General features: G+C 40.8%; 5 protein-coding genes and 1 long non-coding RNA gene across 6 annotated transcripts in view; 1 reads left to right on the plus strand and 5 right to left on the minus strand.

Annotated features, from left to right (window-relative positions):
- Positions 1–4,225: 4,225 nt before the first annotated feature.
- LOC143120444 (uncharacterized) lies at positions 4,226–19,774 on the minus strand. The gene is made up of 3 exons (XM_076281374.1): positions 19,644–19,774; positions 9,233–9,572; positions 4,226–5,967 (listed from the first exon to the last, which is right to left on the minus strand). The coding sequence occupies exons 2-3, from the start codon at positions 9,525–9,527 to the stop codon at positions 4,331–4,333; spliced, it is 1,932 nt and encodes a 643-aa protein (XP_076137489.1). The 5' UTR covers positions 9,528–9,572; positions 19,644–19,774; the 3' UTR covers positions 4,226–4,330.
- Positions 19,775–29,474: 9,700 nt separating this feature from the next.
- LOC143121696 (uncharacterized) lies at positions 29,475–46,632 on the minus strand. Its single transcript, XM_076282265.1, has 5 exons — positions 46,496–46,632; positions 43,574–43,873; positions 40,044–40,617; positions 29,971–31,056; positions 29,475–29,853 (listed from the first exon to the last, which is right to left on the minus strand). Exons 2-5 carry the CDS (start codon positions 43,824–43,826, stop codon positions 29,475–29,477), a joined length of 2,292 nt encoding a protein of 763 aa, XP_076138380.1. The 5' UTR covers positions 43,827–43,873; positions 46,496–46,632.
- Positions 36,007–37,700, minus strand: LOC143120860 (uncharacterized). Its single transcript, XR_012986344.1, has 4 exons — positions 37,454–37,700; positions 36,672–36,839; positions 36,479–36,558; positions 36,007–36,320 (listed from the first exon to the last, which is right to left on the minus strand). It is a non-coding gene; the product is annotated as an uncharacterized LOC143120860 (long non-coding RNA).
- A 59-nt stretch (positions 46,633–46,691) lies between the features above and the next one.
- LOC143120635 (uncharacterized) lies at positions 46,692–50,625 on the plus strand. The gene is made up of 3 exons (XM_076281387.1): positions 46,692–47,079; positions 48,448–48,630; positions 49,330–50,625. The coding sequence occupies exons 1-3, from the start codon at positions 46,839–46,841 to the stop codon at positions 50,361–50,363; spliced, it is 1,458 nt and encodes a 485-aa protein (XP_076137502.1). The 5' UTR covers positions 46,692–46,838; the 3' UTR covers positions 50,364–50,625.
- Positions 50,626–60,148: 9,523 nt separating this feature from the next.
- On the minus strand, positions 60,149–62,088 carry LOC143120720 (uncharacterized). The gene has a single exon (XM_076281393.1). The coding sequence runs from the start codon at positions 61,731–61,733 to the stop codon at positions 60,429–60,431; it is 1,305 nt and encodes a 434-aa protein (XP_076137508.1). The 5' UTR covers positions 61,734–62,088; the 3' UTR covers positions 60,149–60,428.
- Positions 62,089–70,317: 8,229 nt separating this feature from the next.
- LOC143120778 (uncharacterized) overlaps positions 70,318–72,089 on the minus strand; it is a 2,528-nt gene continuing 756 nt past the window's right edge. Inside the window, exon 2 of the mRNA XM_076281398.1 lies at positions 70,318–72,089. This exon is cut by the window's right edge and continues 410 nt beyond it. Coding sequence (XP_076137513.1) covers positions 71,013–72,089 — 1,077 coding nt within the window. The 3' untranslated portion in view covers positions 70,318–71,012.

Raw genomic sequence — 72,089 nt, forward strand, 5'->3', positions numbered from 1 at the left:
ACGTTATGAAACAAGAATGCATCACATGTACCGACATGAAAACAAACCCAAAATAAGAATAAAAGAGAAAAGAATCATGAATCACAACACATGATTGGCACGATGTCATCACAACACACCATATGATTGGCTCAATGTATTCACATCACACCACATGATTGGCTCAATGTATTCAACATGTCAACGTTTTGCCGCGGAAGGGGTGTGATATGCGCAGACAAGTGCCATATTGGCGTTACAAACTAGCCCCATGCATTTCTATGGAGGATTTTTTGAGTGCAGATGATTTGATGCCAATCTGCAGCCTAAACACAGTAATGTTAGATCTAGCTTCACACCTCGTTTAGTCAGTGCAGCAGTTTTGTAGTCTGGAACAACAGAGGCAGCAACAGGAAGAAGAATGTTGAATTGTTCCCGTATTTTGGGTGAGAAACAAAAGAAACAAAACAAAACAAATCTCCCTTATCAATTTTCAATGTTGACAGATATCCCTCCTGGCAGTAGAAGAGAGGGGTGGAGTAGTAGAAGAGAGGGGTGGAGTAGAAGAGAGGGGTGGAGTAGAAGAATAGAGGGGTGGAGTAGAATAGAGGAGTGGAGTAGAAGAGAGGAGTGGAGTAGTAGAAGAGAGGGGTGGAGTAGTAGAATAGAGGGGTGGAGTAGAAGAGAGGGGTGGAGTAGAAGAGAGGGGTGGAGTAGTAGAAGAGAGGGGTGGAGTAGTAGAATAGAGGGGTGGAGTAGAAGAGAGGGGTGGAGTAGAAGAAGAGAGGGGTGGAGTAGAAGAGAGGGGTGGAGTAGTAGAAGAGAGGGGTGGAGTAGAAGAGAGGGGTGGAGTAGAAGAATAGAGGGGTGGAGTAGAAGAGAGGGGTGGAGTAGAAGAGAGGGGTGGAGTAGAAGAATAGAGGGGTGGAGTAGAAGAGAGGGGTGGAGTAGAAGAGAGGAGTGGAGTAGTAGAAGAGAGGAGTGGAGTAGTAGAAGAGAGGGGTGGAGTAGTAGAAGAGAGGGGTGGAGTAGAGGAGTAGAAGAATAGAGGGGTGGAGTAGAAGAATAGAGGGGTGGAGTAGAAGAGAGGGGTGGAGTAGAAGAGAGGGGTGGAGTAGAAGAATAGAGGGGTGGAGTAGAATAGAGGAGTGGAGTAGTAGAAGAGAGGGGTGGAGTAGTAGAAGAGAGGGGTGGAGTAGAAGAATAGAGGGGTGGAGTAGAAGAATAGAGGGGTGGAGTCGTAGAAGAGAGGGGTGGAGTAGTAGAAGAGAGGGGTGGAGTAGAAGAGAGGAGTGGAGTAGAAGAATAGAGGGGTGGAGTAGAAGAGAGGGGTGGAGTAGAAGAATAGAGGGGTGGAGTCGTAGAAGAGAGCTATGATGGATATTTTAAAATCATACAGTAAATAACGTGATGGATATTTTAAAATCATAAGGTAAATAACGTGATGGATATTTTAAAATCATACAGTAAATAACGTGATGGATATTTTAAAATCTATATGGTAAATAACGTGATGGATATTTTAAATACATACAGTAAATAACGTGATGGATATTTTAAAATCTATATGGTAAATAACGTGATGGATATTTTAAAATCATACAGTAAATAACGTGATGGATATTTTAAAATCATAAGGTAAATAACTTGATGGATATTTTAAAATCATAAGGTAAATAACGTGATGGATATTTTAAAATCATAAGGTAAATAACGTGATGGATATTTTAAAATCATAAGGTAAATAACGTGATAGCGAGCCCAGAAAGACCGTCTTAAAAATGCAGCCATCATCAAAATCCACGGTGCTAAAAGCGGCTGATTCCTACGGAGCCCCTAAGGGGACATGAGCAAAAAAAAGTTTCACATGAAAGTGAGCACATGAAAGTTTCGTGTGCGCACACAAAACCTTTTCACATGCACACATGAAAGTTTCACGTGAGCATATGAAAGTTTCAGGTCAGCACATGAAAGTTTCACGTGAGCACATGAAACTAAACTTTAGATTTTTATTTGCTCATGTCCCCTTAGGGGCTCTGTAGATTCCAACAGATTGATGGCAGAGTATGTGGATATGATGGCAGAGTATGTGGATATGATGGCAGAGTATGTGGATATGATGGCAGAATATGTGGATATGATGGCAGAGTATGTGGATATGATGGCAGAAAATGTGGATAAATGATGATGTGACTAAAAGACGTAATGACGGAAGATTGGAGATCCCTAAAGAGCTAAACACACCCACGACTTCAGAACTAGCCTTAATGATCCGTGAAAGCACTGTCATTGCGTTGCAGAAGTCTTGCCCAGTGCTTTTCCTCAGACCTCCTTTGTTTTCATAATTGGTATACCACAGTTTATCTTTTGCACTTCAATGTGCTTTACATGAACAAATGCAAACAGTAATAATAAATAAAAGCATAGAAGGGCAATAGTCAAAGAATAGTTTAAAATATAAAGATCATAATAAAAAAATAAAAATAAAATGCACAAGGTAAAATCATTTAAATAAAGAATAATTGGGCAATTCCACATAAAACTGTCACATCCATAACGGCAACACAATGCCATGGTATTTAGTTGGCGTTATGGACGTGACAATTTTGCGTGGAATTGCCCAATTAAAAAGACAAAATAAAAGTCCCCGACTTGGAACATAGCTTTCCGTTACCTATAGCACCGCCGAGCTCGGACCCCATGTCTGGAACTTCCAGACATTCCATTAACCATGAGCACCCTGTTCAACTGTGCGCCTCACAATTATGTGGCTTCATCATTTCTGACCAGTGTGTACCATCATGTGCTTTTGAAGAGTCACTTTTGTCATATCTACCTATATCGCAGCCGAACTCGGGGTTCATGTTTGGAATAGGCTTAAATTAAAATTCCATGTTATCCCAGAAATTCCATGACTTCATGGAAACCCTGTTAAACTGCATGCCTCACAATTCTGTGGCTACTTCATTTCTGACCAGTGTGTACAACCATGTGCCTTTGAAGATTTGAGGAAAGTTTGCATTAGGGCTGTAATGACGTGCGATTCGAAACCGAAATCGCAACACTCATATCCACGAACCTGTGTCGTGGTGTGAAAAAGCAGAACCGCGACACCCTTTTTAGTGTTTCATGCAGTGATTTGCAGTGGCCGCATAAGCAACACACATCTCCCGCTTTATTTACCAGTAGCCTACGTTGTCAAAAAAAAAAAAAAAAAGAAAAGTCAAACCTCTTGTTGCTTTCATTGTAGACTATGTATTCAACTTTACCAAACAGTATAGAACAGTGTTTCTCAAACTTTTTCAGACGAAGGACCACTCAACCAATAAAAAATAAACGCACGGACCACTTAGCTGAAAAAAAAAGACTAGACCTACTTCAACAGTATATTAGCCTACACAATAGGCCTACTCACTGAACTACCTTGCTTATTGTCTTTGCACTTTGCTTATTGTGTCAGATGATTCATATGATTTAAACTAGCATATCTTATAGACAGTGTTGCAGAACTGTTTGGATTTACATACAAGTTGGTTCAATATTGCAAACAACTCATCTATATTATATTTTACCACATCTGCTCGCGGACCACTTGGGATAGCTTGCGGACCACACTTTGAGAAACACTGGTATAGAAGTAAACCCCCTCTCCTTACCCCGCTCTCGCTCAATGGACACGCGTGACTCGGCATGCACAATCCAAATACATTCATAATCGTGAAAGCAAGGACACATAGACAACTAGCTAAATTACTATTAAATCCACTTAGCATCATTAGCATGCTGCACATTTGTTTAAAACTCTGCGTTCAAGTTGACTGATCATCTCAATACCATGTTTCCCAAAAGGGCCTGTCCCAAGGAGAACAAGTATTACCCTGAAACTTAAACACACATGGGGAAACCGAACAGTCCAATCAGTAGACTATAATAAGCTTGCCAACTATGCTACTTTGTTTGCAATATTTCCAGGCTTCAACCAGACAGCTGAATTAAAGAGGTAGAGTTGTAATAGTAGGCCTAGGCTATAGTCTAATCTGCATAAAGTGTGCTGTCATAAATATCAGACATTCAATATTCTCTTTTTATATCAGGATATAAAATAATACATATATATTATATTATATATTACATTGTAATCCTCTGGTGTTGTAAGGTAGGGCTATTTACATTTTATTTAATAAAATGTGTAGCCCCCCCCCCCCCCCCCCGAATCGTGAGGTTGGTGTATGTTACAGCCCTACCGAATTAAAGCCCATTCACACCAAATGATAACGATAACTATAACCATAACGAGTTATGCTCCTGCTAGAGTTGAATATCTGTGGACCTGTCAAATGCTTTTCTACACTCATGAGGTTTCTCTCCAATGTTTATTAGCATAATGGTTTTTAAGGATTGAATTTCGTGTAAAAGCTTTTCCACACTGGACACATTTATGAGGCTTCTCTCTGGTGTGTTTAAGCATGTGGCGTTGAAGATCACGGGTTGTTGTAAAAGCTTTATCACACTGGACACATTTATGAGGCTTCTCTCCAGTGTGAGTTAGCATGTGATTTTTCAGCAGTGAAGGATGAGCAAATGTTTTTCCACACTGGGCACATATATGAGGCTTCTCTCCAGTGTGTATGAGCATGTGGCTTCTAAGAGTTGACATTTGTAAAAAAGCTCTTCCACAGCAGACACATTTATAAGGCTTTTCTCCAGTATGTGTAAGCATGTGGCGTTTGAGATCTGTGATGGTTATAAATGCTTTTCCACACTGGGCACATTTATGAGGCTTCTCTCCAGTATGTCTGAGCATGTGTTTTTTAAGAGTTGAGAAGTGTGAAAAACTCTTTCCACACTGGACACATTTATGAGGCTTACCTCCAGTGTGCATTAGCATATGGCTTTTAAGATGTGAAATTAGTGAAAAAACGTTTCCACACTGGACACATTTATGAGGCTCCTCATCACCATGAATTCGCATGTGTCTTTTAAGTGTGAACATGTATACAAAGGCTTTCCCACACTGGACACATATATGAGCCTTCTCTCCAGTATGTGTAAGCATGTGGCGTTTAAGATCTGTGGATCTGTCAAATGCTCTTCCACACTGGGCACATTTGTGAGGATTCGCTGTACGGTGTCTTAGCATATGGCTCTTAAGAGATGACTTTTGTAAAAAAGCTTTTCCACACTGGACACATTCATAAGGCTTTTCTCCAGTATGTGTAAACATGTGGAATTTGAGATCTGTAGAGGTTATAAATACTTTTCCACACTGGGGACATTCATGAGGCTTCCCTGTACGGTGTCTTAGCATATGGCTCCTAAGAGTTGACAGTTGTGAAAAAGCATTTCCACACTGGACACATTCATAAGGCTTTTCTCCCGTATGTATAAGCATGTGGCGTTTGACATCTGTGGAGGTTATAAAAGCTTTTCCACACTGGGTACATTTATGAGGCTTCTCTCCAGTGTGTATTCGCATGTGGGTGTTAAGATTTGAAATTTGTGAAAAAGTTTTTCCACACTGGGTACATTTATGAGGCTTCTCCTCAGTGTGTGTAAGCATGTGGCTTTGAAGATCTTGGGATGTTGTAAATGATATTCCACACTGGGAACATTTATGATACCTTTTATGAGACTTCTCTACTTTGTGTACAAGCATGTGGCGAGAAAGACTTGAGCTGTGTGAAAACCCTTTTCCACACTTCAAACATTTACAAGGCTTCTCTCCAGTGTGTGTAAGCATGTGGTGGTTAACTAGTGAGGGTGTTGTAAATGCTTTTTCACAATGAGAATATGTATGTGTTTTTTTGTGAGACTTGTTTTCATTCACCCAAACTGAGTGTGTTTGCTGGTGTTTCTCAAGTTCTCTCAGGGTCATGAAACTCTTCTTGCAGACCGAGCAGTGGTGCAGACCTCCTTTGAGTTGCAGGTTGAGTTCATCATTCTGTCCATGGATCTTCTGTTCTGTTACATGTGGATGTTCTGATACACCTGGAAGAGTTACCATAGAGACTTAGAATGACGATATATGTTCCACATTCAGCAATTAGATACTGATGAGGAAATATCTAACTTCAAATAAAATTCAAATGCAGAAATATAATCACTAGTTATGACTTACACATTACAAGACAGAAAGGGTCAGTGAACAGATAGGACATGTTTTAGTAGATATCTTTTGGGACTACTTCAGGGCCCAGTTGTTGAAAAGTATCAATTTTTTGGGGTTGGATCACATCTGATTTGATCAAATTTTCATTGCAAGAATCGACATTAACCAGCAGGTCCATATCTAGCCTGCGATAGATGATGTGAAAAAAGCTAGAGCCCCTCCCCCCCACCAAAAAAAAAACTCTTCGGATTTACACAATTCACACAAGTCACCCAAACTAATGTGAAAAAAGCGGGAGGCGCCGAAAAGCGCCACGTTTGCATGCCTGAACAATGAGTCTGAAAGTGGACCTAGGCTTAAGCAATAAGCCCCGAGAGGCCAAAGGTTACAATGATTCTACAAGGGGCGTTGTTAGGCACGACGTGCTAGCGGAGTAACCCCCCCTTAGCTGTTGTAGAATCAGTGTAACCTACGGACTCGAGTGGCTTATTGCTTTTCTAAAACTGTTATAAATACCTGGTAAAGTTTCATAAAGTAAAGGCACAGCAACTAGAAATAAAACGAGTAATTCCTAGATAATCATTCTTCCGCCAAGAAATATATTTCCTCTATCTGAATGGTTGCCAAGCAACGTCCAGATGCAGCTACTACTACTTTTGTATCAAGTTAAGGTATAGCAGTAATATAGAACGAAATGCGGTCAAGGTGTATGTTTATGCTGCATTTTACAATGGCATCAAACGCGATTCAGCCAATCACAATCAAGGACTGGAACTATCAGTTTTAGAATAAATATTTTGAGCTTCTCATTGATGAGTATTCAATTTGACTTTTCTTTCGAGCATATAGATAATTGTAGTTCTGGTTTATTAGCACGAAAACAAGCAAGAACAAATAATAGGCTTCCAGACGGAGATCGCGCACGGTATGCCAGCTAGACTGAAATCTAATCTGAAATCTATGGGCGAAAACTCATGAAAATAGACACCATTTCATCCCTCACAGTCGCTCAGGGACAGAGATGTATAAAACTAGCAGAAACAAATAGTACTACACACATCAGATATGTGCATTTGACACATGAGTGAGTGCATTGTTGGATTCCGAATTCTCACAGAGCCGTAGGTGCTCAGGCTCGTCATCGCCACTTGCGGGGGAAAAAAAACGATTAAAATTGTATATAGCAAATTGTAAAACAAAAAAAACATAAAATAAATGCCCATAGTAGATTAAAATAATGACCGAGATTAAAATGAAACTTAAACGTGATAGCATAATCAAATGTATTTGTAAAATTTGAAATAATAATAGGCCCTACAGTACAAATTAAAGTCCAAGTAACCTAGTCTGTCAAACAAAAAATGTAAACTAGGGAGATCCAAGGTCTAACAAGAGCCAAGGAGCAGGACTGGAGCACTCAATGCTTAAAGTGTTTTTATTCAAAAAACTCTGAAGATGACGCATGGGCGTCGAATCGTTAGTCAGTTTGCACGAATAAAAACACTTTAAGTGTGCTCCGGTCCTGCTCCTTGGCTCTTCTTAGACCTTGGATCTCCCTTTTTGACTTCTGCGTCCTGTTCCGTGAGCACCAACCAGGCTGAAGCGCAAGGGACCCCCTTCTACTAAAAACTGTAAACTGTTCCGTTTACAAAGAAGCCGACTTGTTCAGTTTGTTGTACAACTTTCTTTGGCCCTAACATTGATAGACGTGGATAGTTAGCTTGTTTACAGTTGATTCCATTGTTGCAAAGCCTACTTGTAGGCTCAACCATCGTCCTTCTGTTACAGTTACCATTCATAAGCATTGAGATGGAACAGTGATTAAACTTTTTTTTACCAGATATACTTCATTATAGTAGTGTGAAGTATTAACCATTAATAGCCACCCACCAGCCAATCAGAAAAGAGTATTTATTCTCTCAGGGTGATAACACAAATTGAAGGTCATCATAGGCCACCATAGTTTATTATAGTTGGCCACTATAGGCCACCATAGTTCATCATAGTAACTGCATGCGAAAAACTTTTGTAGTTTTGTAACGTTACCAACACAAACAAAGGCTAGTCCTATAATTCACTGTTCTATTGCAATTAAAAAACAGCTATTATGATAGGCTACTAATAATCTTTTCAGACAGGTAAAGGACATGAACACTACGATATACAATTATAGCCAGCTGCCACAAAGACATCAGTCATTGAAAAAGTCAACGTTAGGCTACTGAAATTTACCCATCTGGAGTAAGCTAACGTTATCACTGCTCCAGGGTGCTTACATTTGATATAATCATATGCATTACTGTTGAACTGCCGTTAAATGACAGCTCTGTTTTTCGGAATCTGAATTCAATCTGTTTAGTTGCCATAATGTCGCACACATAACTATGTAACTATTTTACCTTATTGTATCATTTATTTGTTTGATGACATTCAGAGACTCACCATCAAGCGAATGTTCAGCACAGTTTAAGGGCCCATTTGTATTCAAACAATATAAAGGTTTGTTGGAACCTAGTTCTGGGCCTCAATACGGTTGCATTACCCATCCTTTAACATTGTTTTAGTTTTGTGGTATTTGCTTTTGTCTAAAACATACTTTTTTTTGTTTTGCCGCGTTTTAAACAGCTACATGAACAGTCTACTCTAAAACTAAACAAAAAAGTCTCTAATCTCAAATGTGTCTCTCTGTTGACTATGTATGGGCTTTTGTTAATTGGGTAAGTACCTTGCTGTGCATGTGAGTGATTGAGAGCAGTATAAACACAGTGCTGCCACTGACCTGATTGCAACAGCGCCCTCTAGAGTCACAAAATGTCAGTGCAACACACCAATCTATTTAGCTCTGTGTGAGAGGTAGTGATGGGCAAATGAAGCTTTGATGAACCACTAAAGCACAGCAGTGTGAAGCTAGCAACACTAATGAAAAATCCAATATGGCTGCCACATGTAGATTTTTCAACATAAAAGTCCTTACCCAAACCAGTTATGTAACCAAGAATATTGGTTTGCTAAGGACTTTTATGTTGAAAAATGTATGTTTGGCGGCCATCTTTTTGCTTTTCAGCTAGTGTCGCTAGGTTCACACAGCTGTGGTTCAGTGGTTCACCAAAGCATCATTTGCTAATCACTAGTGCGAGGACTTACTTTCCAGCAGATGTTCATGTTGTTCCTCCTCTTCCTCCTCCTCTTCCTCCTCCTCTTTCTTCACTTCAGTCTTCACTGTTGTCTGTAGCATTTCATTGTACGTAGACTCTGGTGTCTCTGTGACGTCTGTTTCAGATTCACAGTGGATCTCTGCAAAGGGCTTTTCTTCTTCATCTGGACATGCAATCATAAGACCATAGTCCTCCTCTTTTATATCTTCCTCTTTCACGATCACTCTCAGGTCAACCTGGTGCGTTTCAGCACAGTCAGGACTAAATGGAAGTCCGAGGTCCATGTTGCTAGTAGTACAAAGATGATTCCCTCCAAAGTTTTCAATTTCCTGTAGTCAGAGAAACAGAATAAAGAAAAATAAAAATGCTAAGTCAGGTTTCCTTTCTTTTTTTTGCCTGAAGAAGACCCAGCAGGGTCGAAACGTTGCCTTTTGTGCATTAAATATATGGGAGTCAAACGCAGTGTTGCGGACGTTATATCCTCTCATGTCCCACCCACAGTGCCCAAAAGGTTCCCTTTCCCCTATGATCTCCCTCCAACCTATCTCAAGCACCCCACCACAACAGAGTAGAGCAATGGAGGATGACACAGAAACCTTTTTTTTGGATCTATAAAATGTGTTTATTTACTTTTTTGTTTTTTTTAAAATATTTAATAAATGAATCAATTTATTTATAAAGTTGTATTCATTGTTATGACATTAAGTGGTGTGAACAGCTCAAGGATGTAAACCATGGAGTAGTGGAAATTTTGCTGCTATATAATTGGTAAGTGCCCCTCTGACTGCCTGGCCACCTGCATCGGTGGTATTTGTAGCCCCTCTGGGCTGAGGGAAACGTTGCTCCTCAGTTGCTGCCTCCTGCCTCCATATTGGGTGTACTCGTTCACAAAAATCGTAGGGCACACTCGTTCTTTTTGTCGTTCTCAAAAATCGTAGGGCACAGCAAGTTGCAATAACGAATGGGGAAAAAGTGTAGGTCACTGCGTTTCAAAAGAATTCTCCACCTTGACTTCAGTCTCCCAAATGCAATTTCAACGCAGGTACGGGCAGCACTAAGGTACACATTGAAAGATTCCTACTAAGGGGTCAGTCTAGGAGACCTTGTGTAGCCTTTAATGAGCCACTCGAGCAGCGGATAAGCAGGATCACCTATGACAAAAAAATGAATGGCTTGCCCGTCAACTTCCAAAACTCTCTGCAAAACAAGGGAAACATGAAAATGAATGAGGAATGGGTTCAGATTGTTCTTATCCTCACATATAGAAACAAGTTCACCAACATAAGGCATAGTTTCATAATTGTGTTCTATCATAGCCTGGCTAACGTCTGGGAACTAGACATTCATTTTCTCGTATTTGAAACGTGGTTTACGAATGCCCAGAGCCATTTATTGGGCGCTACAAATGTCTATTAAATGCGTCTGTACGTGGCTCATAATGGCTTCGGTGTGTCGTCATCGTCTTGCTGCCCTCCCTCTGTTCTGTGATTGGTCCCCTAACTGAGGCGAAAATTTGCTCCATGGAATCCAGGCTGCCTAGCAGCGTGAATAAAATTGCGCGCGTAAGGCAGCATGGGAAAACCCAGGCTAGCTCTATCTCACTCTTTGTCTTTGGGCAACTGGTCTGCTTTCTTGAACAGCACTGACTGCCGCAGGACTTTGGCATCATGAGCACTGCCAGGGACCTTACAGTTCACACTCCAAAAAGTTTTTTGTGTCAATATATACAAAATAATATATTTTTTTTTTTATCACTGTCTGTGAGCTTTTACATAACCGTTTACATTTTCTGTGTTACAGTTGTGACGTATATGTGGTCATTATCATCCATGAAAAAGAACTACATTAGGCCACTATAATATATAATAGGCCTAATGTTCTGTAACACCTCTATAATATCCCTCTGTATTCTTCCTGTAGTAGGCGTGGTGTTCTAAGCAGAATTAGTAAAATATTAGGTTAATCGTTTTGTATTAAGCTACTCTGATTGGTAATGAAAGTGGTGAAGCTCTCTGATTGGTTGTAGTAAAAGTATAAATTTGAAGATCCACCTCTAGGGCGTCCTCTTTGTCGCCTTCACACGGCAGTACCAGTTACTGTGCAGTTGGGTATATGACAGTAGGCAGTCTCAACGTACCAGTATTGATCATCAACAACACCCTGAAGAACGTACGAAGCCCATCCTTTTCGGTTGATGAAATCCTGATAGCCATCACTTGGAGGCAGAATGGGGAGGTGGCTTTCATCAACACAGCCTATCACCAAGCGTTCGTTGAAAGCGCTCTGATATCTGAACAGCCTCCTCATAGTTCGGGACACTTATGAAGCTGCTCCTCACATTGTCCACCATACCGCGACAGAACGTACACAAATTTCTTCAATGTAGCCTACTTTTATGAACACCGAACTGGTTAGAAGCCAAACAATATTCATCACAGCTACCAAGTTTACAGTACCATAGCCACCCTCATTGGTAACGGTATCGGTGCACGAACTGTGTTTTCCTCCAGTGATATGAACGAGACATCTATGCCACACGGCCAATCATTACCACCCTGTCCCACCAGTCACGGCCTCGTACTCTCATCCATAGCTCTTTTGTTCTGGGTGACAGCTGTGACAGGCCGACACCAACAAAGTCGAGGACATATGCATTAATACCTGTCGCTCTCTTCGCCCATTGCTGACTATAAGGTGGATAAGCCAGATCCGCAACACAGCATTATAGTGTAGGATTGCTAGGGCCGCTATAACCCAAAGTGGTTCCATTTTCACAGGTAAATTATCACTACGATTAGGCTAACGACTGTTAAGTATAGCCTAGCTGCTAACATGTAAAGTAACTTTATAAAAGCTCGAGACTGTGCCAGTAGCACTTTATTGTTGGTAACTGGGATTAAAGTACTGATCGTGTAGTCTAGCCCAGAGTACTACAAGTTTGAATTTCCAAGATAGCTGCGCCCAATAAAAGTAAATACGAGCCTTACAGTATATTCTCTGTTTATGAGCAGTTCTGTTGGATTTGTCCACATTAAATCACATTAAATCACATTAAATCAGTTGTAGAAACAACAGTTTCCAACCTCTATCTGTCGCTATGATGTTATGACGTTTGTTTGGGTAAAACACTGTGTAATGCTTCGTTACAAACTGGCTAGTAACAACTGCTATAGTTCAGGTTAGACAGGTAGGGTCTCGCGCCAATTACTCAAGGCCGTGCGGGTGCGTTAGTTTTGGGCAACGTAACGGTAAATCAAGAAAAAAACTCGCAGACCATTATTTGCAGTTGAAAAATAAATAAACAAAGTGTTTAATCCATCAAACCAAGGTGCTACCAAGTGATGTGATGTACAAACAACTGCTAACAATAGTCAAATGCTAAAACACGGTAGCGCAGCTGGTTGACAAACAGAACACAAACAGCTCGTATGACATGATGTCACCGACGAGCTACCAGTTCGCTAAAAGACAAATCAAACGGGGCATAAGATCCAACCCAGGATAAGCATAATAACCGGGATACTGAAGTGCATGTAAATGCAGTCATTAATGTGATGTGTAGGTCTAATTGAGTGCACATACGTGAAAGCAATTAGCCTTCAGTCTAACAGTTTTAGGTTAGTGAAAAATAGTTGCGCATAGTATGTAAGGATATGTGGATGCAATTCATTGTGTTTTCTGTCATTGGATAAAATAAAAAAGAAAATGTTTCTGGGATCATAAAGTGTCTCGAAATGTTCCTTTATGATTTTGGTGAGCACTGTTCAAATGACATGACGTGAGCTAGCAAGTAACTCCAGATGTAAAAGTTTGCCAATAGGTTGCGTAGCCTATTTCTGAAATGTCATTAAACCCAACAGTAGGCCTAAATGAACTAAATCTCATATCCTAGGTAGCAGATGCAAGTAAGCAAATCAACTTAACATTGGCCTATTATTATTTGTTTCTGGGCAGCCTCAGCATCACTTAAACAAGCAGCCATGTATCGCTGTTTTTGGCACGACAGCTGCAGCTTTGAAAGCTGCGCTTTTGTGTGTGTCTGTGGAGGACAGAGAGTGAGGAAAGGCTCAAGCTAGGGGAGGCGAGGCTCTAGAAACGCCTCGTTTGTACATGAACATGCATCTTACCGCAAAACAACACTGACACTCTTAAAAGTATCAATGCCAAAATTAGGAATTGTGATATGTTTAATTTTGTTTTTTGGGGGGGGGGGGGGGGGGGCTGATATAAAGCATTGTTGACAGTGTCTTGTTCTTGTTCTTCTGCCGAGACAAGCAGCACTTTCTGTTGAGTGCATAATTGATGTAGGCGGTGTAAGAGAGCCTTCACGATTTATTAACCGTGACGTTTTACACCGTGGTTAATTGTAAAACCGGTTTACCGGGACATCCCTACTAGGTCTATGGGACAAAGGGGAAATCTGGCCATTTTTAACCCCAATAAACCACGTTTGGGGCCTCTAAACATATTAAAAAATCACGTTTGGGGCCTCTAAACACCTTCAAAACCAGAAAACCATTCCAAGACCTATGGAACAAGAGGGTCATTCCGTGTCAAATCACCCAGTGGCTGGCAGGTGACCCTCTCCCAAAAATCTGAAAAAAATCACAGGTGTTTGTAGACCAAACCTATGTATACATCTTAAATAGTATATCTGTATCACTAATGGTTCCAAAACTACAGCCCTTTCAAGTTTCAAGTCATTTTAGGCATCGTGGTGAACAATCCTTTTTGTTCAACTTCCAACATTACTGGCTCTTTTGGTATTTCACACACATTAGTGAAACTATGTGAATAGAAGTACATTTTCCTGTTGAATTAAAAAATCCAATCAAATCAGGTGTATCTTGTGTAATTCCCCCTCTGTAATTCATAATGTGAAAAAACATCACCACCTTTGAGGGCTTCTCATTAAAAAAGTATGTGACACAAATTCATCAGATTTTTTTCCCACTCATGTATGGATTATAAGGTCATGTCCATGCATTAACTTTGGTTGTTATCATCATCCTATTGTCAGAGCATTTTTATTAAATTGGGCTTGATTTTCAAAAAATTTGGGCTTGTTGCTGAGTTTCTTCATTGAGATAAGATTTTTTACAAATATTGTCTATAAATCCACTGAATTTGTACTTTATCTGCATTTCATATTTATCTTGAATTTCCCCTGGGGATCAATAAAGTATCTATCTATCTATCTATCTATCTAGTACCACTTTGCACCACACGTGGTGCTCTTTTAATACAATGGAAGTCAATGGAAGAGTAAGAGAGTCACTTGTTTGCTGCATATATCCAATCTAAACACACAGTTTATGGTTCATAGTTGAATTTCTCCAAATAATTATTGCAACATTAACAACATACTACTCATACATAAATCTAATCTAGAGAAAATAAACTGATCAAGTAAATTATACACACATAAGACTGACTGGTCATCATACATGCAGCAAGAGGATTTAGCATAATTACCATCTTTGTAATGAGTTTTTTTATACACCAGCTTAAACCTATCAGTGCCTATGTGAGCACTTTAATAATTACTAGCCAGCTGGTTAGGCAAAGTCTATATCCATCGTCATATGCATGGGATGCAGTCCTCTGTGATACAGACATTATGTGTTGATGCGTAGCAAAATGTGTAGTCCCAGTTTTTGATACTGTACAAAATGTGTAGTTTTGATACGCGATGCGCCGATGCATGCAATACTATGCGTTGTCGGTGGGGGCAAGTATTGCAAGTATTGTACATTATGTCAAGTATATATTTACAGAAGGTTTGAATACAATGGCCAGCGAAGAGGAAAAAAATATTCAAGCTTATCTTTCTTTTACAGTCTATTGAGCTCTGCATTGTAGGCTATTCATTGGGTATATGATTGTCACTTGGAGGAGACTTCAGACTTGTAGATAACTGTTAGCTAATTGCTGCTAACGTGCTAGAATCACACATCAGAAAAGCATGGGGCTGTGCACAGTAGTGTACGCTACATTAATTCACAATTTATAAATTAATTCAAAATTGAAGTGGCTCTGCAATGTAGGATATGTTTCTGTTAATTTACAGTAGGCATACCATGTTCCTTACACAACATGTGTCCTTGGAGTCTTTTGACGGATTCTAAATGAAAACTGATCCGTGGCTCTCCAAAAGAGCCTCTTGAGATGTAACTTTAACAGACAGCCTGAATATCACTCGGAATGTCACCCACAAAGTCAGGGGTGTCATGCAAGGCAAAATTCAGAGGGGGCACAATCAGGCACATTTTTTCGGGAGGGGGGGGGGGATTTTGAAATTCTGGCTGCTAAACATACCATTTCAATGCAGTTTGGGGGGGACAGAAATACCTTAACAGAGCAAGCAGCAACCATCCTCTATCTGAGGACTAAGCTAAAGTATCTATTTTGTAAGTTAATGTAAAACACATAGGTTGGTGAAAGAACTGTAAGCTCAAATTCAGCTCATTAAAGCATGTTTAGACACACACATTTACACTTAGGCCTACTACACATGATTTTAAAATCTAACACCCTCATTTATGAAACTGGAAACAATTGAACCAGGAGACTTTGCCAAATATTTCTAATATTTGTAAGAGTAGCCTAGGCTACGTTATACTGACACCATGTAGGCTAACGTTAACGTAATGCTCTGAATTCGCGGACAACATCAAATCCATAGTTCTAACTATTTGATCATCAAGTCAAAATTTCCTGGTCAACTACAAATAATTCCACTACTTTTTATTGCTTAGCTAGACTACTTACCACTTCAACACCATTGACTGTATCTGTTTAAACTGTAACTATAACAGTTCAACTGTTCAAACTGTAGCCTAAAGTTAACTGTAACAGTTCAACACAAGCAAAACATTGCGAGCTCAATGCACGTCTGAGTTGTTACGGGAACATACACAGAGCCCAATTTTAGGAAAAGGGCTGTTGACTGGTCTTCAGCTATTTTGCTACGGTTTATTACACATCCAGAAGAATACATTTGAGTCGGTATAGGCTTTGGCTTATTATGGAGCATAATAGGAACAAAGTTATGATCAAAAAAAGTATCAGGGACGAAAAATCCAAGGGGGCATGTGCCCCCTTAACTTCAATGGGCATGACGCCACTGCGCAAAGTTACCAGAGACTGCTACCAAAGATCCTTATTAATATATGCTTTATCAACCGTCTCTGCTGCTACCCCCTGTTGCGTGAGCGATGCATTCGGAGCATGTCGCTCGCGTAGCCCCTATTAAGGTTTTGCACCTACGTCATAATGTCATGTGACCGTTTGTTTAAAACTAGAGTGGTAGGCAAGAATGGTAGGCAAGGCACTGCAGAGAGTGGTAGGCAAGCCTACAACAGTCGGGTTGCATAGGCTACACATAGTTACAAATAGCTTAAAAATTGAAATTTTAATATCAAATATTGACCGGGATGCCGACCACTTGTGTAGGCCCTAACAGTTGGTTTTACAATAAGAAGCAAAAAGGCGACGAACGACCGTTTAGCCTACCTATCCTCGTGGTTGTGGAGGATGATCGTTAGCAGCTGTGAAGTCTTTTATTCTCAAGATAGCCTAATGGTGTAGCCTACTGTGTACGAAGACGTAGGCTAAAATACAACTATCTACAGTCATCCAAAAATGAATTGCCAGAGATAGGCTATGAAGGGAAAAAGTGCAGCATTTTAAACATGGCAAGATTATTTTTACCGGAACAGTTTGTTCTAATTTGTCTCGTGAAATTCGTGCTTGTGGACACCAATCACCTATCTTCTGTCCTTCTATTTCAAGTTATCATGAGTGTCATTTGATTATATAATCCAGCAAATGCTAATAAATGAAAACAGAATAGGCTTATGTGCTATAGGCTAACGTTACAGGTCACTTAGGCTAACTCCCGTATGTCAAAATAAACTGATTTGATCCTAATTGTTTAGCGATCACACACAACAACTTAACACAGCAACCTCAAACAGCACTGTTGAACCTAGGCTACTGCTTCAGTCATGTAAGAAATAAGCAGTTTATGAATTATCTTTACCCGTTTAATCAAGTCCACATGACCAAAATAACAACATATTTAAAGGCTGAGCTAGCATAACAGCCTAATATAGGCGATGCTGCAATGGATAACTAATAAAACGTTTCATACAATTAATGAACTTTATCACTCACATTCTGAGTTTTTCTGGGTGGTTATATATCCATGCAGATCGTCTTCGAATAAGCCATCGCTGTTATATGATATAATATGTTACAGGATTCATGACTAACGCCATTAATGTTAGCCTACATGATGCTGACTGACGCTGGCTATAACAGTAGGCTACCGTTTTAACATCTGCTGAGTCTACTGCCTACCAAAACCTGTCGCTGTTCAGTTGAAGTTAACCCTCTAACCGCCCATGTCGCAATATTGCGACAAGCGTCATTACTGAATAAAACAAACGATAGACGCGAGTACAGTGTAAAATCTCATTTGTACTCTTGACCACTAGTTGGCAGACACCCAGAGCTTCGATTCAAGCTCAACCTTTTTTTTCAAAGTTTTCAGGAAGCTCGCGAAAACACGCGAGAAACACACGAAGATGCGGGCCATAGTTTTTTTTGCACAAATTGAAGCAGAAATACACCAAATGTTGAAAAAAAAAGTCTCGGGTCTTTTATTAATCTATTCTGATTCTAAAGGATAAAATCTGCATTTTGGAGGATATGATCGATCGTCTATTGGCAGTGATAGTCACGGAGCGTCTGTGAATGGAGGTGCGTCATTTGCGTCTTTCCGACAGTGTTCACTAAGCATACAATGCATATTTCGACCCTCTGCCCAACATAGCTGTAGGTGCCAGTGGTAATAGTGATGATAGTGTCCGTAATGGACGTGGTATTACACGCGATTACACACGAGAAACACATAAGAAGACGTGCATTTCCTCCATAACACGGAAGCAATGCAGGCCATAGTTTTGCACAAATTGAAGCAGAAATACACCAAATGTTGAAGAAAAAGTTAACATGTGATGAAGTCTTGGGTCTGTTATTTACCTAGTCTGATTCTGAAGGAGAATATCTGCCTTTTGGAGAATATGAGCGATCGTCTAGTCACGCTGCGTCTGTGAATGGAGGTGCGTCATTTGCGTCTTTCCGACAGTGTTCACTAAGCATACCAAGCTTATGTCGACCCTCTGCCCAACGTAGCTGAAGGTGCCAGTGGTAAAGGTGATGATAGTGTCCGTAATGGACGTAGTAAAGACAGCAGGGGTAGTAAAAATAGGGCTCAGAAGAACTACAGTCACCCGCGATAGGAACTGATTTGACCAGGCTACTTTATTGTATAGTAGAATAAGGTTTGTGGTAATAGTAATAGTTTACTATTGTTGGTTTACATGTGACTGTATTCCTGTTCATTTGTTATGTCGGTGAAATGACAAAAAAAGAAAGTAAAACTGCTCAAATATGTTCAACATCTAGTATTTACTGAAATGTGCATAATTCACGGTGGTTACCATCCAGTGACGTCATAATATGCAAATTAGATGAGTAAATTTACCCCTTCATAAACTTCTGTTCATACTAAATGATTTTCACATTTACAGTAGGACTTTATCTCTGACCACTTGCAAGCCATGGCCTTTTGAAATTTTGATGTACAAATCCAATTTATTCTTTTTAAACCCTGGCGGCTAAAGGGTTAAATGATCAAATATTGTTTGATTTTGTGTCAGCTTTCAGAAGGAAGACATGTTCCTTTCTGGTCAAATTTCACAGCTTCTAAGAAAGGCTATCGTCTTGTGTAAACCGAGTTTTGAACAGAGAAAAAAAGTTAGGCTACCATTAGGCTACATGCAGGTTCTCCCATAACGTTATCGATACAGATCAATGCACCAAATCAGGGCGATATTAGCGAAACAACTTTCCTGTGACAGGCTATCAAATATTGAACAATGGGATAACGTTTCATCATCACCTTTATTGATGCCTGAAATGTTGACATTGCTGAAATACAGAGATGTAGCCTACTGAGATGCAGCTGCAGGCAACGATGTTCAATGGGTTCAACTTGTCCCTTGCCTACCAGCTGGATGTAAACAAAGCTATAGAACCTAGAATACGTCACATGAAAAACGTTAATAAGCAAACAGTAGTGAATGAGTGAGTAAATGAACAATTCGAAAACTGCTTCTGTAAGAGCACTTACAGTTGTGATAACAGCTCTCGATTCCTGAATCTGCGCTCGTTTTCATTATTCATGCGCTAGCCTAATTAAGGCAGCCATAACTTTCGGGAGAAACTGCTGATCTCTAAAGAAAGTTTGAATGTATTGCTGTGTTAAGATCAGCGGTCCCTTCCGATGTTTGGCTAACTAGCTCTCGCATATTGTTTGTGAAAACACATACCGGCAAGTTCAGTGCTCCATCAACTTAGGTCTGCTGATTTGGTGTTTGTTTCTAATAAGACGTGGAACCATGTTTGAAACCCCGAAATGTCTTGAACCAACATCTACGAACGTTCGTCTTCTCTGTGTAGACTGCACGTGAAATGTTTCTCGCTGGAGCCGAGGAGCCAGCGACAACAATCAAAATTCCAATATGGCGGCCATTCGTAATCCTTCAAAATACAAGTCTGAATGTATTCATTCCTTTTTCCAATTCATAATGAAGAGAAATACTTATTTTAAAACGTTACACTATCAAAGCTAAAGTGAACTTTAACAATAATGAAATTAGAAATGTAAATGGAATAATTCTTTAAAATACTCTTTTATTTTGACTTTATTATAGTGGTGAATCCAAATTGTGTGGCTGTGAAAATAAGTTGTAGCCTACACATTTAAAATAATGCAAAATGTATCTTTTATATACTGTACAAACAGCACATAGATATGACAATCGTCCCCCTCACTTTTAATCATGAAAAAAGCCTCGGCCTACGCGCTAAATAGCCCATACACTCAACTACATAAAGCTTCTCATTAACAGCACAACTAACCACAACCATCGACTGTACAATCAGTTGGATATCTGAAATGTTTCATCAGTTTGTCTACTAACAACCATCATAAACCAAACAAGGCTACTTGCTTGTGTAGACCACCTCTTGCTTATCCTGATGTTAGCTATTATTTATGTTTAATAACCAACTCAAGTTGGCTACTTATCAACTCGTTTTCACTAAGACCAGATGAGTAACTCTTACACCACATTTAAATTCTAAAACATTTATTTCAGACATCATTTACAAGACACAATTTACTTACTTGAGTTACCCTGGTGCATAAATCCCTCATATCACTGTATCGGATACTGCTCCCCAGCGCCGCTGTTGCTCACTGCGCCGGGATTAGTCTGTGCTTCACCACTGTGTGTTGAGTGTGTTTCACTAATTCACGGACTGGGATAAATGCAGAGACCAAATTTCCGTCACGGGATCAAAAGAGTATACTTATACTTATACTGATGCAGAGAAATTTGTGACGACGCTGGCTGTACGAATTCTCACTGAGCTGTTCCTTGGTTCTCTACATTTCCATCCTCCACTATCTCTGCATGTAACATATGTTTACATCATGTGTCAATCTTGTAAACAATTAGACAAACTTCTTCTTTCTGTGCAGTAGTGTTCTCACCAACTATTTATAAAGATACAACAGATATAAAGATGAAAACAATAAAAATAAAAATAAATAGTGTGTGTGAGAGAGACTGGAAGGGAGAATATATGGTGGATGAATTGTACATTTAACAGTAAATAATTAAATGTAATCAATTTAATCAAATGCAAAGTAAAACCAAATACTTGCCGTACACTATAGTCAGTTAGATGCCAGCTGAACACAGTCAACTTAAATAACCAAATAAAACAGATAACTCATGAGATAACCAGTAGCAAAGATTGAGTTAGATGACAGATAAACCACATGAAACAAGAATGCATCACATGTACAGACATGAAAATAAACCCAAAATAAGAATGAAAGAGAAAAGAATCATGAATGCGAGGAAGGAGAGAGACCAAAAATCAGGAAAGCCTCTTCCTTCCCTTCCTTGCAACGCACCTGTTTTTTCCAGGTTTCTTACGCATTTGAACTTTTTTCCCCAGTAAAATATCCTGTGTGCACACACACACACACACACACACGCATAAATACATACAAACACACACACGCACGCATTCACGCACACATGGACACACATGCATACATACATACACACACTCACGCACGCACACGTGGACACACATGCATACAAACACACACACACGTGCGCGCGCATTCACGCACACGTGGATCCACATGCATACACACACACGCGCGCGCGCGCATTCACGCACACGTGGATCCACATGCATACATACATACACACACACACTCACGCACGCACACACACACATGCATACATACATAGAAACACACACACACACACGCATTCACGCACACGTGGATCCACATGCATACATAGAAACACACACACACACGCATTCACGCACACGTGGACACACATGCATACATACATACACACACTCACGCACGCACTCATACACACACTCGCGCATGCACGCACGCACAACAATGTAAACAAACAATGTAACATAATGTGTTTTCTCACTCGTGGAATGCACAGAAGCAGTTTTTGTTCTTGTTTAGGCACAGGTGAACATCACATTTTGTACACTTGATGCTAGTGTGGCCCGTGCACTTAGGGAATTTGCAGCGTTGCCGCACACTGTCGATTTGCGGCCAGTGACCCACAGCATCAGCTCGGATATCTTGTGTGGGAATAGCCTTAGTTGGTCCCCTGCGCTGCTTCTTCTTGAACTCTTGCTCCACGTTAGACGAAGGCCGCCCCCTCTTTTTGGTCGACAGATCTTTGCCTTGCATGCAGAGGGCCTGTGCAATGGAAAGCCTGAAAGCCAGCAAGTCCTTCTGCTTCTTCCGTGGAACATTCATATTGTCACAATCACGCCGATAGAGCAACCAGCCGTTGACCACCACCATGTCCACGAAGTGAAAGAAGAATCGGTGGTAGTACTTCTTAGACCTGATGTGGATGCGGTAGTAGGCGATTAGGGCATCAAGTGCATCAACACCACCCATGAACTTGTTATAGAGGGTGATGATGCTAGGACATTTCACAGACACTTTCCTCCTTTGCTTTCTGTCCCACCTCTCTGTGATGGAAACAGGCTGGGCACTTGCAAAAGTGCTGGCAACAATCACCCCTCTGTTGTCAAACCATTTGACAGCCCTAACCTCCACACGGCCAACAACAGCCTGTTGCTCCTCAAATGTCCCCCTTCCCTTCTTTTTGAGCTTTTTGTCTTCGCTGAATCTGCAGCCTCGCAGGCGATTTGGCCGTGCAGTGCCAAGGGCTGGTATCCCCCTGTTTGCGAGAGCTACAAACAAATCGAGCGAGGAAAACCAGTTATCAAAGTACAGGAGGTGGTTGACAGAGCCTTCAATAACTTGTGCAAGTTTTAGCACGACGTTCCCGCTTGCCCCGATGTCTTGTGAACCTGGTGGAGGACCAGACTTCCCTGCATAAACATCAAATGAGTGCACCAGGCCTTTTGTGTCACACAAAACAAAGATTTTGTATCCCCATTTGTACGGCTTTTTGGGGATGTACTGTTTTAGAACTGATCTGCCTTTGAATGGCACAATTTGTTCGTAAATGGACAGCATCTGATCTTGAGGCAGAGCTTGGAATTTGGGGAGCAGGGAATCAATTAGTGGCCTAATTTTGAACAGCCTGTCACTGTTGTTGGGTGTCGTGTTGTCACTCAAATGAAGGAAATGTTTAATTTCTTCCCACCTGTCGCGGGGCATCACATCAGCCACCTGCTCTACACGACATGCATTAGACCAGTAGATCCTAGAGCAAGGTAAGCGGATAACACTCATGTATAAAACAGTTCCAATGAACTGCTCCAATTCCTTCTGATCTAATTTCAAGGCATGGTTTGGATTTTCTTGTGTGCTGTACAGATTGCTCTGATTGACAATAAGAGCCAAAAGTTCAGTGTCAAAAAACTGTCTGAAATAATCAATAGGCTGTTTGATTGAGTCACTGTCTGGGAGAGCACCGTGCCACACTGGCACATTTTTCGCAGAGCTCTGAGTCTGTTTCACCATCTTCCATGCCACTACGTCTTTGTTCTGTCTCTTTCGTTTCTTTCTTGCAACTTGGGCACCTGTGCTATCAACCTCCTCATCACTGCTGCTCCTGTTGCTCTCTTCATCCCTGCCTGCATCGCCCGCATCTTGGTCTCGAACCTCCTCCTCACTGCTGCTGCTCTCTCCATCACCTGCAGGGGTCGCAATTAACTTTTAGAAATGTGAAAATCTATGGATAAACTGGTGAAATTCACTAGCCATTCAATAGGAAATCAGCATTTTTTTAGTCTAAAATCTAGTACCAGCCAACATGAAAATTTACCAGCATTTGGCTGGTGCTGGTGCTAATTTTGAATCCTGATTCACCTGGCTTGACAACATTTTCCTCATCGCTGCTGCTCTCTTCATCACCTGGCTTGGGAACATACTCCTTATCGCTGCTTGCACTATCGCTGAGACAACTATCCTCACTGTCCTCTGGGGGAGCTCTGACGTGAGGTTGCGCGCTTACGCGCTTGCCGTAACACAAGGAAGGTTTCTTTCGGATCTGCATAAAAATAAATAGCTTTAAAAAAAAATTATTCGTTTGACAGCACTAATATATACATATATATATATATAATTCTCACTGAATTCTCATACAACAGATATAAAGATGAAAACAATACGAATAATTAGTGTGCATGAGAGAGACTGGAAGGGAGGATATACAGTGGATGAATTGTACATTTATTAAACAGTAAATAATTCAATGTAATCAATTTAATCAAACGGAAAGTAAAACCAAATAGTTGCCGTACACTAGAGTCAGTTAAATGCCAGTTGGACACAGTCAACCTAAACAGAGACTTTCTAAAGAGGAGACACAGCACTCAAAAAATTCTCCATAGAAATGCATGGGGCTAGTTTGTAACGCCAATATGGCAGTTTTCTACACATATCACACGCCTACCTCAAAGCGTCGACATGTGAATACATTGAGCCAATCATGTGGTGTGATGTGAATACATTGAGCCAATCATATGGTGTGTTGTGAAGACTTTGTGCCAATCATGTCTTGTGAACTCGCAGCTAGAGCAACATTGGTGTCGTGAAGCCTTGCGCACGAGCGTTTCTGCTAAATAGGATGCCCGATGAGTGCCCAAAAAGCATTGCTATATGACCGCCGAGTGGAGGGACATGCCTAAAAGGACTTTGGCTTAAATAACCAAATAAAACAGATAACTCACGAGATAACCAGTAACAAAGATTGAGTTAGATGATAGATAAACCACATGAAACAAGAATGCATCACATGTACAGACATGAAAACAAACCCAAACTGGAGTAGAAAAGAGGGGTGGAGTAATAGTAGAGAGGGGTGGAGTAGAAGAAGAGAGGGGTGGAGTAGTAGAATAGAGGGTTGGAGTAGAAGAAGAGAAGGGTGGAGTAGAAGAGAAGGGTGGAGTAGAAGAAGAGAGGGGTGGAGTAGAAGAAGAGAGGGTGGAGTAGAAGAATAGAAGGGTGGAGTAGTAGAATAGAGGGGTGGAGTAGAAGAATAGATGGGTGGAGTAGAAGAGAGGAGTGGAGTAGTAGAATAGAGGGTTGGAGTAGAAGAAGACAGGGGTGGAGTAGAAGAATAGAGGGGTGGAGTAGAAGAGAGGAGTGGAGGAGTAGAAGAGAGGGGTGGAGTAGAATAGAGGGGTGGAGTAGAAGAGAGGAGTGGAGTAGAATAGAGGGGTGGAGTAGAAGAGAGGAGTGGAGGAGTAGAAGTCAAATGAGAAGCAAGCCAGGAGCACCAATAAGAGGAGAGGAAAACAAGTCTTCCAACATCTCTAATGGGCAATTCCACTCTTCCAACATCTCTAATGGGCAATTCCACTCTTCCAACATCTCTAATGGGCAATTCCACTCTTCCAACATCTCTAATGGGCAATTCCACTCTTCCAACATCTCATCTCTAATGGGCAATTCCACTCTTCCAACATCTCTAATGGGCAATTCCACTCTTCCAACATCTCTAATGGGCAATTCCACTCTTCCAACATCTTTAATGGGCAATTCCACTCTTCCAACATCTCTAATGGGCAATTCCACGCAAAACTGTCACATCCGAAACGCTAACACAATGCCATGGTATGGTATGATGTGAATGATGATTACTTGAAATTTGAGCATTCACTTGGTTGTAGAACTTACATGAAATCTTTTTCACATAATCATTTGCATCATGCAAATACCATGCCATTTATTGTTTTGTGCATTATTGATGAGTTTTGCGTGGAATTTAGTGCACATTTCATACATATATACATTATTTATTTGTTTATTTGTTTCTTTATGTATTTAGCTGACGCTTATATCCAAAGCGACATAAAGTTAAATGTAATAATTTGCTTAAATATCTTCCATTAGTCTATTCACATTTATGGGCTTCTCTCCTGTGTGTTAGTATATGGAATGTCAGACTTGCCATTTCTGTGAAAGCTTTTCCACACTGGACATATTTATGAGAACTCATTATGTGTAACCATGTGGTATCTAAGGTTTGTGGATGTTCTGAATGCTTTTCCACAATGCACACATTTATGAGGCTTCTCTCCCGTATGGATTAGCATATGTTGTCGGAGAGTTTGGAGGTGTGTAAATAGTTTTCCACACTGGTTACATTTATGAGGCTTCTCTCCAGTGTGTACTAACATATGACGTTTAAGTCTGGACATTACTGGAAAAGCTTTTCCACACTGGACACATTGATGAGGCTTCTCTCCAGTGTGAGTTAGCATATGGGTTTTAAGCTGTGAAGGGTGTGCAAATGCTTTTCCACACTGGGCACATTCATGAGGCGTCTCTCTGGTGTAAATATGGAATTTAAGATCTGAAATTTGTTGAGATCCTTTTCCAGAACAGGCCCATGTATAAGAATTCTCTCCAGTGTGTATTGCCATATGGCTTTTAAGACTTGAAATCTGTGAAAAACCTTTTCCACACTGGACACATTTATGAGGCTTCTCTCCAGTGTGTATTAGTATGTGAGATTTAAGATTTGAACGTTTTAAAAAAGCTTTTCCACAGTGCACACATTTATGAAGCTTCTCTCCAGTGTGTATTAGCATGTGGCTTTTAAAATTTGAACTGCATGAAAATGCTTTTCCGCAGTCGACACATTTATGAGGCTTCTCTCCAGTGTGTATTAGCATGTGGTTTTTAAGATGTGAAATTTGTGAAAAAGCTTTTCTACACAGAGCACATTCATGAGGCTTCTCTCCAGTGTGTGTAATAATGTGGCGTTGAAGATGTTGGGATGTTCTAAATGATTTTCCGCACTGGACACATTTATGATGCCTCTCCCCAGTGTCTCTTTTACTAGGCCTCACTCCTTTGTGTACAAGCATGTGGCGTGAAAGACTTGAGCCGTGTGAAAAACCTTTTCCACACTGGGCACATTGATGAGGCTTCTCTACAGTGTGTATCAGCATGTGGTTTTTAAGAGTTGAACTTTGTGAAAAAGCTTTTCCACACTGGGCACATTTGTGAGGCTTCTCTGTAGGGTGTCTTAGCATATGGCATTTAAGAGTTGACATTTGTGAAAAAGCTTTTCCACACTGAACACATTCGTAAGGCTTTTCTCCAGTATGTGTAAGCATGTGACGATTGAGATCTGTGGAGGTTATAAATGCTTTTCCACACTGGGCACATTTATGAGGCTTCTCTCCAGTGTGAATTCGCATGTGGGTCTTCAGATTTGAACTATGTGAAAAAGCTTTTCCACACTGGGAACATTGATGAGGCTTCTCTACAGTGTGTGTAAGCATGTGCTGGTTAACTAGTGAGGATGTTGTAAATGCTTTTTCACACTGAGACTTCTCCTTTTCGTTCACACTAACAGAGTGTGTTTGCTGGTGTTTCTCAAGTTCTCTCAGGGTCGTGAAACTCTTCCTGCAGTGGTGCAGCCTTCCTTCAAGTTGCAGGTTGAGTTCATCACTCTGTCCTTGGATCCTCTGTGCCATTACATGTGGGTGTTCTGATAGACCTGGAAGAGTTACCATAGAGACTTAGAATGACAATAGATGTTCCACATTCAGCATTTAAATGCAGATGAGGAAATATCTAACTTCAAATAGAATTCAAATGCAGAAGTACAATCATGACTTACACATTACAAGACAGAGAAGGTCAGTAAAAACATGGGACATTTTTTTGTATTAAATATCTTTTTGTTCTCGATCAGATCTGATTTAATTAAAAAAAGGTTCAGTATGTGATCAGGGTTGGGATTAATTTGATGAGCGTGACATCGCACATCAAGTAAAATGACAGCAACAATGAAACTCACAGGTGGTATGAGACTCTCTACCGTAATTTCCAACTTTTTATTAAACTGCTCCTAGAGCTTTTGAAATATCGACACCACTCCAACTCTAAAACGTCTGGCCGGAACCAGTTTAAGGTGGAAAATGGTGTCTCTGATCCTTGTCGTCATTTTCCTGCCATATTGGATTTTATCGAAAGCAAAACTAAATTTTCACAGGTCACAAATTTTGTCGGAGCTTCACGAAACTTTCTGCCATATTGGATTTTATCAAAAGCGAAACTAAATTTTCACAGGTCACAAATTTTGTCGGAGCTTCGCGCAACTTGACGTACATGGCCCTCAGACCCAGGGCTGGCTTAACAAACGGGGCCATGTGGGCTGCAGTCCCGGGCCTCACCTCTAGGGGGCCTCTAGGGGGCCTCATCGGTGGGTCAACAGAACGCGCGCATAACATGAGAACAAACATCAGAGTGAGCACAGAAATAATTAGCAAAAATGTCCGGTCAAAGAAAGCATGCGAGTGGGGCCAAAAAAAGTGAAAGGATCTAAAGCAGGGGTGTCAAACTCATCTTCATAGAGGGCCACATCATTGAATTTATACGTTACTGAGGGCCACATAATCGGCGAACATGTGCATGGTGCAACCATGAAATCTGTATTGCAGTATGGTTTATTCATAATTGGTGTGAAATAATGGTCCTAACCACTTTAAAACAGTGTGGCTGAAATAAAAAAGCAAACAGCCTACTACAGTAACATTTTCAAATGCAACTTCTAGGCCTATTACAACAACTAATCAATATTCATTCATGGACTGACATTGATGAGAATAAACTGCAGTCAATAATGTGCATAACAATGTCCATAACACTTGTGTCTGCTCACCACAAAAATTAACTGTGGCTAAGAAAGGTACTGTGTGTGTGTGTGTGTGTGTGTGTGTGTGTGTGTGTGTGTGTGTGTGTGTGTGTGTGAGAGAGAGAGAGAGAGACAGAGAGAGAGAGAGAGAGAGAGAGAGAGAGCTATGGTACGCAACGCACACCCACCCACCCCCGCAAAAACAAATTCACGCGTGTACAATATTTGTCCATTTCCCGGTTTTAGGTCAGTGCATTGCAAAAAAAGTAGCCTACATAGCATAACAATATCCACATGCAATAATACAACAACAACGTCTACGATGACCTATTCATTTGGACAAATTGATAGTCCTATAGCTAAAGTTACCTTTAGTTTTGTTCTAGCGTAGCAAAGGAAATACTTGCTAATTTGGGTTCATCAAACATTTAGCCATACAATTAACTGGTGGTATGAGCGTTCATTCAATGCATGCGTGTGTGCGTCTGCGAGAGAGAGACTGAAACCACTCGATAACATTGGTAGCAATGCTCCGCTTTCACCTGTTGGAAGAGTATTTAATTATGTAACGGACAACATTTAATAGAAAGACGTGAATTCTTGCAACCTCCACAACAGAGTAGAGACATACACTGTACAGTCAAATCTGAAAATAACGTGGCCAAAAGCTATTGTAGCATAATTAACATGGGTATTTAATTTTGTAACTAACAACATTTAATAGAAAGACAACCTCCACAAAAACAGAGCAGACATACACTGTCTAGCATTGAGTATAGCATAGTCAAATTTGTAAATAACGTGGCCAAAAGGTATTGTGGCATCATTAGCACGTCTCTGTCTGCCTGTTCACAGTCACACACAGACAGGGAGCGCACACACACACACACACACACACACACAGACACACACACACAGGGAGCACACACACACACACACATTGAGAGACAGAGTCATATCAAGTCATTTGTGACGAAGGACGTGGTGCATGAAGCACTCGCGGTGCAGCGGAACCTTGCACTGCCCGCACCCCATCAGAGTCGACCCCGGCCGCACGTTGGTGCCGCAGTGCTTCAGCGAGCACTCCCTGCAGGTCTTCCTCTTCCTGTTGATCTGGACCAGGTCGTGGTGCTCGGCGGACGCTCCAGCAGGGCTGGGCAGGAGCGCGGTCGGCGCGGCGACGGTCGGAGCGCTCCGCGTGGTGACGGGGACGATCAGCTCCAGCGTCAGGTCCTCCAGCCAGTCCTTGTAGCCGCCCCTCCTGTACTTCCACTCCGCTCGTCCTCCCCCTCCTCCTCCTCCTTCTCCTCCCCCTCCACCTGCAGACCTGGCTCCTCCTCCTCTTCCTCCCCGTGCAGACCTGGCTCCTCCTCCTCCCTCTCCTCCTCCTCCTCCCTCTCCTCCCCCTCCCACTGCAGACCTGGCTCCTCCTCCTCCTCCTCTTCCTCCCCCTGCAGACCTGGCTCTTCCTCCCTCTCCTCCTCCTCCTCCTCCTGCAGAACTGGCTCCTCCTCCTCTTCCTCCCGCAGCAGACCTGGCGGCCACGAAGGCGTTGTGGCACGCCACCGTGACGAAGTAGAAGAACAGCCTCCTCCACCACTTGGTGGACTGGTGGTGGACCTGGTAGCATCCCACCGTCTGGTCAAGAAGGTCGACTCCTTTCGCGTGCTGCTGATAGTCGGCGAGGCACGCTGGCACCCGAACGTCTTTCAGGCGTTGACCGTAGGCCTTCCTCCTCACGAACCCGTGAGCCGTCGGGTCGTGGTAGTTGGAGAGGAGGACCGACACTTCCTTGGCGTCTTGCCAGACGCAGAAGGTCAAGTCGCCCCGCTGCGCCACGTTGAACTCGTGCTTGTTCCAATCGGCCTTCTTCGCGAGCTGTGTGTTCGTGGGGAGGTCCTTCCTGTTGAACTCGTGCTTGTTCAACTCACCCTTCTTCGCGAGCTGCGTGTTCGTGGGGAGGTCCTTCCTGTTGAACTCGTGCTTGTTCAACTCGGCCTTCTTCGCGAGCTGCGTGTTCGTGGGGAGGTCCTTCCTGTTGAACTCGTGCTTGTTCAACTCGGCCTTCTTTGCGAGCTGCGTGTTCGTGGGGAGGTCCTTCCTGTTGGCACGTACCATTCCACAGGCTTGCACCCCCCTGACCTTGAGGTCCACCATCAACTTCGCACTGGTGTAAAAGTCGCCCATGTACACGGAGAGGTTGCACCCGTGATAAGGGGTCACCAGGTCTGAGACTATCCGACGCGCCAGGCCTTCCTCCGCCAGGCCCTGAAAGGCGCCCGCGTAACCCTGGAAACGGGCGACGTACCCCGTACTGCTCTCCGCCATCACCCACACCTTGATTCCGCACTTCACCACGGGCAGGTGCTGCCGGAGGCCCACGCGCCCCTTGTACTTCGCCATGGACTCGTCCACCGTCACGGAGCCGTTGACCTCGTAGAGCGCCTGGAATCTAGCCAGGAGGAGGTCCATCCACCGCCGGATCTTCCACAGCTTGTCCGTTTTGTCCACTGCAGGGTCCATGTTATCTTGGAGATGGAGATTTCTGAAAATTCATATGATAAAATTAATGAATTTAAGCCTAACATTAGTTGCCATCATTGCTTTTATTTATGTGTATTTATGCCAGTATTGTATATATTAACCCTTAGAACCCGATTCACGCAAAGTGCGTCAAAAACACACCTTTTCTTCTCTGTATAAGTAAAGCATAAGTATATATACTCTTTTGATCCCGTGAGCTGCATTTATCCCAGTCCGTGAATTAAAAAAACACACTCAGCACACAGTGAGGTGAAGCACACACTAGTCCTGGCGCAGTGCGCTGCCTGCAACAACAGCGGCGCTCGGGGAGCAGTGAGGGGTTTAGGTGCCTTGCTCAAGGGCACTTCAGCCGTGCCTTCTGGTCGGGGTTCGAACCGGCAACCCTCCGCCACGGCTGCCCCCAAATGTTCCCGGTTACATTGCTCCTGAACTACTCGTTGTATTTATTGTTATTTATTCATTATGCCAATATTGTATATATTAACATTATTGTATTTATTATTGTCATTATCCACCATCATCGCCATTAGTGGCCATTCCGTTCTCTAAAGCTGATGATACATGGGGCAACATTTTGAGCAATGTTGCTGGGCAATGTTCCTCATTATTGTGGTTCTGGCATGCTCTCATTGATATTGGGCAACAGTTTCTTTTCTGGAGAACTTTATCATCAGTAGGCAAGTTGTCATGATTATCCAATCAGATTAACTCATTGAATGCCAAGCTGTTTTCGGTAGCTTTGTCCTAGAGTGCCAGCAATCTAGACCACTGTTGATGATTTTTGTACAGCCACAGCATATTCTGTGTTATAGCTATGAACACATACTGTACAAGGGCTCGTTTGAAAGGTGAGACTTTAAGCTCTCAGTGGGCGCAAACCGTGTATTTCTACACGCCTCTGTTCCTGAGAAATCCCAAGCTAAACAGTGGCTAGTTTTCATCAAAATCCCTGTTTTTTTTCTAGAAATGGAGATATTGCGTCTTTTATGAAATGTGCCGTTTGAGCCTGCCACTCTTCTGACACTTACATTTCTGGGTCAAAGGACTTGTGTAAGATAAATATAGTTTTTCTGTTCACAAAACCACCATGGGGGAGGGGGGGGGGCTACAAAACAATAATACCACATTTCTACAGCTGTAGAATGAACACACCTGAGATGAAATTCAATCCATAAGATGTATTACAAGACCGTATACCATACAAAATCATACCACATAAGAGGGCAGTATATTTACATATAAACACACATATATATACACATATTTTAATACTGTACATATAAATATAAACAAACAAATTACAATAAATATATACAGTAAATATGAAGGCCTTCAAGACATCCTCGAATCCATCCCAAATAATTGTGAATCTACGTGTGAGTAGCAAAGTCTCTCTGTGTGTGGTACAGAGTGTAACACTCTTTGAGGTGTAATGGGACAACGCATGATGTACAGTAGTAGGTCGTTTCACTTCTGTACCCACGCTTCTTACACACCCTGCACACGCGAGCAGGATGTTTTTTCTTACGAGTGGCCCTATACTTTGCCATCACATGAACTCCAACACCACCAGTCAACCTGCTCTGAGGGTCTCTGCTTGGGGCCCTTGGGTCTTTGTTCGGTCTACCAATGTCCACCTCCTCCTCACCCCCCGCATCCTCGCCCCCTGCATCCTCATCGGCCCTGGTAGTCAATGACCTCACCACACTGAGGATGAATGGGAGGAACTTCCTGTGCTCTCCTTGGGGGTTCCTGGCTTTGTACAGAATGAATGAATTGAAAAGGCATATCTGGAACAAATACAAAACAAATTTCTTTGTCCATTTTGCAGACTTTCGAACACATGGGTAGTAAGTAATGTTCTGATCAAGCCTGTCAACTCCATTCATTGAGTGGTTATATGCTACTATACATGCCGGCTTCTGTACAGGTACCCTCTCATTGTGGCCCCTCTGCCACACCTCTCTGCCACACCCTCTGCCACACCTCTGTACAGGTACCCTCTCATTGTGGCCCCTCTGCCACACCTCTGCACTTTGCATTTCATCCTGGTGGAGGCTGGTAATCATTTTTACAATTTTTTTATCCCTCCATGCCAAGACCATAACTGTGTTGTTATGTAGTGCAATAACTTCCCCTGGCCCAAGATCAGAGTTCGAAATGTTGGTGATTGTCTGTGGTTCCCCCCTGTTCTTTCTCAGTGTGCCACAAATGTGGGTGTCCATCTGTAAGAGTCTGTCAGCAAGCGCAACGGAGTTATAAAAATTGTCCATGTACAACTTGTATCCCTGCCCAGCCAGCCTGCCGAGGAGGGTGACCACAGTGTCCTCCAGGTTCCCTGCTTCCCCACAACATGGTTTCATCCCGAAACAGTAACCAGTCTCTGAGTCACATATTATGTATGATTTGATTCCATATTCGATCGGTTTCTGCGGGTTGTAAACCTTGAAAGTGAGGCGTCCACGCCAAGCCATCGTGCCCTCGTCAATGCATATGTTGGAGTTGGGCTGGTAGAGCTCATCAAACTTTGATAAGACATAGTCTAACACAGGCCGGACCTTATACAGCCTGTCAGTACCATTGTTCGCCTGGTTGTCACTGAAGTGCAAAAAACTCCAAATTTGTTGAAATCGATTTTGCGCCATTGTTTTGTTGAAGTGGGGCGTGATGACCACTTCATCAGTAGACCAATAACTGGCTAATGAAGGCTTTTTGACAATGCCAGTAAGAAAGAAAAGACCAAAAAACTGTCTGAGCTCCTGCACAGTCACCTTTCTCCAAGAATGCACTCTCCTTCCCTGCAAGTTAGCCCTGGCTTCCGCCGCGATGGTTTGCTCAGCATAGAGGTTGGTTTGCGCAGCAATTGGCTTTATGCACGGTAGGCTCTTTAGAACTTCCGCAACAATGTAGGCCAGTTCATTGATTTCCGGTGGAATGTTAGCAGCAGCCGTGGCGGCATCTTTGAATTTGTTTGTTTGTCAGGATAGTACATTTGTAAAGTAGAAAACGATCAGGACAGGACAGTAATTATATTTTATAGTAGTGAAGTATAGTAGTTTAGTATAGTTATAGTTTTTTCATAGCAGTAGGCCTAATAAAGTGAAGATGAGTCATATAAATTTCAGCGTCGTGAGGGGAGAACGACAGCTGAGCACAGCTGTGTCCCTCTGTGTCCGTCATCAGCGAAATTTAATTCGTCGTTAGCTTCCATACTTTCCCCTTCGACCATCAACAACGTCAAACATGGATTGTGAAGATCAGAAGAGAAAAATTATCTCACCACACTCGTGTGCAGTCGACACTTTGTATCAGAGGACGTCGTCGAGCCGACTGCTGAAGGGGGCAAAAGAGGCTAAACCCAAGTGCTGTTCCTGTCTTGTTTCCCTGGAATAACTTTTCTCTCGGAAAAGTGAGACTAGGTGTAGGCTACAGGAGCGGATCCGAAACAGACAGGAGAGGATGGAGACCGACAAAGTTGCTGGCCCTCTTTGTGCCAGCGATCATGATTATTGTTCGAGGCCCCGGACCCTGCGTTTGTGGACTTGTTGGTCATGAGAACGCGTCTTCGGGATGAAGTTGCCCAGCTGAAGCAGCAGCTGGAGCAGATGTTACTCACGCAACGTTTCGGACACAGACATTCGTTTTTACACAAGGTATGTAAACCTAGCTTTTTTCGTAATGTAGGCTATAGGCTACTAGGCCTATTATAATACATGCTAAACTACAGTGTTACGTCTAATTCAAAAATGCATAACGTAGCATTTGTTTTCCTGTATGCACGTCCATTTGTCTAAGTTAGGCTACAGCTTTAATGAACATTAGACACAAAATTAAAGTTCAGACAAAGCGCTTAATTTGACAAGTTGGCCTAGGCCTAGCCCACATTAGGCTATGTAAAACTGAAATAACAGAATGGCTGTTGTTGATGAGTCACGACAGCATTTACACAGGAGTAGGCTAGGCCTATGCTAGTCTATAAATTGTATGATCATTCACAACGCTGCATGACAGCTCAATATGCAACAGTTAGTTAGACCTACAGCTAACAAGCAGAAGCATACAACTTATCTAACTGAATGGAAAAAGCTGTTCTCACGTCATTTATAAGACTACTGTTGTATACTATGTGAACAAATAAGGCCTAATGCAGACAATTGCAGGTTATATCCTACCTCTGGTTCACCTCTAACCATAAGCTTGTGAGCATGGTACAATAGTAGATTTAATAAAAGCTTCCTATTTTCACTAGTCCCACTTATGTTATTTACAGATTTTCATCTTATGACCACCTGATGCGGTTTTGGTAGGCCATCGAACCATCGCTGCAGTACATGGTTTGAGTGACCAGAACAAGAGCTGCAGATGGTGACTCAGCAAGGCAAAGTACAACCATGGTACAGACACAGTCTTTACAGCCAGTAGATTAACTGTTCCTCTTCCTGAACTACCTTGCCCTTGGACTGAATTCGTCGGTTTAAGGAGCACAAATTCTTTGACACAGTTATCCCCCTAAACATGTTTGGAAATATTAACCATCTGTATAGTTGCATGCCTCCTGTTAAATTACCAGAATGGTCCACTTGGAAAAGCCTGGTCTAAGTAGAGGAGTGGTACTGTGGAGGGCAGAGCATTCAAAGAATATTGTTGTTATTATTGTTGTTAATGTTGTTACTGTTTGTTATAATCGTTCCCATTGACTACTGTGTATAGAACAGTCAGTGGCCGTTTCATACATAATTTTGCTACAGTGAAATTAAAATAAAATGATACCACAGCCTTTCTTTAAGGCTCTCACAACACGTGTACTTCACTGTGGTCATTACAAGCAGCACTTACACAACACTATGTTTAGATACTAATGAATAATCTCAGAACACATGAACATAGGAAAATATAGAATTTAATAAATTGAAGGTGACATGTTCTATGGTCAACAATTTAAATACATTCCAGTCTGGAAAAAAATATGTCCGTCATTTAAGACAAAGTGACTGCGAAGAATACATGGGAGGTACATTTTGTATAGATTTGTAAAAATGGACACTAAAACCTAAAATCAATGCATGTGGATGTGTCTTCGGTGGAGTCCATGCTGGAAGATGGCAGGAGAGAACACTACCTTCTTAGACTTTTCCAAAGGCACTGTCTACTAATGGTACACCCCCTGCAATTCCCATGGTGGTTATTAGTGGAGCAGTTTCCCTTGGCATGGACATGTCTGGAAGGTCACAGGTCAGGTTATAGGCTGCTTTGCATAAGTTACTCCTGAAAACATACAACATAACTGATCAGTTAAACAGGTAGTAATGTTTTTATTATCAGAAATGAATGAATGCTTGTCAGGTTAAATTCTACACCTGTGTGTGTGTGGACAGAAACAGCAGACAGAATGTAGCAGAAATATTCAGTTTAACTCATGTTACCTGATTCCTTCAGCCACTCTTCTCTCCTTGGGCCGAGCTGACAACACTACCATCCCATTTGTTGGACCAGGCTTGAAACCCTGTGAGCAAATGTACAAGAACTAATTTATTAAGGATGCTGTAGCCTATGTGCAAACCTGTTAAGAGTTGATAGAAATATTTTAATTGTGGAAGTGTAGGAAACAAACATTACCTAGGTCCTGGGTTTTTGCCATTGCTGCTCAAACCCCGTGCAGCTGTGAGTAGGAGGTAATGTGAAGTCTGGTACAGCAATGCTGCAATGTGACTGCACAGCGTAAGCCCTGCCACACATGAGCACTGACATGCCAGCAATTCAACAGGCTTAGTCTTTGAGAACAATCTGTAAAATAAATGTTTACACATTAGTAAAATAACCAATGTGTTTTTGATGTTCAGGTATGTACAGTGTATGTTATATAACTAAAATACATGTATTAACCTACTTTAGTCACTGTGTTTAACCCTGCTGGCTGTGAGCAGGGGAACTAGGCTACATCGTTAGGCTATCTAACGTAATATGTTGATACTGCAAACCATTAATTCCTAAAATAAATGTTTAACATTTTTACACAACTTGCTCTCATTTCCCTACACTTTTGTGTGGTCTCTCGCTTTTACTCATTGACCTGAAGCAGCTTGCCCTCACAGACACCTCACCTGACTTTCTTGTCAGAAACTGAGAAACAAAAACATTAACGTTATCAGCGAGCTTAGTCAGCTAGCGACATTACGTTAGCTTACACGAGCATAACGACATAGCTTTAATACATAATTTTTATGACTGCCATCCTGTTTATATCAAAGCTCACATACATTTCAGTCCCAATAGGTGATTCAACATGATTATATTGTTCGGTGTTATATTATAAACGTTAACATTATGACTAACGCTAGCTCTCGCAGAACATCAGCATTGACGTTAACGTTAGGTTAACGGTAACGTTGTACACTTACCTTTATAGTCAAGAATATAGCTGGTTATGTACAGCTTAAATCCGTTTTCCTTTTTGCTTAATGTCGTGGTTGAGTAGGCCTTAATAAGACGGTGTACATCGTTGATGGTGACATGGGGTAAGTCTTGAAGGCAACGAATGTAGAAACTCATTGATTTGACGGCTCTGACTGACAGAAAGCACAGCTGACGACCGGAAATGAATGAACTGGCTTATCGTAACCAGGAAGGAACTGTGCATATAGGCTATTGTCTGCAGTAGCTCATCGGTTATAATCAAGTCAACAAAATCAATAGGCTGGTCAGACGTCATTCTGGCTGCACCTCGTGGTCCTGGGGTGGCTGTGAAGGGTATGTCTCGCGGCCTCCAGTCCTCTCTTTTCCACTCCTCCTGGATGCCACCACGCTCTGACCGGCTTGCTGCGTGTCCCTGCCTGGCACCAGCACTTCTACCCCTTTTCATTTGTCGACCTTTAAATTATATAAAAAAAAATATGCAATTACCATACAAATACAACTCAGTGTCTGTCTGTCTGTCTGTGGCTGGGGCGGTCAACTCACCCCTCGGTGTCTGTCTGTCTGTCTGTCTGTGGCTGTGTCTGTGGCGGTCAACTCACCCACTCAGTGTCTGTCTGTCTGTCTGTGGCTGGGGCGGTCAACTCACCCTTCGGTGTCTGTCTGTCTGTCTGTGGCGGTCAACTCACCCACTCAGTGTCTGTGGCTGTGTCTGTGGCGGTCAACTCACCCACTCAGTGTCTGTGGCTGTGTCTGTGGCGGTCAACTCACCCACTCAGTGTCTGTGGCGGTCAACTCACCCACTCAGTGTCTGTCTGTCTGTCTGTGTCTGTGGCGGTCAACTCACCCACTCAGTGTCTGTCTGTCTGTCTGTGGCTGGGGCGGTCAACTCACCCACTCAGTGTCTGTCTGTCTGTCTGTCTGTGTCTGTGGCGGTCAACTCACCCATTCAGTGTCTGTCTGTCTGTCTGTCTGTGGCGGTCAACTCACCCACTCAGTGTCTGTCTGTCTGTGGCTGTGTCTGTGGCGGTCAACTCACCCCTCGGTTTCGAAGGCACCTCTGGTTCTGTCATTTCCATCTCTTCCATTTCTCCTGTCATCACATCCAGTTCTAGAAAAGATAGATAATATCACATTCAATGTAGTCCTTTGCATTTGCAACACAACCCCATCCACACACACACACACCTCACATTCAAGTCCATTTTTACACACCAGATTTACACATACCAATAGTAAACACAGCCTACACATGAATATTGTGCATACACATTTATGTATGGAATTGGGAATGGATATGGCATAGTGAATGGTTGTTCTCACCCAAGTTCGAAGGGGTGATGGCTCTAAATGTGTACTCTCCTGGCACTTCTCCGAAGTCGGACTCGCTGTCTGAGGCTTGAATCACAAAGAAACAAAAGTTTGGCACAATCATCAGCGGAGGTTCCCGTCGTAGCCGGCTAGGCTAATTTATGGCTAATCGGTGAAAAGTCTTACCTGCTGCTGATGATCGAGTCGGGCTCCATAATTCCTCCTCCTCTTGGTCGGTAACATCTGTGTCACTTTCACCGACATATTCGGCACTCTGGCAAGGGCGTGCCCTCTTGCAAGCGCGACTCGTCCTACCACCCACTCCGCTAGGCCCGGCTCGTGGTGGAGATGGAAGTCCCTCCTCAGCAAGTTGTTCAGTCACTCCTTGTAATGTTTTTGACCTGTCGTGGTCAGAGTCATCTTGTCTTAGTAGAAAGGTGGACTCATCCAGCGTAGTCTGGCGAAAACGCACCTGCTGCAATATCTTTTTCTTTGACTTTTTCATTTCTCCCTTCAGCACCTGAGAAGTGTTGCCTGCAAAGTGTTGCCTGCAAATCTAACGAGACCTGCCACCTAGTGATAAACCCATGAAAATAAATGACCTGATTTTGATCTGGTGTGCATGTCACTGATAAGCTAATCAGTGACTGATTCGAAACAAAGCAGCAACCATCAAAAGCGGAGTTAAGATCAAACGTCCAGATAAATTGTCCAGATCTTGCGTTTTCATGAGTTTTCGATCGTCATATATTTCATTTCCATTCATCACAGAGTTCCCAAAATCACACATAAGGTTTGTTAGAGTGTCTAGTTTCGTAATTAAAAAAATTAAAAAAGCTAGAAACGTAATATTACGTTTTTGGCACTCAACGCATGGGAAGGAAAAACATAATATTACGTTTTTGGCACTCAATGAGTTAAATGGAACTGTTTATGTGGTTGCCCAGCAACATTGCTCAAGAAGTTGCCCCATGTATCATCACCTTAAGAGAAGAGAACGAAACTCAGAAGAGAGCGCAAGAAAACCACACACAAATCTTTACCTCCAGGGGGGGGCGCTGTGGCACAACAGGCTACAGCGCCCGTATCATGTGTTGGTCAAAGTGCCCACGGGGACCCAGGTTCGAATCCGACCTGCGGTCATGTCCCGATCCCAACCCATTTCTCTCTCCCACTCACTTCCTATCTATCTTCACTGTCCTATTGGAATAAAGGCACAAAGCCACAAAATATATACCATAAAAAAACAAAATAAAACATCTTTACCTCCAGATCATGTTGAAGCGGTCCCTTGGCATGGCCTTGGGGACGTTGGTCTGGTACAGCCATTTTGTCTGCCTCCAGAAATCCTTGCGTGTTGGCAGCTTCAAAATACCGAAGGCGAGACACAGTCCGACAAATGTCTTCATCTCTGTTTTGGAGACAGGGCTCCATTTCGAGTTGGCGGGGGTCTGACCGCGCGTCTGTTCGGCGTACCGATTAGTTTCCGTCACCAACATGTCCCAAAGCTCATCGGTAAAAATACACGAGAACACATCCAGGGGGCTAGCGTCCGCGGGGATCGGCTGTTTCACCCCCGGTTTGCGGGTGAACTGCTTCGCCTTGCGCGGCTGGTAACCCTCGGTTCTCCCGTCTACCTTGAGTCCCTCCTCCTCTCCTTCGGTTTCCCACAAATCCCACTCCTGTGCTCTTTCCAAAGGATCATCCAGCATGTTTTCATCATAACCATCCTCTACCACCTCCTCCCTCTCAAACATAAACTCCTCACTGTCTTCCAACTCAATGTCACTGCCCTCGCTGTCAAAATCCTCCTCTGTCGTGGCCATTTTGTCGCTCACGTCTAGATGTAATGTTTCGGCGCACAGCGTTAACACAATAATAGAGAGAAAAAAAAGTCTCAGTGATTTTAGACAAGGCTCCACCTATATAATCAGAAAATATGTGATACCAATAGCATAGCATTTGGGCTAGCTTTTTGTGTTTATTCAGCCGTTTTTTGTCGATTGTATGTCTATGTAGGAATATCTTACAGACGCTAAACAAAACTAATACATATCCTAACGTTACTACCTTCTACCATACTTACACAGCTGATTATATAGTCAATATTTTTTTCACATTTCAACTTTCAACTTTTATGGGTGTAAGAGGAGTATGACAAGTCCATGTAGTTTATGTAGCCTTATATAAGTTTAGATTGACTCACAAATGAGTCATTCCGTGTCAAATCAGATAGGGTTGTTGCTGGACCGTCTCAGATTTTGTTCAAACCTTGTCTATATCATCAATGGGTCCTAAAACCAAGGCCTGTGAAATATTTCTGTGCGAATCTTCCGTCTTCATATCATTTTCCGACCTTGAAATTCTTTCATTTTTACAGCTTGAAAAATACGTGCCATGTTTGGCCATAAATATCTTGACGAATATGTCCCCTAGTCTCCTCAAATTATTTTTAAAGTCTGTACTAAATGTCTCCTGAATTTCAAAAGGGAAAATGCACATCAGAAAAATGTGCATTAAGTGTGATATTGAGGGTATTTATTTTCATTTGGGATCAGTCACTATTTACTATTATATCAGTATATTAATGTTTTCCTACAATTTGAATCATCAAATGACCATGACAATAATAAGGATAAAACAAGGCATGTTTGTTTTTTGTGTAATTTTCAAGCAACTGAAATGGTGTGTGGGGTAGCTAGTAGGACCATAAAAATCTGTAGAAATAGCTAAGTATATGCTATTGCAGGGGTCTCAAACACCCGGCCCGCGTCCGGCCCAATTCCGACCTGCGACGTATGTCAAAATAATAATGTAAATCGGCCCTTGAGACTATTTTTAATTGCGACAAACAACGATACTTATTAAAATAGACGATAGTTCCAAGTACGGTGACAAATCTCATTTGTACTCTGCTCCACTATGTGCTAGACATCCAGAGCTTCATTCAAACCCAACATTTTCAGGAAATACTTGTATTACACGCGAGAAACACAAAGATGTGCATTTGTAATGACGCGGAAGCGATGCAGGCCATAGTGTTGCAGAAATTGAAGCAGAAATTAAGCAGAAATAGGCCTACACCAAATGTTGAAAAACGTTTACGTGTGATGAAGTCTTAGGTAGGCTATGCTATTCACCTATTCTAGGTGGAGATTATGATCGATCGTCTATTGAATGGAGGTGCGTCTGCGTGTATACAACGGTGTCCACTAAGCATACCATGCTTATTTCGAGCCTCTGCCCAACATAGCTTGGAGGTTGCAGTGGTAATCGTGATGATAGTGTCCGTAATGGACGTGGTACAGACAGCAGGGCTAGTAGAAATAGGGCTCTAAACTACAAAGTCACCCGCAATATGATGCGAACTTCTGGGTACTCAGATTACCCGCGATAGGAACTGATTTGACCAGAATACTTTATTGTAGGCCTTGTGGTTTAGAAACCATATACATCTTAGGTGTTGGTATACATCTTAGGTGTTTTCCAGTTAATTTGTTATGTGGGTAATATGAAAAAATAAAGTAAACCTGCTCAAATATGTTCATCCAGTATTTACTGAAAGGTGCATAATTTGAGGTGCTTGCCATCCAGTGGCAAATTAGATGGGTAAATTTACCCCCTTCATAAACTTTTGTTTTACTCAAAGATTTTTACATTTACAGTAGGACTTTATCTCTGGCCACTTTCAAGCCATGGCCTTTTGACATTTTGATATAAAAATCCAATGGTGTTGCTTTCTTAATCCTGACGCCTATAGTTTGCCAGGTTTAAAAAAGTTATGAGAGGAAAATATTTTTATTTGGTGTGAAACACACACATACCTGTTTTATGCTTTTCATTTGTTTTATAATTTGTATTAATATTTATTTTATCATTATTTTATTTATAAGCTAAGGTTGCTAGCACAGGTGTCTAAGACTAGATAAAAACACTTGCACTTTCTGTTTGCAGTTTTGTGTGGTATTTGAAAAAAAGAACATTGCATTTTCAGAAATAGCTGGCCCTCCAATCAGATGATGTTGGCAGAATTGGCCCCCAGCTCATTTGAGTTTGAGACCCCTGTGCTATTGGATGCAAAATGACACAAACATACAAACATGCCTTGTTTTATCCTTATTATTGTCATGGCCTTTTGTTTTGGAGACTTCACATTTTGGGACAACATTAACAAACAAATATTTCTAGAGAAAATACTGATTGATGTCAGGTGTGTCACAATAAAGTCGTTTTGAGACTCAATATCACTGTTTTTGCATGTTGCTTTTCTTAAACTAGGGACTAGTAGGATCAATGAGACTGTGGTACAAACATTTAATGCTTGAATCGCACTAAGAACATGTTTGTCTTCCATTCTACAAAGTTTGGTCAGGCAAAGAATAATAGTTTTTAAGATATGAATGTCCAAGCATGGCCTCCAAGATAAGGCCTTTCAGAGAGTATAAACAATCAAGGGCAAAAAGACTATGAAAATAATGGAATTGAACAAATTGAATATTTTACAGGTTTTAGTTATGGAACCTAAACATTGTGTAATTAAACTGAGGAAAATCGGAGTCGGTGCTGCAACCATTTTCCTGGATTTTGTCTGATTTGACACGGAATGACTCCTTAAAAAAATATATTGTAGAATAAGGTGCCATATATGCATGATGCTGAAGGAAAAGTTTAACTTAAAGCTTGAAAAGTTTGAGAATCACTGTACAAAAGTACATCCAATTCTTTATTGTTAAGTCTCGTAAAGTTTTTACTTGATTATGGATTTGTGTTTAAAAGGGGGATCTGAAAGGACTTACTTTCCAGCAGATTATCGTGCTCTTGATTATCATCTTCTTCAATCTTCACTTCAATCTCCGCCACTGTCGGTGTTTCATCTGTTTCCGTTTTGCAGTGAAGCTCTGCAAAGGGATTTTTTTCTTCATCTGGACATGCAATCATATGACCATATTCCTTGTCATTGATGTCTTCTTCTTTCACTTGCAGTCCCAGATCAACCCGGAGTGCTTCTGTCACGTTACAGCCAGAGCTCAACGGTGATGCGAGATCCATGTTCCTGGACCGAAGATGCCAAGATCCAAAACAGCCTCTAATCAGAGCTACACAAAACAACAGAACGGTTTTCAAATTGTTTTCTCATGTTCTAGAAAATTATATAAAGCATTCAGGAAAAAAGATTAGGCTACTTTACATGACCAGTGTTGGGGTTGTTACAGTTTTTGGAGATTTTACACACACGACTCCACTAACGGCTTCTACACACAGTTGCGTTCGTTCCGTCAACGCATGCCAGTGGGTGTTCCCGACGGTAGCTATACAAATGATTTAAAGTATAACCGTAATTTGATTGGTTGGTGCCGTCCGTCGATTGGCTTGATTGGTCGGTGCCGTCTGTCGGTGCAGCAACAGCTGAACTTCTCAACGCGAGCGACGGGAGAAACGCGACGCAACGGACCCACAATTCAGTTCATTCCTACCGTAATTTCCTGTTGTATAAAATATTTCAAGGCGCTATACACTGCTTGTTTTTACATCCAAAAAAGGCCCGAAGTACAGTGCCATGCCAGCATCTGGTGGCCATCAAATATTAATGTGTAGACGTATTGTCTGTCTAGAAGCGCAAGGGTGAAACTTGTGTAACTCCTTACTAATTATTCGGCTAATCCATCCAGTCGATGTGTTTCTCTTTTTAAATGTCATTTCTTTATAAATTGTAGTGCATCATTAAGGTATGTTTCTGAAAGTGAAAATTCTAACATTACAAATTTTCTGATCACAAATCTGAGCAATGGGCAAAGTCATGAACAGTCAAAGTCAAAGGACATGACACTTTTTATAAAATTTCTCAACATCGCTACGGTGGATTTCTTGCTGTAAGCCAGCGTTTCTCAAACTGTGGGTCGCGGAGACATGCCAGGTGGGGCGCGAACTGACGTGAAAAACAGGAGTTTTTTTAATTTATTTTTTTATCTGCCTGGGCCCAGGTAGCATCCGATGCGCAATGGACGCACTGTGTTATTCACAGGGAAGCGCTTGTGTCAAGGCAGCTTAGTTAGTCCCGACATACATGAGATTTTGAACGTTGTTGTGAGAGTGGTGAATTTCATCAAAACCCGGCCCTTAAAAGCGCGTCTATTCTCCGCACTTTGCGGAGAGATGGTAGCTGACCAAAAGGCTGTACTGTTTCACAGCGAGGCAAGGTGGCTTTCCCAGGGTAAAGTGCTGTCGCGCGTGTTTGAGCTTCGAGTCGCCTCTTCTTGGAGGAAGAGCGCATGTTTGAATCTGCAAGCACGTTCACTAATTAACATTTCTTGACTAAGCTGGCCTATCTTAGCGATATATTTGATATATCTTAGCGATACATTTGAGTTAAATGTCCAGTTACAAGGCAAAGACAAGCACCTACCTCACCTAGCAAATAAGATTACTGCATTCACCAAAAAAACTTGAGTATGGGACAGGCGCCTCGATCGTGACAGTATTATGCCTTTGAGATTTCTGAGCGAAATCGCTGAAACGTCTGATTGGGAGGCACTCTTGTGATCCCATGTATTAAACAGTAGGCCTACATCACATCCCTGCAAAGTTTATTTCAAAAATATTTCCCAACCAGCAGTGCTCAGTATGACTGGATTATGGATCCATTTAATGCAGCATGTTGGTATTTCATTGAATATATTGTACAATGCATGGCCTATGCTTCCTAATATGTTGCTGGAAAACAGAAATATGTGTGATGTATTTATTTATTATTATATCTGCAGCACTAGCTGATTTTAACTCTGCTGAAGAGGATATATTTAGAACTTGTCATTATTTCAATAAATTTGACAATTTTAAGCTTGACCTACCACTTTCTTACAGTGATGAGGGACAGGTGAGGCTCTAGAATGCCCCCTTGATCAAAGTGGGGAATGAAAGAAAAAGTTTGAGAACCACTGATCTAGTTTTTTAACTACCAACAGTCACAAGTTGGGTCGCGATAGTCAGTCATTTTTAAAAAGTGGGTCCCCAGAAAAAAAGTTTGAGAAACACTTCTGTAAACTGATCTAATTTATTATAGCTTTTGGGATGAATGGGAGTCAATTGGAGCCGTAAATCGGAGACTAGCGGTGACCAAAGAAAAATTTGCCGGATAACATGACGGCGGTCATCTCAAGAAATAGGATAATCTAGTTAACTTTATGCACACTTGTTAGGAACTGTTGTGTGATTACAGAATGCATGACTAAGGCCGTCCTTAAGAACATACGAGTTTGCTGTAGCTCAGCCGACCCAAATGGCCAGAATGAGGTTTCAGCTAATGAGGAAGATCTGCAGATCTTAGCTAATGAGGACGATCTGCAGATCTCCAACTGCTAATCTGTCATGGGCGTGTATTTACTTGGAATTGAGTAACCGTTGTTTACATGATTGCTACATTTCTGAAACGATTTGGTAGTTTAATGCACCAATTTTGCTTAATTTCACTGCAAACACAAACAGGCTAGTTACTCGGACATGCATCTGGGAGCAAGCCCCGAGTCCATAATGATCTTTTTTATTATTATTATTTCGTGACTGGCAGTAAGAAAAACTATTGACCTTTTTTCGTTTCGGTTGTTGACTAGGATTGAGTAGTTTTAACCCTAACGTTAACCTTAAAGGCTACACTGTGTGTGCAATCAAATAGTCAACAGTGTTTCTGTTATTGTGTCAGACCTAACGTAACAGAGACTTACCTCAGTCAAATTCGCTGCTCCCCACACTGGTATGAGGCATCTCCTATAAGCCCTCTGTTCGGATAAGTCAAGAAACAAGTATTTGTCAACACGTTGACGAAACTCCCATACAGTAAAAGAAATCCTGGGACTCTATGAAAATTCCAATATGGCCGTCATTCGGAATATTGTCAAAATAAAAGTCGGAATGGAATAGAGCTTGGGCGTCATGACGTCATTACTTGGCGTGACCGCCATGTTGATTGCTTCCTTTACTGCTTCTCGGAATACTGCGCTCTGTTAATAGACAATAACTTCCTCAGTAGTGTCTTAATTTTATTAATTTGGCGTTACTATCTCAACCATGGTAAACCGTTGCTGTATTGTGGGGTGTAAAAGCGCAACACATAATCGCCATGGGGAAAAGATCGAAAATGGATTAACTTACCACCGCTTTCCTGCTTGGAGGCGCCACCAGGGAGACCAAGTATCCGAGATAACAAAGAGTCGTCGGCTCGCTTGGATCGCGGCTGTAAGACGACCAAACATAACCTTCCACAGTATCCCGACGTCGATGAGAGTGTGTTCCCTGCATTTTCATTCTGGTAAGTTCAAGAACCGCCCTCTCGCTATCCGGAGAAATAATCTTTGGTCACCGCTATTTACCGATTTTCGGCTCCCATTGACTTCCATTCAACACATGTAAACAAAACGTGAATTATGTGGTTAACTAACGCCGCTGGCTTATGCCAGCAACCATTCCACTTTGATAAAAAACTACATTTTCATAGGACATATATACAGCAAAAATAACAGAATTTGGATCAAGCAACGTGGAGAAATCTCAGGATGAAGAAAATTGACGCTGCACTTTGCATTTCTCATTGTCCATGAGTCACCTATAACAGGTTACTCTGGCGGCCGTTATCCCTCACTTATCAGAGTAATTACATTCAAGAACATACCTTTATATTAGAGCACAATTTATAAATGAATGAAGTTTAAAAAGAAAAACACAATATATCAGAGGGATTACACGAATAATTAGTAAACTATTGCGCTGCACGGCCACCAGATGACGCCATTTCACTGCTTGCTTTTCCATCCAAAAAAAGGGCCCGAAAGTGCATTGAAATGCCGCCATCTAGTGGCCTGAAATATGCAATGTAGCCCATTACATTTATTAGAAAAGAAGCGACCGTCAAATAATCTTGTACTTTTTTTGTCAATTATTCGTGTAATCCCTCTGACATATTGTGTTTTTCTTTTTAAACTTTATACTTTTAACTTTATACTTTAAACGTTCCTTTATAAATTGTGGAATATCATTAAGGTACGTTTTGGAATGTAATTACTCTGACATTCGATATTAAACCAGCACAAATTTATGCAATGGACACAGTCTTAAGGGCTGACACTTTGCATAAAATGTCACCTCACTGCTTAAGCCAAATTCTATTATTCCTGCTCTATATATGCTGCACCAAAATGTAGTTTATTATCAAAGTGGAATGGTTGCATAAGTCAGCGGTGTTAGTTAACCACATAATTGTGACATTTTGTATACATGTGTTGAATGGAAGTCAATGGGAGCTGGAAATCGGTAAATAGCGGTGACCAAAGATTATTTTTCCGGATAGCGAGACACCGGTAGTTGAAGACGGTGTATGATTTTCTTTTTATACATTGTTTCTTTCCTTCAACCGCGACACCACGTACATGAAATCGCGTGCGTGCACACAAACACAACACAAACACGGTTCTATAGACCCTTTCAAGAGAGTTCCATTATCAGCATCATAGTTGGCCCCATAAGGCTTCCGTTTTAACATTCCATATGTTATCTTAATGCAGAGGAAGTAGATTGGGAACCAAATAGAACGTTCAAGCATTGTTTTTGTTTTTATTGTTGAAAGGGTCTATATGTTTTCAACACGTCTGCTATGGGATAATACTTTTGATTGTGTTACCAGGAAAACCAGCAAATGAAATGTACAACTCGCATCCGGATTGGGCCCCATCACTACACCTGGGCCACACTGAGATGAAGGCCACCAAGACCACACGCTACGAGAGACGGGAGATGAGAAAACGGCAAAGGACTGACAGCACACCTGCGATGGATGAGCCAGTTATTGATGACCTTGTTCCACCAGGTAAGCCTTCTACAGAGCCAGCAGATACAAGATCTTATATTGTTTTTGTTGCTGTTGACCGCTGCATGTGGCTCTGTCATGCTTGATCATCCTTAAGCATCCTTAAGCACACTATGTTGATATTTTACATTTGATTTAGTTTATATAGTATATTTAGTATTTAGTATTTTAGTATCATGTTTATCTTCTACTGTCTCTATTGTGCACTGGAGTTTTCTTATATGTATATTACTTTTTCTGCTGTAAGTGCATGTTCTGTGGGATGTCTGTATGCTACTGAGACCTTGAAATTCCCCTTGGGGATCAAAAAAGTATCTATCTATCTCTATCTATCTATCTATCTATCTATCTATCTATCCATCTATCTAACCAGTGAACCAGTCATAACCCCTCTAAACATTATTGAAGTTCAACCAAAGATCCTTTAAGTTCATCTAAACTGACTGGTAAAACACCATCAATAAAATGTTCCACAAGTCCAACCATTACAAAGGATATTGAATAAATATCAACCTTTTTAGACATATTGATGCATTTGCTGTTATCTCTTGAATTCCCTTTGGCGGACGCAGGCTCGTGGTCATTTTCGGCAGGTCGTGTGGTTGCGAGTTGCTCACAGTGCTATCTATCTATCTATCTATCTATCTATCTATCTATCTATCTATCTTTAGCCTAAATATTTCCTTATTTGACCCACAGTGGAGACACCAGCACCAGCAGAGGATGGAGCCGACCAGACACTGCTGACAGAATGTGACCTCTGTCAGCGTCGGCGTGCTGAAATCGACCGGCTGCTGGAAGAGAACCGCGCCCTGAAATGTGAGCTCGGCCGGAGAAAAATGGATGAACACTTCCTGAAGGATGACAACGTCAAAGTGAAGTACTACACTGGGCTTCCACACCTTGAAGTCGTCATGGGTGTTCTGGCCTGCGTCGGACCGTACGTGACGCAGAGTAGTGAAGCGCTGTCACCTTTTCAGATGCTTTTTCTGACCCTCATGCGCCTTAGACTGAACTTACCAATACAACACATTGCCCACCTCTTTTGTGTGGACAGAAAAACTGTTTCCAAAACGTTCAGCGACACCATAAATGTTCTGCATGCGCGCACCAGCCCTTTGATTACCTGGCCAGGGCGAGACGCGTGGCGTACTGCTATGCCCCACGAGTTTGTGGGGGCCTTCGGGACGCGCGTTGCCGTTATCCTGGACTGTTTCGAAATATTCATACAGAGGCCGTCAAATCTTAAAGCTCAAGCTCAGTCATATTCCCACTACAAACACAACAGAACTATGAAGTACCTTGTTGGTATTACACCACAGGGCTCAATTTCTTTCATTTCTAAGGGATGGGGGGGGCGCGTCAGTGATGAGCACGTAACTAATAACTGTGGGATTCTGGACAAACTGTTACCTGGGGATTTGGTGTTGGCCGACCGCGGCTTTGACACGGAGGACAGTGTGGGGCTTATGTGTGCCGAGGTAAAGATCCCTGCTTTCACAAAAGGACGCTGTCAGCTGGATGCAAGAGACGTGGAGAGCACAAGAAAAATTGCCCACCTCCGAATTCATGTGGAAAGGGTGATCGGAACCGTCCGCAACAAGTACACCATTTTGTCAGATAAAGTACCGATTCACATGGTGTTGCCATGCAAGGATGAAGACATGACATTCCTCGATAAGATTGTGTCTGTATGTTGTGCTCTGACAAACATGAGCCCTATGTTATGCTGAAATATATTATTTCATTTATATATATTAAATTTAAATACATTTTAAGTGCATTAAATACAGCCATAAGTGTCTTGCTGCCATACCCAATCTTCACAATAAACATACTTAAATGCATGTGTCTTATAAACAAGAAGCAGTAACAGTATGATGTGCAAAAGCAAGAAGTGTCACACAATCAGATGTTTTTCAGTGTTTATTTGCAATAGTGCAACCTGAGAATGCTTCAAGGTCAAAAGTTACAAATAAAAAATGGACACAGAAAATGGAGTGCAATTTTTATATGACAATAATAAATACTATTTTTTTTATTCTTTCAATACTATAAATAAATAGGTATCTATAAAATATCAACTATGGACACAGAAAATGGAGTGCAATTTCTTTTATATGACAATAATAAATACTCATTTTTTATAAATTCCTTTAATACTATAAATAAATAGGTATCTATAAAATAACAACTATGGACACAGAAGATGGAGGTAGTGCAAATGATATATATATCGCATGCAATAATGGATAGAAATAAAAATGGAGGTAGTGCAATTTCTTATGTAAATAATAATAATAATTATAATAATAAATATACGTTTCTTATCATTTCTTTCCAAGCTATAGATAAATAGGTATCTATACAATATATAATATACTATATATGTCTGGACAGCTGGGTGACAACAGACATGCATCACAAAACCTGGAGTCACCTGCTGCAGTGGCTGCATCAAGCCCAACACAGGAAAGGTGGAACCAAATTCAAATTAATCATTGAATAATCAGCATTAGTGACATTAAAGTTCAAAGACTCTTTTATTATTATTTTCACTGTTCAAATAATTGCCATAATAATCTATGATATGACCTAATATGCTGAGGAAATAAATTCAAAAGTGCTTCGGGAAGTTTTTTTTTTTTCACATACAAGGCATTTCAGGCCACAGATATAACCTAGGGGACACAATGAAAATAAATTAACACTCCCCTCAATGTCAACACTTATTTCTTTGCATTGATGTGCGACTATAGAGTTGATGAACTCCGGTGATATGCAAATTCCTTGCTGCAGACATTGCAGAGGACTTTATTTTCAACACTTTATTTTTTATCAACACCATCAGGCCGTTTTTTAAAAGTAAATGTTCCAATCAATGATCCAGGCAGCCAGGGCTCCAAATTAACTTTTTTTCTCAGTGTCCCGCAGCTGTCCCGAATTCTACTTGGCACTGTCCCGGACTTAACCACCAGTGTCCCAAATTCAAGTTCTTGTTTTTTCAGAAAACACTCAGCGTTTTAGTCAGAGAGCACTGTCATGTCGTTTTTTTTAGAACACCAGTGTAGCCTAACCTTAGTCCTACACTATCAGTCAAAAATGTTCACAATGTCATGAAAACAAATGCCATTTACCTGCCTGCTAGTTAGGTAAATTAACCTCTATATCGGTTAGGCTACCGCCCATGCCCTATTTGTGTGTCGGCCTATGAGTCACTTAATATTCATTTAACCAATGCGGCGGATTCCTAAGGAAACGCAAGCACCCAGCTCATTTGGCTCATTACTATATTTGTACCAAAAATAACATTGTAGCCTACAGTGATTTGAAGAGCGGTAGCCAAAACAGTGTTGTGAGGCTGCGTGTACAAAACCGCTTCTTTACAGATCAGCTGGCTAACGCTGCTTTTGCCAGCTGCCCGTTACGCCAGATCAAATTTTGTATAATTTTATTCAGACGAGAAAGATACGTTTAGATTTCCATGTGAACAGTTTAGGAAAAAAGTACCAATTCTGAAATTTGCTTTGCCATTTTTTCTACTGTCCCAGAGTTGTCCCAGACATCATTCTATTGTGTCCCGGAAGCATTTTTTATGGTCCCCGGGACGTCGGGACATCGTTAATTTCGAGCCCTGCAGGCAGCACGTTTTCTTCTCTCTCCTTCATTTTACAGTCTAATTTTTACTGACTAGAACGGCTCGGGGTCAAAGGTCATACAAATCGATTAATCTGCATACATATATATATACATTGCTGTTAAAATGCACTTACAGTATAGTGAGTATTGGCAAAACCGGTTATCATTTTTATGTTGAGGCGTTGGGGGTGTTGTCGGCAGCTGCTGAAAGTAACTAATAAAGTAACTTGTAATCTAACATAGTTACTTTTAAAATCAAGTAATCAGTAAAGTAACTAAGTTACTTTTTAAAGGAGTAATCAGTAATCAGTAATCAGATTACTTTTTCAAGGTAACTGTGGCAACACTGGTATGAACATGTGAGTTTTAAGAGTTGAACTGTATGAAAAACGTTTTCCACACTGGACACATTCATGAGGCTTTTCTCCAGTATGTGTAAACTTGTGACGTTGAAGATCTTGGGATGTTCTAAATGATTTTCCACACTGGGAACAATTATGATGCCTCTCTCCAGTGTGTACTAGCATGTGAACTTTAAGGTTTCCAGCCAATCTAAAACCTTTTCCACACTGGTTACATTCATGAGATTTCTCTCCACTAGGTGGCTTCATTCCTTTATTAGGCTCCTCTCCTTTGTGTACAAGCATGTGGCGTGAAAGACTTGACCTGTGTGAAAAACCTTTTCCACACTGGGAACATTTATGAGGCTTCTCTCCTGTCTGTGTAAGCATGCAGTGGTTGACTAGTGAGGGTGTTGTGAATGCTTTTCCACAATGAGAATATTTGTGTGGCATTTTCCGAGACTTCTCCTTTTTCTCCTTTTCGTTCACCCTAACTGAGTGTGTTCGCTGGTGTTTCTCAAGTTTAGTGAGGGTCGTGAAACTCCTCCTGCAGACTGAGCAGTGGTGCAGCCTTCCTTTGAGTTGCAGGTTGAGTTCATCATTCTGTCCATGGATCTTCTGTGTTACATGTGGGTGTTCAGATACATCTGGAAGAGTAACCACATGCACTTAGAATGACAATAGATGTTTGTAAATTGGTTAAGTTTTATCACGTATGATTTATTTAACTGTCTCAAAATAGCTTTAAACTTCGATGGTAGCATAGGGTCCCTACAGACAGAGGCGGACAGAGTACACAGCTTCATTACTTGAGTAAAAGTACAGATACCCTTTGCTAAATTTGACTCAAGTACAAGTAAAAGTACAACAGTCAGATGTCTACTTAAGTAAAAGTACTGAAGTACTTGTTTTTAAAAGTACTTGAGTATCAAGAGTACAAGAGTAGCCTACATTTTCTAAATATTGCATTACTACTGCCACAGTGCTTACATTTATGTACAGAAATGTCCTACATGGAGTTATGAAAAATGTTAATGTTAATACCTTGGAGAATGTAAAAGGAATTGAAAGTAAAATCAAGTCATTTTCATCTTTTTACCATGTTGCCAGGGATGAGCAGTATTTCTAATACATGTATTTAAAATATGTATTTCAAATACAAAATACTATTTTGTAATTGAAACAATTGAAGCGAAAACTATCATTAACTTGTTCAGAAAATTGAAATAGTCTGGCGAGGTGGTGCCACAGGTTGGCACATTCCCAGGATGGACCTGCTGCATCTTCATCCATTGTTTCGTCCATGGTTTCGTCTCTTATCTAAATCTGACCATGGAGTTGACTTTGGCGGAAAGCTGAAGATGATTGCTGATAGGCTGTCCCAATCAGTGGCGCCTGCACAATCCAATCACGTTTGAGAGGGAAACAACAAATTGAGGGTTTCCGAGTGGCTTGTTTGATTGTTGATTTCTGTCGCCATATAACATTCTCTTTCGTTCCATAGCTCTGTCAATATTGAACAATGAAAATACGGAAAATGTCAACATCCGTCCCCATTAACGTTGGAAGGGTTGGAGCAACAAAGTAGCCTACTTTATTCACGCCTAACAGCCTATATCCATTTGGTCCACTTTATCCAGCCCTAAAAAAGCTAACTTTGGTTTACTTGTAGTTTACCGTGTAGCCTAGCCTAACTTTAAACAGTGTGCATGCTTAAAGCATACTTGTGCTTCATTCATCCACACATCCAGCTCCTAACGTTTTGACAAGCATTTCTACCAATTGACCTTGTTCCTGCCCATCTCTAGCTTTGCTGTCTCCATCCTTTCTGTTTTTGTTGTTTGCAAAAAAATATATAGTATTTATTGGTAACCAGCAACAAGTGCAATTTGTTAATCGCTGTCATTCTCTCTCCTGCCAACAAAAATGTGTTACGTTCCAAGAAGCAGTGCGTAATTCTGCTTCATAAAGCAGAATACAGAATACAAATACATTGGTCATATAAATAGCCAGTTTATGGACTACAGTGTAGGCTAGAGTTGGTAAGTTATGGTAGGCCAACTTGGAGTGAATATACAGGGGGATTTCTTTGGCTCTTAGCCTGACAGGTGCGCACGTAGACCTACGGCCGAACACTGCAAGCGCCAATGAATCGTGCTCTCACAACAACCACGTCGTTAACTTAAATAGGCCTACTGTAGGTTAACATCACTCTGAGTTCGCATTCAAGCAAGCAAAACGATGATTTGAATACATCTGTTTCTCTGGAAGGGCAAGGGGTAACAACAGGACAATACAGAGACAGGCCAGATTGCAGGACTAATGTTATGAGAGTATTACAGTAATATGGGATATTCTACGGGAAAATATTAAAACGGCAAGACAGCGGGGAAAAGTTAAAATGATAGGCCTAAACCCGGAAAAAGTTGGCATGTTAGGTATTTTTCGGTCCCTGTGATTATTTGTGAAATTGTGCAAACGGTCTTTTCAAGTCATTTGAGAAGAAAGGAGTGTAGCAGGCTCCCAAATTGACGCTCGTCTGAGAAATTGAGTTTTGGATAATGTTCAGCTTCAGCAGCTTTACAATGACTGAGGAAGCCTAGAGACGAGTCCATAGCAACAAGTTCATGTGTTGAATTTGTTATTACCCAGTGTGCTTTGTTGAATGGTCTCAATGTTTTATTGTTTTATTTCATGTGAATACTTACTAGAGGAGTAAATTATTTCAAGTAGGCTAATGCAGTTGCAGGAAGTGTGCATTTAGTTTCCATGCTTATTGTGTTTCCACAACAATGTTAGTGAGTAAATCTACAGAAATGGCCACCATCTTGGTGAAGTGTGATGTGTAAGATCAGAAAGCAGAGGGTTCGTTTAGAATGACTGCTTAAGTTGATGATGATGAGTTTTCATAGCGCTCCATATAGCGCTAGGTAGGCCTATTGACGATTGGCCGGGGAGGGTCATGTCTTTTTTGAAAAGACTGCAGGAGGGTCGTTGAAAATTTTCTTGCAGGCAGGGGAGGGTCATGCAACTTTTGATTGAAGCACTCAAAATCCCTCCGGTGACCCCGTTTATAAATAACGAACGGTCCCTAAAGTCATGAGTACTCCCCAAAAATGATACTCGAGTAAAGTACAGATCCCTCAAAATTGTACTCAAGTACTGTACTCAAGTAAATGTACTCCGTTAATGTCCAGCTCTGCCTACAGACATACGGTAGGACTATTAACTCTGAAAGTTTACAGAAAGGCCATAACAAGGGTTGTTTCTGAAGAAAGCGCATTGCCTAACTTTGTGTTTCAATAGCGTCAAATCAGTTGGCGTGTTCGACTTCTTCCAGCATTGTACAGATCTGGCTGAAGGAAGCGCATCCGGATTTCATGATTGGTTACACTGATTTTACAGCAACTAAGAGGGTCGTTGTTAGGGACGACGCACTGTTGGAGTGCCTAAGACAGGGGTCTCAAACTCAAATGAGATGGGGGCCACTTTGGACAATGTCATCTGATTGGAGGGCCATGTCAGTGTTAAAGAATAATAATACAAAAAAAACGGCTATTTCCTAAAATGCAATGTTTTTCTCAAATACTGTATTTTCAAACACAAAACTACAAACTGAAAGTCTTTCAGTCTTTCAAGTCTTTCAAGTCTTTTTGTCTATTTTTAGACACCTGTGCTAGCAACCTTAGTTTATAAACAAAATAATGATAAAATAAATATTATACAAATTATAAAAACAAACAAAAAAGTATAAAAACAGGTAAGCCTATGTGTGCGTTTCACACCAAATAAAAATATTTTCCTCTTAAAACTTTTTTAAACCTGGCAAACTAGAAGTCAGGGTTAAGAAAGCAACACCATTGGATTTTTATATCAAAATTCCAAAAGGCCATGGCTTGAAAGTGGTCAGAGATAAAGACCTACTGTAATGTAAAAATCTTTGAGTATAAACAAAAGTTTATGAAGGGGGTAAATTTACCCATCTAATTTGCCACTGGATGGCAAGCACCTCAAATTATGCACCTTTCAGTAAATACTGGATGTTGAACATATTTGAGCAGGTCATATTACATAACAAATAGACAAGAAAACCTTAAGCCTAATATGTATACCAACAATAGTAAACTATTACTAGCCTATAACCACAAGGCCTATTATAAAGTGCCTCCTGGTCAAATCAGTTCCTATCGTTCCTATCCTATCCTTCCTATAAGTGACTTTGTAGTTCTTCTGGGGCCGTATTCACAAAGAATTTTAAGGCTAAAAGTAGATCCTAAGTGGCGAATTTAGGAGCAACTCCTAAAAATAATGGGCGTGTCACTCCTAACTTTAGGACTCCTAAAGTAATTCACAAAGCATTTTAGACCTAAAAGTAGCACCTAAGTCTGGGACAGCTTAAAAGAAGTCAAGAGGACTCCTAACTCACTAATACCTATTCACAAACAGCTTTTTGCGGCATTTCACGTCGCGATGTTTTGAAATGCGTATGCGGCAACAGGAGCTTCCAATCGCGAGGGAACAATTTTGCATTCATAAGGGAAGCAATAACGCCACCAACATCAACCAAAACTACTCATTGTTAACATGTAAATTAAATGTAACATTTCATTGTGAATCAAATTAAAATGTTCTCCTCTTTGCAAACGTAGGCATATGGTGACAGATTAATTTAATAATGTTGCAATGATACTGCATCAATCCGTAGGCCTATGTTTCTAGGCTATTTGTTTTGCCTTACTCTTTATTCATTTAGGCTAGGCCTTTTTATTCAGTTATTCATCATCTTCCGTCCTTCGCACTACTTGTGTAGCGCACGCATTCTCAGACCTGTCACCTGTCACTCATCATCGTAAGGAAGGTGTTTGGAATCATTCCCGCGTTACAATCATCAGCCAATCAAGGTGGTCACTTTAGTCAAGCTCGTGCATGAGTAATGACGTCATCTATAGCAACGAAGACTCACTCTTAGTTTAGGAGTTGTCATTTTTCCTTACTAAGAGTAGGTCTGAAAGGCTTTGTGAATAACTTTTAAGAGAAAACTCCTAGCTAAAATCTTTTAGTGCGATTTAGGAGTACTCCTAGTGGTAAGATAAAAGGCTTTGTGAAGGGGTTAAAAGTTTAAAGAGCGCATTAGCATACACTAAATAAATGTATGCAATGTTAAGAAAGATAAATAGACAAATAAATAAGTAAATACTGCAGCAGTCATATATTACCTATCTACAGCCACACACAGCCGCACACACACACACACACACACTTCGCCTACCAGTGGCGGAACAGAGCAGCAGAGTCCAAGAACCAGTATTGTAGTTATGTGCATTCTTTTAACAGTCTAATATGATGTTCATTTAACAATCTAATAGCAGAGGGAATGAATGAGTTGGCATAGCGGTTAGTTTTACGTATTGGCACATGGTACCGCCGACCTGACTGCATGATAACCAATTCATTACTGAGTACATGATTTGGTTGGCAAGATATTCTTTCTGCTTTCTGAACCACCCGTGTTTTCCAGAGAGAACAGAGATCTTCTAACTGGGTACCAGTGATTTTTGAGCATACTTTGACAATGTCGCTCAAGCTCTTTTTGTCCTTCACAGACAGTCCATTAAACCAACATATAAAAGAAAATGTCAATAGACTCTCAATGAAGGCTTGATAAAATGTACATATAATCTGTCTACAGACACCAAAAGAGTTAAGCTTCCTCAGTAAGTATATTCTTTGGTTTGCTCTCTTAATAATGCTGTCAGTGTTCTCACTGAATTTCAGTTGCGGGTCAAACACTGTGCCTATAAGTACTTATATGTTTGGACTATTTGAACATTTTCATTGTGTATTATACTCGGTTTTGGTTCCTCACTGTGCTTCCTAAAGTCTATGATTAATTATTTAGTTTTAGACACATTTAGGTCAAGGAAACTGTCATCGCACCATCTGACAAATTCTGTAAGGGCTCTGTTGTGGTCAGATTGGTTGCCCTGGACTACTTGGTACTACCTCTGCTGTCTGCTTTCAGCTGTACCACATCCATTACGGACACTATCATCACGGTTACCACTGCAGCCTCCAAGCTATTTTGGGCAGAGGGTCGAAATAAGCATGGTATGCTTAGTGGACACCGTCGTATACACGCAAAGACGCACCTCCATTCACAGACACATCGTGACCACTGTCAATAGACGATCAATCACAATCTCCAAAAGGCAGATAATAGCTCCTTCAGAATCAGAATAGGTGAATAACATAGCCTACCCAAGACTTCATCACACATGAACGTTTTTCAACATTTGGTGTAGGCCTATTTCTGCTTCAGTTTGTGCAAAACTATGGCCTGAATCGCTTCCGCGTCATTACGAACAAATGCACGTCTTCGTGTTTCTCGCGTGTAATAGTATTTCCTGAAAACTTTGTGCAGTGATTTTGGGTTTGAATCAAGCTCTGGATGTCTAGTAAATAGTGGAGGAGAGTACAAATGAGATTTGTCACCATACTTGGATCTATCGTCTGTTTTAATCAGAATCGTTGTTTGACGCAATTAAAAATACCCTCAAGGGCCGAATTACATTACTATTTTGATATTCTGGCCCGCGGGCCGGAGTTTAGGACCCCTGGCCTAAAACCTCCCTTAGCTCTTGTAAAATGAATGTAACCTACAGACTCAGGTGGCTTATTGCTTTTCTAAAACTGTTACTGTAAATACCTGGCAAAGTTTTATAAAGTAAAGGCACAGCAACGAGAAATTCATATATTTATTCATAGATAATCATTTGTCCGCCAAGTAATATATTTCCTCTATCTGAATGATTTCCAAGAATTCATTGAGACGCAGCTACTTTAACTTCTGTATCAAGTTATGGTAGAGCAGTAACATAAAACAAAATGCAGTCAAGGTGTATGTTTGTGCTGCATTATACAACGGCATTGAACGTGATTCAGCCAATCACAATCAAGGAATGGAACTATCAGTTTTAGAACTGTTACAGCTCATACGCACAGATGCGTGCGTTGCAGTGCTGGAGACGCATCCCGTTCACTTTACATGGGCTTACGTCATCCATTGCCAAACTGGATTGTGGGTCCATTGCGTTACGTTACATTTTGTCTCATTGGTCTTCTGCTTTAAAATGTGGAAGAAGTGTGGTCTGTACACTGCAATTGCTGCAAAAATATAAACTTTATTACTTTTAAAACATAGGAATGTTTCGATCACCCTGGGTCTTCGTCAGGCATGTGGGTAACAAAAAGAGTGTGGCCCATATCACATGACCATTCATTCAGCACCCGCCTAAGCAGGGCACCCAAGGGTGCCAATCATCATGACTGACAGGCCTATGTGTCAGTAATAAAGAAAAAAAGGAAAAAGCTGTATCAAACAAATATTGTATCAATAGGCATAGGCCTATGTGCAGAGTCTTAATGTTCATGACAAAGACAAATAGATAGAGAAAAAAAGAGAAAAAAGAAAATTCGAATTCTGCTTCAAAATGGTCAACTTTTCTAATAATTTTAAAAGTAAAATAAACTAGCCAGAGGCCACTGATTGACATGAAACTCATTGTACATCATCTATAGATTATAATTTATTCAGAATGGTCATTTTCTCACCATATAAATGTTGTTTTAACCAAATCCCATTTAAAATAATTAAATCAATTGATTCATTCCAGTATTTTTCAATTCAAAGCCATTTTTACTTCACCATTTTGACTTTGAACATATTCACCATCTCCACAATCATCTCTTCAAGTGTGTACTAGAATATGGCATTTGAGACTAGATATTGCTAAAAAATCTTTTCCACACTGGACACATTTATGAAGACTTGTCAATATGTGTACGTATGTGACATCTAAGGTTTGGGGATGTTCTGAATACTTTTCCGCAATAAACACATTTATGAGGCTTCTCTCCCGTATGTATTAGAAAATGATTTTGGAGAGTTTGGAGGTGTGTAAATACTTTCCCACACTGGTTACACTTATGAGGCTTCTCTCCAGTGTGTATTAGCATATGGCGTTTAAGACTAGACATTGTTGGAAACGTTTTCCCACACTGGACACATTTATGAGGCTTCTCTCCTGTGTGTATAAGCATATGGGTTTCCAGCTTTGAAGGGTGCGGAAATGCTTTTCCACACTGGACACATTCATGAGGCTTCTCTCCAGTGTGAGTTAGCATATGGGTTTTAAGTTTTGAAGGGTGAGGAAATGCTTTTCCACACTGAACACATTTATGAGGCTTCTCTCCAGTGTGTATTAGCATATGGATTTTAAGATTTGTAGAGTGCGGAAAAGCTTTTCCACACTGAGCACATTTATGAGGCTTCTCTCCAGTGTGCGTTAACATATGGGTTTTAAGCTTTGAAGGGTGAGGAAATGCTTTTCCACACTGAACACATTTATGAGGCTTCTCTTCAGTGTGTGTTACCATATGGGTTTTAAGGGTTTCCATTTGTGTAAATACTTTTCCACACTGGTTACATGTATGAGGCTTCTCTCCAGTGTGTCTTAGCACATGGCTTTTAAGATTTGAACGTTTTCTAAAACCTTTTCCACAATGGAGACATTTATGAGGCTTCTCTCCAGTGTGTATTAGCATGTGTATTTTAAGATTTGAAATTTGTGAAAAAGCTTTTCCACACTGGGTACATTTATGAGGCTTCTCTCCAGTGTGTATGAACATGTGGGTTTTAAGAGTTGAACTGTATGAAAACCATTTTCCACACTGGACACATTCATGAGGCTTTTCTCCAGTATGTGTAAACTTGTGACGTTGAAGATCTTGGGATGTTCTAAATGATTTTCCACACTGGGAACAATTATGATGCCTCTCTCCAGTGTGTACTAGCATGTGAACTTTAAGGTTTCCAGCCAATCTAAAACCTTTTCCACACTGGGTACATTCATGAGATTTCTCTCCACTAGGTGGCTTCATTCCTTTATTAGGCTCCTCTCCTTTGTGTATTAGCATGTGGCGTGAAAGACTTGACCTGTGTGAAAAACCTCTTCCACACTGGGAACATTTATGAGGCTTCTCTCCTGTCTGTGTAAGCATGCAGTGGTTGACTAGTGAGGGTGTTGTGAATGCTTTTCCACAATGAGAATATTTAAGTGGCATTTTCCGAGACTTCTCCTTTTTCTCCTTTTCGTTCACCCTAACTGAGTGTGTTTGCTGGTGATTCTCAAGTTTAGTGAGGGTCGTGAAACTCTTCCTGCAGACGGTGCAGTGGTGCAGCCTTCCTTTGAGTTGCAGGTTGAGTTCATCATTCAGTCCATGGATCCTCTGTCGTGTTACATGTGGGTGTTCAGATACACCTGGAAGAGTAACAACATGCACTTAGAATGACAATAGATGTTTGTAAGTTGGTTAAGTTTTATCACGTATGATTTATTTAACTGACTCAAATAGCTTTACACTTCGGTGGTAGCATAGATAGGGTCCCTACAGACATACGGTAGGACTATTAACTCTGAAAGTTTACAGAAAGGCCATAACAAGGGTTGTTTCTGAAGAAAGCGCATTGCCTAACTGTGTTTCGATAGCGTCAAATCAGTAGGCGTGTTTGACTTCTTCCAGCATTATACAGATCTGGCTGAAGGAAGCGCATCCTGATTTCATGATTGGTTACACTGATTTTACAGCAACTAAGAGGGTCGTTGTTAGGGACGACGCACTGTTGGAGTCTCAAACTCAAATGAGATGGGGGCCACTTTGGACAATGTCATCTGATTGGAGGGCCATGTCAGTGTTAAAGAATAATAATACAAAAAAACACGGCTATTTCCTAAAATGCAATGTTTTTCTCAAATACTGTATTTTGAAACACAAAACTACAAACTGAAAGTCTTTCAGTCTTTCAAGTCTTTCAAGTCTTTTTGTCTATTTTTAGACACCTGTGCTAGCAACCTTAGTTTATAAACAAAATAATGATAAAATAAATATTATACAAATTATAAAAACAAACAAAAAAGTATAAAAACAGGTAAGCCTATGTGTGCGTTTCACACCAAATAAAAATATTTTCCTCTTAAAACTTTTTTAAACCTGGCAAACTAGAAGTCAGGGTTAAGAAAGCAACACCATTGGATTTTTATATCAAAATTCCAAAAGGCCATGGCTTGAAAGTGGTCAGAGATAAAGACCTACTGTAATGTAAAAATCTTTGAGTATAAACAAAAGTTTATGAAGGGGGTAAATTTACCCATCTAATTTGCCACTGGATGGCAAGCACCTCAAATTATGCACCTTTCAGTAAATACTGGATGTTGAACATATTTGAGCAGGTCATATTACATAACAAATAGACAAGAAAACCTTAAGCCTAATATGTATACCAACAATAGTAAACTATTACTAGCCTATAACCACAAGGCCTATTATAAAGTGCCTCCTGGTCAAATCAGTTCCTATCGTTCCTATCCTATCCTTCCTATAAGTGACTTTGTAGTTCTTCTGGGGCCGTATTCACAAAGAATTTTAAGGCTAAAAGTAGATCCTAAGTGGCGAATTTAGGAGCAACTCCTAAAAATAATGGGCGTGTCACTCCTAACTTTAGGACTCCTAAAGTAATTCACAAAGCATTTTAGACCTAAAAGTAGCACCTAAGTCTGGGACAGCTTAAAAGAAGTCAAGAGGACTCCTAACTCACTAATACCTATTCACAAACAGCTTTTTGCGGCATTTCACGTCGCGATGTTTTGAAATGCGTATGCGGCAACAGGAGCTTCCAATCGCGAGGGAACAATTTTGCATTCATAAGGGAAGCAATAACGCCACCAACATCAACCAAAACTACTCATTGTTAACATGTAAATTAAATGTAACATTTCATTGTGAATCAAATTAAAATGTTCTCCTCTTTGCAAACGTAGGCATATGGTGACAGATTAATTTAATAATGTTGCAATGATACTGCATCAATCCGTAGGCCTATGTTTCTAGGCTATTTGTTTTGCCTTACTCTTTATTCATTTAGGCTAGGCCTTTTTATTCAGTTATTCATCATCTTCCGTCCTTCGCACTACTTGTGTAGCGCACGCATTCTCAGACCTGTCACCTGTCACTCATCATCGTAAGGAAGGTGTTTGGAATCATTCCCGCGTTACAATCATCAGCCAATCAAGGTGGTCACTTTAGTCAAGCTCGTGCATGAGTAATGACGTCATCTATAGCAACGAAGACTCACTCTTAGTTTAGGAGTTGTCATTTTTCCTTACTAAGAGTAGGTCTGAAAGGCTTTGTGAATAACTTTTAAGAGAAAACTCCTAGCTAAAATCTTTTAGTGCGATTTAGGAGTACTCCTAGTGGTAAGATAAAAGGCTTTGTGAAGGGGTTAAAAGTTTAAAGAGCGCATTAGCATACACTAAATAAATGTATGCAATGTTAAGAAAGATAAATAGACAAATAAATAAGTAAATACTGCAGCAGTCATATATTACCTATCTACAGCCACACACAGCCGCACACACACACACACACACACTTCGCCTACCAGTGGCGGAACAGAGCAGCAGAGTCCAAGAACCAGTATTGTAGTTATGTGCATTCTTTTAACAGTCTAATATGATGTTCATTTAACAATCTAATAGCAGAGGGAATGAATGAGTTGGCATAGCGGTTAGTTTTACGTATTGGCACATGGTACCGCCGACCTGACTGCATGATAACCAATTCATTACTGAGTACATGATTTGGTTGGCAAGATATTCTTTCTGCTTTCTGAACCACCCGTGTTTTCCAGAGAGAACAGAGATCTTCTAACTGGGTACCAGTGATTTTTGAGCATACTTTGACAATGTCGCTCAAGCTCTTTTTGTCCTTCACAGACAGTCCATTAAACCAACATATAAAAGAAAATGTCAATAGACTCTCAATGAAGGCTTGATAAAATGTACATATAATCTGTCTACAGACACCAAAAGAGTTAAGCTTCCTCAGTAAGTATATTCTTTGGTTTGCTCTCTTAATAATGCTGTCAGTGTTCTCACTGAATTTCAGTTGCGGGTCAAACACTGTGCCTATAAGTACTTATATGTTTGGACTATTTGAACATTTTCATTGTGTATTATACTCGGTTTTGGTTCCTCACTGTGCTTCCTAAAGTCTATGATTAATTATTTAGTTTTAGACACATTTAGGTCAAGGAAACTGTCATCGCACCATCTGACAAATTCTGTAAGGGCTCTGTTGTGGTCAGATTGGTTGCCCTGGACTACTTGGTACTACCTCTGCTGTCTGCTTTCAGCTGTACCACATCCATTACGGACACTATCATCACGGTTACCACTGCAGCCTCCAAGCTATTTTGGGCAGAGGGTCGAAATAAGCATGGTATGCTTAGTGGACACCGTCGTATACACGCAAAGACGCACCTCCATTCACAGACACATCGTGACCACTGTCAATAGACGATCAATCACAATCTCCAAAAGGCAGATAATAGCTCCTTCAGAATCAGAATAGGTGAATAACATAGCCTACCCAAGACTTCATCACACATGAACGTTTTTCAACATTTGGTGTAGGCCTATTTCTGCTTCAGTTTGTGCAAAACTATGGCCTGAATCGCTTCCGCGTCATTACGAACAAATGCACGTCTTCGTGTTTCTCGCGTGTAATAGTATTTCCTGAAAACTTTGTGCAGTGATTTTGGGTTTGAATCAAGCTCTGGATGTCTAGTAAATAGTGGAGGAGAGTACAAATGAGATTTGTCACCATACTTGGATCTATCGTCTGTTTTAATCAGAATCGTTGTTTGACGCAATTAAAAATACCCTCAAGGGCCGAATTACATTACTATTTTGATATTCTGGCCCGCGGGCCGGAGTTTAGGACCCCTGGCCTAAAACCTCCCTTAGCTCTTGTAAAATGAATGTAACCTACAGACTCAGGTGGCTTATTGCTTTTCTAAAACTGTTACTGTAAATACCTGGCAAAGTTTTATAAAGTAAAGGCACAGCAACGAGAAATTCATATATTTATTCATAGATAATCATTTGTCCGCCAAGTAATATATTTCCTCTATCTGAATGATTTCCAAGAATTCATTGAGACGCAGCTACTTTAACTTCTGTATCAAGTTATGGTAGAGCAGTAACATAAAACAAAATGCAGTCAAGGTGTATGTTTGTGCTGCATTATACAACGGCATTGAACGTGATTCAGCCAATCACAATCAAGGAATGGAACTATCAGTTTTAGAACTGTTACAGCTCATACGCACAGATGCGTGCGTTGCAGTGCTGGAGACGCATCCCGTTCACTTTACATGGGCTTACGTCATCCATTGCCAAACTGGATTGTGGGTCCATTGCGTTACGTTACATTTTGTCTCATTGGTCTTCTGCTTTAAAATGTGGAAGAAGTGTGGTCTGTACACTGCAATTGCTGCAAAAATATAAACTTTATTACTTTTAAAACATAGGAATGTTTCGATCACCCTGGGTCTTCGTCAGGCATGTGGGTAACAAAAAGAGTGTGGCCCATATCACATGACCATTCATTCAGCACCCGCCTAAGCAGGGCACCCAAGGGTGCCAATCATCATGACTGACAGGCCTATGTGTCAGTAATAAAGAAAAAAAGGAAAAAGCTGTATCAAACAAATATTGTATCAATAGGCATAGGCCTATGTGCAGAGTCTTAATGTTCATGACAAAGACAAATAGATAGAGAAAAAAAGAGAAAAAAGAAAATTCGAATTCTGCTTCAAAATGGTCAACTTTTCTAATAATTTTAAAAGTAAAATAAACTAGCCAGAGGCCACTGATTGACATGAAACTCATTGTACATCATCTATAGATTATAATTTATTCAGAATGGTCATTTTCTCACCATATAAATGTTGTTTTAACCAAATCCCATTTAAAATAATTAAATCAATTGATTCATTCCAGTATTTTTCAATTCAAAGCCATTTTTACTTCACCATTTTGACTTTGAACATATTCACCATCTCCACAATCATCTCTTCAAGTGTGTACTAGAATATGGCATTTGAGACTAGATATTGCTAAAAAATCTTTTCCACACTGGACACATTTATGAAGACTTGTCAATATGTGTACGTATGTGACATCTAAGGTTTGGGGATGTTCTGAATACTTTTCCGCAATAAACACATTTATGAGGCTTCTCTCCCGTATGTATTAGAAAATGATTTTGGAGAGTTTGGAGGTGTGTAAATACTTTCCCACACTGGTTACACTTATGAGGCTTCTCTCCAGTGTGTATTAGCATATGGCGTTTAAGACTAGACATTGTTGGAAACGTTTTCCCACACTGGACACATTTATGAGGCTTCTCTCCTGTGTGTATAAGCATATGGGTTTCCAGCTTTGAAGGGTGCGGAAATGCTTTTCCACACTGGACACATTCATGAGGCTTCTCTCCAGTGTGAGTTAGCATATGGGTTTTAAGTTTTGAAGGGTGAGGAAATGCTTTTCCACACTGAACACATTTATGAGGCTTCTCTCCAGTGTGTATTAGCATATGGATTTTAAGATTTGTAGAGTGCGGAAAAGCTTTTCCACACTGAGCACATTTATGAGGCTTCTCTCCAGTGTGCGTTAACATATGGGTTTTAAGCTTTGAAGGGTGAGGAAATGCTTTTCCACACTGAACACATTTATGAGGCTTCTCTTCAGTGTGTGTTACCATATGGGTTTTAAGGGTTTCCATTTGTGTAAATACTTTTCCACACTGGTTACATGTATGAGGCTTCTCTCCAGTGTGTCTTAGCACATGGCTTTTAAGATTTGAACGTTTTCTAAAACCTTTTCCACAATGGAGACATTTATGAGGCTTCTCTCCAGTGTGTATTAGCATGTGTATTTTAAGATTTGAAATTTGTGAAAAAGCTTTTCCACACTGGGTACATTTATGAGGCTTCTCTCCAGTGTGTATGAACATGTGGGTTTTAAGAGTTGAACTGTATGAAAACCATTTTCCACACTGGACACATTCATGAGGCTTTTCTCCAGTATGTGTAAACTTGTGACGTTGAAGATCTTGGGATGTTCTAAATGATTTTCCACACTGGGAACAATTATGATGCCTCTCTCCAGTGTGTACTAGCATGTGAACTTTAAGGTTTCCAGCCAATCTAAAACCTTTTCCACACTGGGTACATTCATGAGATTTCTCTCCACTAGGTGGCTTCATTCCTTTATTAGGCTCCTCTCCTTTGTGTATTAGCATGTGGCGTGAAAGACTTGACCTGTGTGAAAAACCTCTTCCACACTGGGAACATTTATGAGGCTTCTCTCCTGTCTGTGTAAGCATGCAGTGGTTGACTAGTGAGGGTGTTGTGAATGCTTTTCCACAATGAGAATATTTAAGTGGCATTTTCCGAGACTTCTCCTTTTTCTCCTTTTCGTTCACCCTAACTGAGTGTGTTTGCTGGTGATTCTCAAGTTTAGTGAGGGTCGTGAAACTCTTCCTGCAGACGGTGCAGTGGTGCAGCCTTCCTTTGAGTTGCAGGTTGAGTTCATCATTCAGTCCATGGATCCTCTGTCGTGTTACATGTGGGTGTTCAGATACACCTGGAAGAGTAACAACATGCACTTAGAATGACAATAGATGTTTGTAAGTTGGTTAAGTTTTATCACGTATGATTTATTTAACTGACTCAAATAGCTTTACACTTCGGTGGTAGCATAGATAGGGTCCCTACAGACATACGGTAGGACTATTAACTCTGAAAGTTTACAGAAAGGCCATAACAAGGGTTGTTTCTGAAGAAAGCGCATTGCCTAACTGTGTTTCGATAGCGTCAAATCAGTAGGCGTGTTTGACTTCTTCCAGCATTATACAGATCTGGCTGAAGGAAGCGCATCCTGATTTCATGATTGGTTACACTGATTTTACAGCAACTAAGAGGGTCGTTGTTAGGGACGACGCACTGTTGGAGTCTCAAACTCAAATGAGATGGGGGCCACTTTGGACAATGTCATCTGATTGGAGGGCCATGTCAGTGTTAAAGAATAATAATACAAAAAAACACGGCTATTTCCTAAAATGCAATGTTTTTCTCAAATACTGTATTTTGAAACACAAAACTACAAACTGAAAGTGCAAGTCTTTTTGTCTATTTTTAGACACCTGTGCTAGCAACCTTAGCTTATGAATAAAATAATGATAAAATAAATATTATACAAATTATTAAAACAAACAAAAAACATAAAAACAGGTAAGCCTATGTGTGCGTTTCACACCAAATAAAAATATTTTCCTCTTATAACTTTTTTAACCATGGCAAACTAGGCGTCAGGGTTAAGAAAGCAACACCACTGGATTTTTATATCAAAATTTCAAAAGGCCATGACTTGAAAGTGGTCAGAGATAAAGACCTACTGTAAATGTACATTTTTTTGAGTATAAACAAAAGTTTATGAAGGGGGTAAATTTACCCATCTAATTTGTCACTGGATGGCAAGCACCTCAAATTATGCACCTTTCAGTAAATACTGGATGTTAAACATATTTGAGCAGGTTTACATTCTTTTTTGTCATATTACATAACAAATGAACAAGAAAACAGTAGGCCTAAGATGTATACCAACAATAGTAAACTATTACTAGCCTATAACCACAAGGCCTACAATAAAGTGCCTCCTGGTCAAATCAGTTCCTATCGTTCCTATGCTATCCTTCCTATAGGTCACTTTGTAGTTCTTCAGAGCCCTATTTTTACTACCTCTGCTGTCTCTACCACGTCCATTACGGACACTATCATCACGATTACCACTGCAACCTCCAAGCTATGTTGGGCAGAGGGTCTAAATAAGCATGGTATGCTTAGTGGACACCGTCGTATACACGCAAAGACGCACCGTGATCACTGTCAATAGATGATCGATCAAATCCTCCAAAAGGCAGATAATATCTCCTTCAGAATCAGAATAGGTGAATAACATAGCCTACCCAAGACTTCATCACACATGAACATTTTTCAACATTTGGTGTAGGCCTATTTCTGCTTCAATTTGTGCAAAACTATGGCCTGCATCGCTTCCGCGTCCTTACGAACAAATGCACGTCTTTGTGTTTCTCGCGTGTAATAGTATTTCCTGAAAACTTTGTGCAGGGATTTTGGGTTTGAATCAAGCTCTGGGTGTCTAGCAAATAGTGGAGGAGAGTTCAAATGAGATTTGTCACCATACTTGGATCTATCGTCTTATTTAATCAGTATAGTTGTTTGACAATTAAAAATACCCTCAAGGGCCGAATAACATTATTATTTTGACATAGGTCGCGGGCCGGAGTTTGAGACCCCTGGCTTAAAACCTCCCTTAGCTGTTGTAAAATGAATGTAACCTACGGACTCGAGTGGCTTATTGCTTTTCTAAAACTGTTACTATAAATACCTGGCAACGTTTTATAGAGTAAAGGCACAGCGACGAGAAATTCATATATTTATTCATAGAAAATCATTTGTCCGCCAAGTAATATATTTCCTCTATCTGAATGATTTCCAAGAATTCGTTGAGACACAGCTACTTTAACTTTTGTATTAAGTTATGGTAGCGCAGTAACATAAAACAAAATGCAGTCAAGGTGTATGTTTGTGCTGCATTTTACAACGGCATTGAACGTGATTCAGCCTATCACAATCAAGGAATGGAACTATCAGTTTTAGAACTGTTACAGCTCATACTGCGTTGCAGTGCTGGAGACGCATCCCGTTCACTTTACATGGGTTTACATCATCCGTTGACTAACTGGATTGTGGGTCCGTTGCGTTACGTTGCATTTTGTCTCATTGGTCTTCTGCTTTAAAATGTGGAAGAAGTGTGGTCTGCACACTGCAATTGCTCCAAAATATAAACTTTATTACTTTAAAAACATAGCAACGTTTCGATCACCCTGGATCTTCATCAGGCATGTGGGTAACAGGAGGAGTGTGGCCTATATCACATGACTATTCATTCAGCACCCGCCTAAGCAGGGCACCCAAGGGTGCCAATCATCATGACTGACAGGCCTATGTGTCAATAATAAAGAAAAAAAGGAAAAAGCTGTATCAGTCAAATATTGTATCAATAGGCATAGGCCTATGTGCAGAGTCTTAATGTTCATGACAAAGACAAATAGATAGAGAAAAAAAGAGAAAAAAGAAAATACAAATTCTGCTTCAAAATGGTCAACTTTTCTAATAATTTTAAAAGTAAAATAAACTAGCCAGTGGCCACTGATTGACATGAAACTCATTGTACATCATCTATAGATTATAATTTATTCAGAATGATCATTTTCTCACCATACCAATGTTGTTTTAACCAAATCCCATTTAAATTAATTCAATCAATTGATTCATTCCAGTATTTTTCAATTCAAAGCCATTTTTACTTCACCATTTTGACTTTGAACATATTCACCACCTCCACAATCATCTCTTCAAGTGTGTGCTAGCATATGGCGTTTGAGACTAGATATTGCTAAAAAATCTTTTCCACACTGGACACATTTATGAAGACTCTTGTCAATATGTGTACGTATGTGACATCTAAGGTTTGGGGATGTTCTGAATACTTTTCCGCAATAAACACATTTATGAGGCTTCTCTCCCGTATGTATTAGAAAATGATTTTGGAGAGTTTGGAGGTGTGTAAATACTTTCCCACACTGGTTACACTTATGAGGCTTCTCTCCAGTGTGTACTAGCATATGGCGTTTAAGACTAGACATTATTGAAAACGTTTTTCCACACTGGACACATTCATGAGGCTTCTCTCCAGTGTGAGTTAGCATATGGGTTTTAAGATTTGTAGAGTGCAGAAAAGCTTTTCCACACTGAACACATTTATGAAGCTTCTCTCCAGTGTGAGTTATCATATGGGTTTTAAGACTTGTAGAGTGCAGAAAAGCTTTTCCACACTGAACACATTTATGAGGCTTCTCTCCAGTGTGAGTTAGCATATGAGTTTTAAGCTTTGAAGGGCGAGAAAATGCTTTTCCACACTGAACACATTTATGAGGCTTCTCTCTAGTGTGTGTTACCATATGGGTTTTAAGGGTTTCCATTTGTGTAAATACTTTTCCACACTGGTTACATGTATGAGGCTTCTCTCCAGTGTGTCTTAGCAAGTGGCTTTTAAGATTTGAACGTTTTCTAAAACCTTTTCCACAATGGAGACATTTATGAGGCTTCTCTCCAGTGTGTGTTAGCATGTGGATTTTAAGATTTGAAATTTGTGAAAAAGCTTTTCCACACTGGGTACATTTATGAGGCTTCTCTCCAGTGTGTATGAACATGTGGGTTTTAAGAGTTGAACTGTATGAAAACCATTTTCCACACTGGACACATTCATGAGGCTTTTCTCCAGTATGTGTAAACTTGTGACGTTGAAGATCTTGGGATGTTCTAAATGATTTTCCACACTGGGAACAATTATGATGCCTCTCTCCAGTGTGTACTAGCATGTGAACTTTAAGGTTTCCAGCCAATCTAAAACCTCTTCCACACTGGGTACA

Source organism: Alosa pseudoharengus, unplaced genomic scaffold, assembly GCF_046254945.1.
Source record: "Alosa pseudoharengus isolate Yale_2024_CS ecotype anadromous, Long Island Sound unplaced genomic scaffold, YU_APseudo_1.1 YU_APseudo_1.1_scf_1, whole genome shotgun sequence".
Lineage (NCBI taxonomy): Eukaryota > Metazoa > Chordata > Actinopteri > Clupeiformes > Clupeidae > Alosa > Alosa pseudoharengus.

Excerpts from the sequence above, each read along its gene's own strand:
- LOC143120444 (XM_076281374.1), bottom strand. The coding sequence starts at position 9,527 with ATGGACCTCGGACTTCCATTTAGTCCTGACTGTGCTGAAACGCACCAG. Across the intron at positions 5,968-9,232 it reads ACATGAACATCTGCTGGAAA|GTGTATCAGAACATCCACAT; the intron begins GTAAGTCCTCGC and ends TAACTCTTCCAG.
- LOC143121696 (XM_076282265.1), bottom strand. The coding sequence starts at position 43,826 with ATGGATCTCGCATCACCGTTGAGCTCTGGCTGTAACGTGACAGAAGCA. Across the intron at positions 40,618-43,573 it reads GCACGATAATCTGCTGGAAA|ACGTGAGCGACAAAATGGCC; the intron begins GTAAGTCCTTTC and ends CATTACATCTAG. Across the intron at positions 31,057-40,043 it reads CGCTTCAACATGATCTGGAG|AAATCTCCATCTCCAAGATA; the intron begins GTAAAGATGTTT and ends ATGAATTTTCAG.
- LOC143120635 (XM_076281387.1), top strand. The coding sequence starts at position 46,839 with ATGGTAAACCGTTGCTGTATTGTGGGGTGTAAAAGCGCAACACATAAT. Across the intron at positions 47,080-48,447 it reads TTCCCTGCATTTTCATTCTG|GAAAACCAGCAAATGAAATG; the intron begins GTAAGTTCAAGA and ends TTGTGTTACCAG. Across the intron at positions 48,631-49,329 it reads TGATGACCTTGTTCCACCAG|TGGAGACACCAGCACCAGCA; the intron begins GTAAGCCTTCTA and ends TTTGACCCACAG.
- LOC143120720 (XM_076281393.1), bottom strand. The coding sequence starts at position 61,733 with ATGCCACTTAAATATTCTCATTGTGGAAAAGCATTCACAACACCCTCA.